Genomic DNA, 54175 nt, shown 5'->3' with positions numbered 1-54175 from the left:
AAGCAACTTACAGTATGCAAGTTGTGATTGATGTAGATTTCTTGCTACAACCATATGAGATGCTGAGATATGATGTTAACTCATTCTCTCTCTCTCTCTCCCCCCCTCGTCCGGTGTCGTCATCCTTTATTGACACTAGCCTTTTGGGAAGCTTGTCATGTGTTCTGAGTCTTGCGAGAGCTTGCATATATGGCAAAATCATTGTTTTTTATTTCGACTACAAGATGATATTATTGACAACTATTGACATGTGTGTCATAACAACCAAATCCTACCTTGTTTGTTTCTCTCGAAATCAAGGTTATCAATTTTGTTCTGTTCCGTTTGGAATGGCCAAAACATTCCATACCAATTCAAAAAACAGAACAAAATGGAACAAATTTCATCTCATTTTAAATCTCGGTCCGTTCTGGATTTTTCGGCTAAATTCCGCCCGGAACGTTCCGGTTCCATTCCACATGTTCCATTCCGCTCTTGAAAAGCCTTTGAATCAAATTGAACCTTATTTAATTTAATTAATTAAACCACCCAATTATAAAAAGTTCTTTTTTATTACTATTTTCTATAACAATGATATTAATAATAACATTGAAAATTATTATTACTATTTTCATTAACAATGATATTAATTTTTTAAAATTAGATTTATCACTAATATATATGGTTTATATTCATGTTGTTTTTTCATGTTTATACTTTGTAGGAATTTGAGCAAAACAAGGGATGCTTTAGATTCCATTAGCCTTAATAACATTGACCTAACTTTATATTTAAAATATTTGTGTTAAAACATTTTACTTTCATAATATTTTGATATTTTGTTTAAGTTGAATTACTTTAAGTTAAAGATCTATTTAATCTTAACTATTTAGAAATATTTTAAATTTTAAAATTATATTTGTTTGGCATTGTGTTTGTATTGCATAATTTATAATTAATTTATCTTGAATTTGAATTATGTTTGTTGAATTTATATATATATATATATATATATATATATAAACAGTACAACCGCGAAACGGCACGCTGAAACACTCTGAAACTGAAACATTCCGTTTCAATTGAAAAAACAAAACACCTACCGAAACGGAATTGAAAACCTTGCTCGAAATCATTGGTCCCAACCACACAATTATCATCTCATTATGGCCAAAATAATTGTTTATGAGTTCGGCTAACAAGTTGCATAATAGGAAGGCTGAGACATCAACTTATCGAGAACCTTAACAACCAAATCCCTTTGATTTTTTTTGTTCTCCAGCATTATTGGGGTTCCCAACCGTACCATGTTTATTATTGCTAGTACATTGTATAGAGGGATGGAGGGCACAAATTGAAACGAAAGGAGGAGCCTAGGAGAGGGAGGAGAAAAGAACCAAATAGAATTAGTTAGGTGAGCTTTCTACATCGAACATTTATTTCTCTTTCGTCTGTCCCAATTGATTCAATGTTAGGCCATTCAAACTTGGTAGCTCAGTTCAGTTCTATCTCTCTCTTTTAAACTTTCATTTAAAGTGTTCAATAAAATACACCTTATCCTCTGGTTGCTTTCATGACCAGAAAAAATTAAGTTAAAAATGCATTATTGCTCCCGCTTAAATAAATAAATAAATAATGTGCTTCAGTGGATGGCCAGGCACCTCAGTCCTCAGCAAATGGCTTCTATGTTGACAGGTTAATTTGCAGGCTTGTCTAAATGATAAAGTGACCAGACCGGGGTCTGCCCGATGCATAACGATTAAGAGCGGCATAAATTCTTGAGGGGCCAGATCCCCATGACGAGAAGCCCAGCACAATCAAGGCAATTAACTTGAAAGGGGGTTTGATTGGAAAAAAGGCTCGGTGCAATCAAGGCCGCCGTAGCTAAGAATGAACAGCAGTGCCAAGCGCCGACTTTTGGACCGCTGTGCTAAATATTTGTAATTTTTTACACTCAGTTTAACGCGGGTGTTCGGGCTAATTTGCGTGTATCTTGATTAATTTCACGGGCATTGAAGTTAACAACCATGTAAGCCTCTAATAGCCATCATATGAGTAACCACATGACTCGAACCTTAGACCATAGAGAGAACAAACCTTTTAGTTCCAAACTCTTACCACTGAACCACCACTTAGATGATTAAGATTGCATTTGAAATGATCGTTCGAGTCACAACTAATTATCTGACAGAGTAATGGTAGAGCTGTACACGACAATTGCAAAATATCTTGAGAAAAATATATTTTTACTAGCATGTAGTGCTTAGCTTAATTGTTCAAAAAAAAAAACTTAAAATAGATTTTGTTTGGAATTTTTTTCATACAGATAAATAATATTGCAAGAAGTGCTAAATAGATGATAAAGAGTACCCAAAAAAAAATACCTTTTAATGTGCTTATTGTAACGCTTCATTAGTCCACCTATAAAATCAGTAAATGTTTATCATCTTCATCCTTGGGAGTGGGATCATAGCCACCCGAGCAAGCTCGACAATTTGATTAGGTATGTTTTATAGTTTATAGTTTTGTGGCTCCAGCACAACCACCAAAAGAAAAAACAAATCCCAAGAAATTTAGTGGTTTGAAGCTCGGAGCAATTGAACATAACATAAACCTCCAAGACGCCCGGGTCCACCTTCCTTTCCGAGGATTAAAAAAATGAAATCAGATTGCCAAGCTCTAGGTTTTGTTCAGTTGCTCGCATGGCTGCTGTGACCTAGGGTTGCACAAAGCATGGCAAAAATGCCACTCAATTGCGTGATATTCTTTCTGTGCGCAGATGCATCGGTTGCATGTCTAAGCAGAAAAGGAAACCAAAAGATTCACGCCCATACCACAAGCCTCACTCATTTCTATATAAAAAAACCACCAGTCCTCCAATTCTGGAGTGAGCTAACATACACAATTCCTTCAACTGACTTTTAATGGAATCTTAGCCAAAGGAAATTAGATAAATGAATCTTTCAACAAAAAGATCAATAGTAGCACACAAATCATCCTCATAATACAGGATAATAATTCAGACCCTAAGCAGTTCAAGGAATTATATCCCAGTAAAACTGTCCGTAACAGGTTTTGTTCCTTTTTGTCCTCTTCGAACTGCACCCCCGAGCACCACAGCCGACTTACACCATGTAAACAAAAACCTACCTGAAAACTTTGACAATACCCAGACTGCAAAATCACAACCGATCCAAAGCTTGACCAAATGCTAACAGACTCATACCACATAATGCAGAGACCCCAAACCATACTTTGCCCAAGTCCAACAAATTTCTAGAGCATGAGAAAACCACAAAATGGACAAGAAATATGGTTGACAACTGAACTCATCATACTGCCAAGGGAATGGCAAAACAAACAAATCAACCCTCAAGTTGAGGGAGCAGGCTTCTCCCCTTTCTTATCTGTATCAGTCTTAGTTTCCTCATTCTTGGTTGCAGCAGGTGCCTCTTCGCCAGCATTCTCCTCAGTTTTCTTCCCTTCAACACTCAACTTCTCCAATGCATCAGCAGCAACAGTTGCATCCTCATTTTCCTCTTTGCTCTCTTGGGATTCAGCAACTTCTTGAAACATTTCCATAAAGGTTTTGCAATCTGAGGAAAATCCAAATATCAGTAATCAATGAGGAAGAAGATAAGTATAATGCATGTGTTTCAGTCACATGTAAAGAATAAAGAGACAGCAAGACATATTATGTCTACCCAAAAAATACACACATCCATCATGCTTATGTAAAATTTAACACAATCCGATGGAGACCCGCCATTACGTGAACTACGGGTCCTTACAATTTGAATACACACAAGCCCTCTTCCCACCCACACTTGCTTCTGGAAATAAGAGTTAAATTTTCCTAGCTCTTGGCATTAACGTCTTGACTCAAACTCAAGTTCCACTGAGTGATACGGACACTTCCGTAGCAACATTACCAAAAATTCTATTTTGGGTTCTCACAACTTGCATGTGGTTTTTCTAAAAGTACAGGATGATTTTTGTGGGAAAAAACAGTTTAAGAAAATCAAGGTTAATCGACAAAGTTGCAATTGAAGTTGAGATTCTTATTCCCCCGTCTCACTTAACCAGCAAATGAATTTTTTGCTAATAGAGTAGAGACAACTCATTCCATCATAAGATATTGAAACTAATATAGAACAGCATATTTCATAGTGAATGAAATAAGACATGTGTTCATGTGTTCTGACTGTACAAATTCCACACCTCACTCGTTTATTTAGAGCTAGTTGATATAGACAGCAACCATCTCCAATATTTCTCTTACTTCACCGGATTACAGCATTTAACAACATACTCAAAACATAGTCATAGACTCTTTTACATCGTAACCATCTTAGGCATTATGTGTTAGTACACACAAAACTTTGCCTAAGTTGAAAGCAAGCAAAAAGCATACACTCAAAACCAAGTTACATAAGAAACATGTCAAGTCCTAACCATCTCTAGCAGCAGTGCAGCGTGCATGAATACACATAGAACCTACCCTAACTAGAAACCAAAAAAGTAAAGCATAAAATTAATACCAGGTTATGTTCAGAGGAGAGTTGCACATCTCTAGCAGCAGTGCAGCATGCATGAGCACACAGAACCTACCCCAACTAGAAACCAAAAAAAGCAAAAGCATAGAATTAATACCAGGTTTTGTTTAGAGCAGAGTTGCACGATGATGCAACGCAATTATATGACCCCAAAGCCTTCAGTTTATATCAACCAACTACAAGGATAGTTGTTACTACTACTACTCAATTACACCTATAATGAATATACTGAAAACCAAATACGATATAACAAACAAAAGAGCACACCTGCTCACTAAGAAAATCAAAATTCCTCTAGTGCATTCACAGTTTCAAGACCCCGCTGCAATCAATACTTGCAAGCCTCACCTCCAAAAAAAACATTTCAAAGACAACTACATAGCAACACCGAAATATCATGCTAGCAGGCCTGAATTGCAACAGATGCAATCAACCATGCAACATTTGCAACGCAGAATCAATTCAAACAGAACCACGATCCAAGACCAGTAAAAATGAAATAAAAGCACTTCCAATCAGAAAAATTGCTAGCTAAGAAGTTCTCAACATATACTCATAATAGCTCACTTTCAACAGATGCGAAACGAATGCAGAACAACTCATCCTTCAATTCACCATCAGCGAAATCTGTAGCGTGCCACACACACGACTTATCATTCCCTGCGTGCTCCTGCACGGACATAGTCGGCAGCACTACAAAAACAAACACACAACATGTTTAAAACCCTAGCAAAATCACAACAAAAAAAAAACAAAGAGTAAGAAAAAGAACGAGAACAAACCGAGATGATTAGCGCAGATCTTGAGAGTCTTAGATTGTCTCATAACAAGACGAACTTTTCCAGACTCTTTATGCTTCAATAACTTGACAGTGCCAGCACCTCTCTCTTTCCACTGATTCCCGTCCTTATCAAATCTATAAAGCTTCGATTTCCTTGAAGTTTTTTTAAAAACAAAAAAAAAATCGCATTTAATCACAAAAAAAAACTAACTAAACACTTAAAAGGTGAAAGTGATAAATTTATTTTCTTACAGATCGAGGATCGCATCTTCATCTTCTTCACCGGTAGAGACAGCAACTTCTTCGAGCTTGACGATCGGAGCAACCTGAGCACCGGTGTCTTCGTCTTCGCCAGCCGGAGCTTCCTCATCTTCTCTGTGCTCGTGTTCGGGTTCTGTGCTTGCCATTAGATTTGATGTTCTTGCTTGGAGAGGAGAAAAGTAGGGGTCTGGTGTTTTAGTTCAGTGTTGGAGGGATTGGGGGTTTGGGGGCTATACTAGTTAAGTGAAGGAAGTTTATATAGTGGGGGATGCTGAATTATAATAGATTTTGAATGAAAAGAGGCGTGAGCTTTACGCACGATACAATAGTTACAGACAATTGATTAATTAATTTATTTTTTTCCTTCAGGGTTAAAAATTTGAGGATGGATTTTTTATCAAATCAAGAGTCGAGGACTCTTTCTATTCTCTGGGGTTGTTAAAATTTACCTGATCTGTCTTGTCATAGTATTCTGACTTAGAGGTATTTGTAAGTGTGTTACAGTTTTTTTTATTATGTTTTTTATTTATAAATATATTAAAATAATATTTTTATTTTTTAAAACATTAAAATAATTAAAAAATATTTAAAAATTAAATTTTGACAGAACAAATCAAACGGGTCACAATATTAATGATATGTGACCCACGCCTCGCTGAGGTCAAATAATCAATATTTTTAAAAAAACTCCTAAAGAAAATCAAAACAATGAGGTTTTATCTATTTTTTTAGTTTTTGGTTTTCTAACCTGTTAGAATAGAAGAAAAAACATATTTGAAAAAAAAATATTCATTTTGGATTTTTGCCGGATCATCCAAGTTATGGGTTGACCCGGCGAGTCTACTAGTTTACTCCGGGTCAATTGCAAGGTTAGATTTTGAATATAACAAACTCACCCAACGCTACTGGATCTGACCTCCTAACAAGACACAAAACGTTGGGTTCTGGTTGAAAAGGGCCCAAAGATATTGGGTCCTAGTGGATGTAGGGCCCTATTGGATGTTGGGTCCTAGTGGTAGGTAAGGCTTAAAGATGTAGGGTCCTGGTGGGCGTTGGGTCTTGGTGAAGGCAGAGCCCAAAACTGTTGGGTTCTAGTTATAAGATCCAATGTTGTTGGGTCCTGTTGTGGTGAAAGGTTGGGCCTGCTATGAGCACGGCCCAACGTTGTTGGGTCTAGCTAAAGCAATCGTGGTTGACTTAAATTATTAATTTTTTAATCTATATTTTTTATATAATTTTATTATTTAATATTTAATTTATTAGAGATTAAGTTTCAATTTGTTTTCTATATAATTATTTCAATCTCATAACATATGCCATATATTTGATAGGTTAATCTGGTTGATTTAAAAAAAAAAATTTATCTGGTATTTTTTATTTTATCATTTAATATTTGATTGATTAGGAATTAGGCTTTATGTTTTGTCTCGGTTTAATTTCTATAAGGTTATCTTAGTCTCATAACTCGGGTCATGAATTTTACTTGTTAACTTGGATCGACCTAGGTTGTTTTGTTTTGTCATTTTTATAAATTAAATTTTTTTATTTTTATCACTCAACAATGGATTTATTGAGAATTAAACTTCATCGTTTGTTTTGATTTATTTTCTATAGTGTTATCCCAATCTAATGACCCAAATCGCAGGTTTGATATGTTAACCCGAGTTGACTCGAGTAATTTTTTCAGTTTACTTTTTATAAGGTTATCTCAAACTCATAACTCAAGTAATGGGTTTAGTGGGTTAATTCATATTGTCTTGGGTTTTTTTTAATTGATTTTTTTTTTTAATTTCATCCTTCAACAATGAGTTTATTAAGAATTATGTTTCTTAATTTATTTTGATTTACTTTCTACGGGGTTATCTGGTCTCATGACTCCAGTCATAGATTTGACAAGTTAACTCGAGTTTTTTTTCATTATTGATTTTTTTCAACTTTATCCTTCGATATTAGATTGATGATTAAAAATCGAACTTCATAATTTGTTTTGATTTACTTTATATAGAGTTATTATAATTTCATAACTCAAATCGTGGATTTAATAGGTTAACACGATTCAATCAAATATATTATCGTCTTAATTTTTTTTTATTCAAACTATATTTTTACTGGTTATCTAAATTATTTTTAAACTTATCAAATTAACAAGATTATACCGATCAAATATGTTTTTTAATTGAAAAGACATTAACACCTTTATATATCTTTTCGTACAACACCATCAAATAACACCATCAAATAATCTAGCAACACCCTGAAAACCAACCAACTGGTGGTTTGATGACACTACTGGATCCGAATTTGAAACCTCATTGAGGGTAATAAAAGTTAATATTTTAAAATATTTTTTATTTAAAAATACATTAAATTAATATTTTTTTATTTTTAAAAATTTATTTTATATCAAAACAATCTAAAAAAATAAAAAATAATTAATTTAAAACTAAAAAAATTAAATATTTTTAAAATACAGTTGTAATGCCAAATAAATCCTTCATACAATAGGCTAAAGTTACGACCTGGAGTGGCAGCCATTTCCAAGAATTTGAAACCACTAATTCAAGAAAATTACCCAGCAGTACTGCCACATAGCAAGAGTATAAAAATTACTTTGCAAGAAAGATACAAGTCCAGCAGCAATGGAAAACATCATTTTTCAAGTATAAACTTAACTGTTGTACATGGAAGAAACATGGTGATTACAAAATTTCAAATCACTGACGTGAATCCAATTACCGTGCCTTTGACAATTAGCAAAAACAAAATGTTATTACAGCTATAAAACTAAAGCACCTATTCAAGTGCCACAATCACAACAAATTTCATAACCCGATCTGTCGAAAACATATTATTCACTTGGCTCAGCCTTCACTTGAGAAAAAACTTGCTCTGCTATTAACGACAGAATTCTGAGAGAAATAAACATTACAGCAAATGCAATGGCGGGGTACCAGTTCAGAGTATCAGTCAATTTCCTCCCGGAAGCAAAGGACTGAATTCACCTTCAGTAGCAGACAATGAATTCTGGAGAATATAATTTCAGAGGTTGGCGTCCCGATTAGTAGGGGCCCATGGGTGGCATGCCATAAGGTGGCATTCCCATTCCACCCATTGGAGGTGGTGCAAAACCTCCACTCATCCCTGGACCACCCATTCCAGGCATTGGTGGTGCAGGCAAAGCAAGGGGCAGCAACTGTGCATACATATTCTGAACAAAAAAGAGCGGGAAAAAGTGGAATGAGTTTAACCTGAATACCAATAACACTGCAACTATTTTTACATACTAGTGTGGACTTCACTATAAAAGCACATTGTCAATTGCATTTCTTCTAAAAGAGCAGTTAAACGTGATAATTTGGAGAAAACATTAACAAGGTCTTTTCATTTATTTACCTTAAAAAAACCGTGTACTATTTATTATACCTTTATTGATCAACTTCTTCATATTTAACAATCTGCATATAATTAGCTCAGTGGAAGAACAAAGCTTTTAAGGCACTTTATTTTCATTACATATTATTCATTGAAAGCTTGGGAACAAGTTCATCAAAGTTTGGTGAGAAAGACAACAAAAATATAAAGGAAAGGAATTTTTATACTGATGCATTAAGGGCTAATGTTAAAAGCATTAAGTTGCCCTTACCTGCTGAGCAACCATGTCCTTCTCCTCGTTCTCTTTAGCCTTCGCCTCATTAAGAGCCTCAAGTTTGCTCTTGATGAGCTCATCTACTTTGCTTGTGTACTCACGGATAAACTTAAAAACAGAAAAGAAAAACAAAATCAGAGGTTGAAGAAAATATTAAGTGTCAACAATTAAGAATGAGGGGGGGCGCATAAAGACTACCTGCAAGAGATATGGGAAAGCAAAATCAATCATATTGTTCATCCATGCCAGCTCCATAGCAACATCTGGTCGGATCAAATCATAACAAACAAAGAGGGCAGCTGCAAAGCACTCTTTCTTTCCCTGCTCCAGCATTAAACAAGATCGTCAATGCAGATCTCCCAATTTGACCAAACAATCCAGCAAAACAAAATTCTCACGTGTGTTTCAGGGGTTTCTTTTTTCTTTTTCAAAAGAGGACTGCATGATAGAATCTTAAAAAATACTGCAGTCTGAAATTTATATCATCCAACGGCTTAATACTTGAAAAGACATTAGAAGAAAGACTAAAAGCAATCTTGTTTTAACAGACATCAGAATCGAATTAGACAAAAATAAGAAAAAATCCAGTGGAAAATAAGAGAGATTGTGAGGAGCAAGGGGATAGTTGATAGTGCACAGGGACTTCAAGATAGAAAGCTTTTGCAAGGCACTAAGATGCAAAGTGTGGGGAATTGCTATACGAACACAAACAGAGAGAGATGGGGAGAGAGAAGAGATAGGGAGAGAAGAACTAGAGAAAACAAACCTGCTCGATGAAATAGACAAGCAACTCCTCTGAAAGTTCACGATCACCAGACTGTGAACAAGTTTCCATACAATCTTTGTAAAGATTGTCTTTCTTCGACAAAGCAATTGACTGCTTCCACCTTCCTGCTTTCTTGTATATATGAGAAGCAACACGTCTCATCTCAAGAAGCTCATGTTTCTCAATCTGCTCAAACACATTATTAACACTTGTAAATAAAAAATCAACCTTTAGGACTTACAGTCATTCTTTGAAATTTAAACTAACCTTCTGTGCAAGGCCTATCTGGTCAAAGTTATCATGCAACTCAATAGATTCATGAAGTCTGTCATAGTCCTCCTCCTCAATATAAATTTCATTCAATGCTTCATTCACAGCAGAGACATTGTTGCTCTGAACAGCAACCATGTATGGCTTAATGAGACGGAGTTGACCAGCCTGAAACTCATACAATTGCAGATGTGAATACGATATTACAGACAAAACTCTCCCTAGCCACTAACTCTCCAAGAAAAGTGGAAGCAACAGAAACATAACACGATAAATGACAAAGTGTACCTTTCGCATTATGTCCACTACTCGAGTATGGTCAACACGAAGTGCAATCACATTAAGAAGATCATTGATTAGGTCTGGATGCTCTTGCAAATAAAAGTGCACAGCCTTGTAGTAGAGCTCAACATTTGCAACTTTCACTACAACATCTTTAAATTGCATGTGGTCCCATGCTTCTGGAGAGTGGTTCATTATAGTGGTTGCAGCATTGTCAAATTCATCATATTGGATGTATAAATATGTCAGTTCCTTCCAATGCTGTTGTTCATCACAAGCACGTATTAGCTTGGGGATGTTGAGACGAGTTGAGAACAACTTGATGTGCTCCATAAGCTTCTCAGGGCGGTATCTCGCATATAAAACTCCCAACTCAGTGAAGATGCCCATATGTGCACGCTCCAAACCAAGCCCACTTTCCATTAAAGAGATGAGCTCGCTAAAGCATCCCCTGTTCTGGTAATACTCACTGACCTCTTCCAAATCATCAACCTTTAATGACAGAAAAAACAGGAATCAGAATTTATGAGCACTAGAATACTTACATCTAAGAACAGAAATTCATTGTCTACCTTTGTCACTCTCATTAACAGCAAAAGATGAAGATTTAAGGAAAAAATAATCAGGAGCCAAAAAGTTCAAGGTCCGTATAAGGAACCATCATCATAACAAATTACGCTCAAGACATTGATATCAGACAGAATGAAACTGGAGAAAGGATTAAAAAATAACCACCTGTATGATAATGTTGAGACCGCATATCTGAGCCAAGCGGAATTCCTCAGAATCAACACAAGCAAAGCAGACTTCTTTCCATGTTTTCGAGCTGTTTGCTTTTCGAGCTGCGTCAACAGCACTTTGAAACTCTTTTAGCTTAACATGTGTGACAGCTAGCTTAGCCCAGTTACTAATAAATCTAAATATAATCTTTGCTGCCTCATACAGGGCTTCGTCATATAAACGATCTCCAACATTTTGGAGATTAGCAACATTAGGCATGAGAATAAATTCTTCAATTTCACCCAGTTGATCAATTTTACCATATGCATATATGAGCTCACTGTCAACCTTGGGCTCCTTTGACTTTTGCCTCACCATTAGAAGGTACTTCACCAAGTCATGATATACATTTGCATCCTCAGCTGCCTTTATGACTTCCAAGAATTGAGTAGCATCATCTGCACGGATAAAGGACTCAATTGCTTCACTTACTAGCCCCTCTCGCAGTTGGGCCTTGGCCACTTGGCTCCAGACAGCTTCTTCTTCCACCCGGAATGCAAACTCCACAGCTCGATCAATGCTATGAATATTATCCAGCAGGACATTGACGGCCTGAACATTAAGATTGAACTTCTTGAAAATGGCAAATGCTTCTTCATACAACTGAGCTTCCACAGCCACCTCCCCAATTGCAGGTCCATCAAAGTTGTCTAGCCTATTAACGTAATCCATAACTCTTGATGGATCAGCCTTGATGGCAGTCAAGATGAGCAGGTTTTGCAGATTGAAATTCCCACTGAAAGCAGAATTTTGAAGAACTATCTTTTCAAGAAGTTCGATCAGTTCATGTGGAAGATCGGCTGTCATGAAAGCTTTAACAGCTGCTGAAACTTGATCAGGACTCTTGCTTTCAGGCAAAGCAGTCGATACAACCTGATCAATCAACTGCCTTCTATACTCATTATCAGGACTAAGGGCTTTATCCCAGAGATCACCATCCATCCGTTCTACAACATATCTGAATGAAACCATTGGGCAATCAGCAGAAGGAAACAAATCTATGCACATAATGAGCCATGACCACTTACTGATGAACAATATGCATACCTGGCCTGCAGTTTGAACAATGAATTCTTGTTTGTGACATTGATTAATTCATCATCACACTGTCCTCTTCGGTAGGCAACAACAGCAAGGGTGGGATCGCGCTTCTCACAATATTTACCAACAACACGTGAATCGTAATATGGGTTGGTAGTAAGAAAATGCTCTGGATTGTCACCACTTTCAATAATGATTTTACCAAGAGCATTGTGAACATGCACATCTTGGCTTCCCTCACTGACTAGATGCTCCAAGAACTGAGTGAGCAAGCGGAGACGATTCCTGCGAAGAAAATACTAAGTGAAGTGGCAATAACAATGGATGATTTAACATCACATTCTAAAAAAACAACAAACCTCTTCTCACACTCCTCCACCAAGGGCTCAACTGGCAGAAGAGAACGAACAGACAGAATAAGGCCTTTAATGAAATCTTCAGCACATTCATCATCAAGCAGTTGTCCTACAACTAAAGGAGCATTTCCTGGATTGACCTATTAAACAAAAGAACCAGGGGAAAATGTAAACTGGGACTGTATTACCACTTAAGAATGATTTTGGCAATACAAAGACACGAAACATTAAAATAAAACTAAGAAAAAAATTACCTTTTGAACATAACCCTCAATATAGCGAAGCATATTGTTGACAAACAGATAGTGGGTAAGGTCTGGGACAAAACCAAAACGATCACAGACATTGATCAGTGGACGTGCATCAGGAAGCTTGGCTTCCATTAAAAAGTTCTTCGTCTTTTCAGCATCATAGAAGTTCGATTCACGTGTCACACGTTCTACCTCCTTAATCTGCCCAGTTTTAGCAGCTGCTTCAATGTACTTGAAGTGGATTTCAGGATCCTCACTACGCAGAAAGCAAAGAAGTAAAAATAAGAAGTTGCAGCATATAATTTAACAACCAAAATCATTCTCTTTTGGATAAGAGAATCCAAGTTATCAAAAAAGGTGTACCTAGAGCTCAAATATGAACCCAAAAAGAAATACAGTCCTTCATATGACTTAAACTGCTCAAAGAGCTTTATGCATGCATCCACACCCAATTGCTCACAGTATTCTTTGGCAGTCTGCATAGAGAGATGCCTATTAGCCCCAAAAGAAAATGTAGTATTAGTGATTGCTTCTAAACGGTACTCTACCTGCACAATAATCTGAAGGTTGCCCCTCAGGTTGACAAGAAGTAGATCTTTCATACAGTCAAGAGCCCATTCTCGAGAAAGAGTACCAAAGAACTCGACAAGAGCCTGAAAAGAAGCAACATTAACATTTAGGAATAATGTTACATTCACTTGGGACAAACTTGTTTATGCATCATGCACAAACCTGAGGCTCAATGGCATGTGTGTTCACAATAACACGTTTAATATCAGGCAACTCAGTATAGTGCTGCATTATATGAAAAATATTGTTAGCACAGGAAATAGTGAAATTCTTAAGCTAAGAGGTTTTACTTAAGAATTGAGAAGGCATTTTACCTGAAGTGCTCGAATATACAACCCAGCTTTTTCACAGAGTTGGCCAATACGTGGGCGATCATAGTGACTAAACATACCATTAGCTAATATAGCATCTGCAACATTTGGAAATGTCACAAGATTGATCTCCAAAACCTGAGTAGATATGAACATGCAAACTGTTAAGCCATCAATAGTTATTTCAAGTATACAAAATAATTTAAGGGAGCAAAAAAGGGGTGTTGACCTTAGTTTGAAGGTATCCATGCTCAGGCAAATTTGGCTTCAGAACATCCAACAAAAAAGCTGTTGCCTCGCGGATCAAATTCCTCTGAAAAACAACAATAATAATATTAGGAAAAATAAAATGGCCAGTAGGTATAAAGGAACTTTTTTGCACATATTTGAATTATTTTGCGCTTAAAAATAATAAAACAGTAAAACCTGAAGGAATAGATCAGTTATTGTGTTGTAATCAACTGGGCAACCTCCCTCCATTTGAGACATCATTAGAGCAAAATTAACAGCAGCCTGCAATCCAGAAAGTTGAAATGAAGGTGAATGCTAACAAAACTTAAACAAAATAAGAGAACCATCAGCCATTGCATTCTTGGTTGAAACATGTGTATACGAACACCTGATTGTGTGTGTGAGTGCAACTAAAAATAATGAACTGACAGTTTACGAACCTGAGGGTCTGTCCGCAATATTGTTTGGAGGAGGAACAAATAATCAGGGTTGTAGCCAACCTATACCAGTGAAATAAAAATATAAATCATCAGCACCCAAAAAATAACTAGTAGCTAACTCAAAATATTGAATTCTCAACATTACTTAATTTGGAACTTGGCATCATATGAACAACAGAATTTAATGAACGAGCATGTGAGTGCTTTACCTGCTTTGAGTATATAAGAATCTTGTCAAACTCCCTCCTCTCAGCAAATGCTGCAACAACTTTTGGAGTTGCCCTGGCTTTGATATATATCTTCAATGCAAGGTCATTATCAACGGTCTGCAATGAAAATGTTTATGATATCAGAAAGATGAAAAATAATATGCATTAACAACATAGACAAAATAGAAAATTATATCCATGTCAAGTGTTAAACATATCCAAGTTGTTTACATCAAGTAAATCCTACCCCAACAGCGACCCAGATGGCCCTACAAGGTTTGCATGCCCAGCCTAAATACCATATTTACCAGTATTGATATCAGGAAGAATTGTTGGACCCGGGGGAGGTCTCTCAATGCCATCTCAGTTTTATCAAGTCATTTAGTAGCATGTTGGACAAATATTAGATAAAAGTTGAAAGAATAAATGAATAAATAGTCCATTTTTTTGCTATTAAAAGAAGAAACTGATCATCACCAGCAATGATAAGTATAACTGACCTTCACAAGATCTCCAAGCTCTTCAGTGCATTCAAGCTTGTCCTCAGCCAACCAGTTCTCCAGAAGATTTTTCTTATTCTGATTTACAACAAGACGTGATAATTCCAATGATTCAAAAGCATTAAGCTTTCCTCTAGTCAACAGAGTTCCAAAGTACTGCAACAATGGTGGTGTTTGCCCAGCTTGAACTGGAACGCTCTGTAGCACATGAAAAAAACTAGAAATTCAGGACCTTGAAATCACTGTATCTTCATAGATAAAGAAACAAAGAAAGAAAAAAAAGTTAAAACAACGAAAACTTTGCACTAAAAAAACCTGGAATTTAGCAACAGTATCAGGAGTTCGGAGGATTCCTTGTGGAGATTCTGCGGCAAGTTCTGCGGCCTCCTTATACTTTGATTGAGAAAATAATTCTTGAAACCGCTGGACAACCTGAAAGAGACACCAATGATGTTTCATGGAAGAAACTGGACACACACCATACCATGTGCACAGGCATACACCAATTAAAGCATGCATGGTAAATTTTCAAGTCAGCCCATGGTATTTTTCAAGGTAAACTGAAATAAAATAAAATAATGTCAACTTTAAGAAACCATCATAAATTACCTTCCATGGAAATTTCAAAATAGAAGTGGGATGCTTTTCTACCATATTCAAGTTTAAAATGTTCTGTTGTTAGACCCAACAATCCATAGGATAGAATCTAATGTTGCACAGAGTTTTATTTCTTGAAGGTAGAATAATGTTTTTTAACTCTTAAATAGAATACACCATGTTTCTTGTGATTTATATTAGGAAATGTTTCAGTCTTTAGTTTTTCTCCAGTGCAGGGAGAACTTTCAACCTGTGCTGAGTTAGAAATAATTATCTATTCAATGTTAAGCAAAAAATGATGAATAGACGTTATATCAAATGATCACAAGAACATAAAAACAAAGGCAAGGGTAGGATTGACTTCAAAGATCAGCAGAGTTAACAAATGAACACACACACACACACACACACGTGTGTGTCTGCACTCTTACCAGATTCTCAGCTCCAGGAAGATTTCCTCTTTTGGCAAGATTAACAGCAAGTTCAAGATTGTTTAACTGCCAAACCACCAAACAATGATTTAAGATACTTGGTCCTCTTCGCTATAATAGCAAAACATAACAGAAATGGTAAAAATCCAGGAAGCAAACCTGGCCACTAACAAAAGGCACAATAGTTGCTTCATTTACAGTGGCAAGCAAAACCTGTCCTCTCCTATTGACAGCATAGAAGCCACCTACTGAAGAAGCATCAGTAGTCAAAAATATAGGATCTGGACTGATTCGATTTCTATAAATTGCGCTGGCAGTCTCTAAGTCATAAACAAATAGAAGTCCTTGCTTTGTGATCGCATATATTAAGCCATACTTTTGGGATATCTGTCACAAAATAAAAATGAAAATAAACAAATTTTAGCTTTCGGTGAACCTATCAGGAGCACTACTAATCCTGATAAAAAAAAAAGAAATGCTTTACCTGCATTGACACAGGAAAATCATCAGCAAAGTCTGGTGGAAAGAACAGGTCTGCTTGCTTCTTGGTAAATGAAGGTTTGCCTGATAGACAATAGCACAATCAGTATCCAACAGATTTCACCGAAAGCCAGTATGAAAAGTCATAGCAACATGCTTCTAGTATCACCAAGCACAAAAACTTCCTTAGAGACAGCATAAAAGCAAACAAATGAAACCAAGACACAATTACACTGCATTTGATGTGCATATGGCTAGAGAAGCCAAAGAAAAGTAAATGACCTGGCACAGCACCAAGTTCAATAACATGCAACTTTGATGTTAGTTGTCCAGCATTAAACGACCTTGATGCAAAAGAGATAAGGGTTGAAGGGCTTTCATTTCCTGCAACCTGGAAAAGAAGCAAACAAGTATAATTAAATAACAATACTAGGAGCAACTAGATTAGAAAATTACTATTTAAAAAATAGAATCCACAAAATGAAACAAAATTCAGGATTAACATCACACTTTAAATGTGGCAAATGACGCAGCATGTGCTTCAAGAGCCTGACTACGCTGCTGATCCACAGAGAAAAGCTGCATATTCCCTTTGACTAATTGTGGCCTCTGCAACAAATATTAGATATTATTAACGCTGTTGAAATCTCTGGAAGAATTTTAAAACTCTGCAATCATCAAGGTAGGTGCAATATCGATCATAAAGGAACGTTTCACAATCTAAAAAATAAATATGTAAGCTTTAAAACAAAGGAGAAGACAAAATATGCCATCTTACATGGTAATTGCCATACCTAATACACCAAAAAATACTGGGAAAAGAACAAGCAAAACACAAATGGTTACTGTAAATTAACAGATTAAAGACTGGGCAATCATACTTTTAATAACATTCTTGCCTGTCTACAGTAAGAGAAAGAAGAAGGAGAAGCGCTATAAATAACCACAATGTCTTGACACTATAGGAGCAACTTAAAGTTAAAAGCAGGGCCAACAAATTTAGTACTAATAAAAACCATGGTCCAAATGAGTTTCTACCTATTATGGACAACATTCAAACACAACAAACTGTTGTCTGATGGGAAACATGCAAGCTCTCATGTCATACACTAGAGGAAAACTGTGTTCAAGTCATAAACGAGGAAACATTTAACCAAGGCAGTTCTCATAAGCAAGATAAGTTAGGCATAAAACAGTGCATTATTCTGGGAAGTATCAAATTATCAAAAAGTGAAGCTTCTAGCCACTTCAGTCTAAGGAAATGTGCAAGCAACCAAATCTTTTACACGTAGAAACGTTTTAACAACAAACATAGTATATCATCGCTAAATAGTTCCCAATGCAATGAGATAATGCCAAGTTTTCCATACAATTTATAAGAAGTGAGCAGGGCAAACAACAAAAAAGGAGACAAATAAGTTGAGAGCCCAAAATATTATTTGCCCAAGTCCAAGAAAAAATTTTGCATGAGAAGCATCCAATTTTAGCATTAAAAAAGGGCACGAGTGCAGTAAGTGCAGTAAGTTTGCAAATCAAAATTTACCAAGAAAGCATGTGAAGCACCTAACAGCCATTTTGCTAACTAAAATCCAACTTATAAATTCTTATAACATGGCAAAACTCAATGGAGCCACTAACATGAATGATGCTATCATGAATACATTAATTAATAAATTACTAAATGCAAATAGGAGAAGCCTGCACGACATACCTCTGGTGGACCTTGAGCAATTCCAATGAGGACCAGCCACTTTTCTGAAGGATCACATCGATAGTTGATTATCTGATTACCTTGTAGATTAGCTGTTCTATCAAACATCTTCACAGGCTCCGAATCACCTGCAAGTATGATAAAATCATAAACAAGAGGAATAAAAACAAGAAAGTCGCAAAATCTTGAGAACATGAAAGATACAAAATGCTTGCCTTCAATTGACCAATGATAAACTGAAGTCTGAGTTACCAGGGCCAGCATCTTAGGGCTAATCCACTTCCAAAACACAACCTATAGCGCATACACACCATGAATACCACAATTTAGACTGGCATTCTAAAAGTTAAGTAGGAAATCAAATCAATATTTCAAACATAGATACCTGCTCAGGCATTTGATGAGATTTCACTTTCGCTTTCAGTTCTATATTAAATATCTGCAAATGATCCTGAGTAGTTCCCGGCAGTTGGGCTTCGAATCAAAACACCGAGATTCATTAACCATTAGATAAGGATTAAGGCCACAATTATTTCTATTATTGCAATTATTAACAAATAACAAATACAGTTCTCTTTTATTCACTGGAAAATAAGCAGATCAATTTAGATAGGAAAAAATGATTGCATTATGTGTTATAAAAATACCTTTGAGAGCGAGAATTCGAGAATTAGGATTCATCAAGGCGGAATCGGCAGTGATAGGCCTTCTTAGAGGCTGCATAGGCATGTTCATGTCGACAATAACCACGCTGTTCTGTGGCGACGTTTCTCTGATGCATATGTACTTCTCTGATTCCATAGTCACATGCGTGAAGTTTATGAACTGTGGGTTGATACCGAGGCTCGGCAACTAACAATTCAACAACAAATCAAACAAAATAAAAATCAGCACGAAGACTTGTATTTCAAAAAAACATGTAGTGGAATCACGAGATCTAGAGAGAGAATGTTGAGGATATTACCGTTAGAGCCTCTTTCATGGTGATTGGGGCATTGGCAGCAGCCATGGTGCCCTAGATCGGAGGTTTCAAGATCAGAAACCAGAGAGAGAGGGGGAGAGAGAGAGAGTGTTCTTTTGTGGATCGGTGAAAAACGGGTCTGTGTTTCTTCCTCCTTGATTCGACGAGCTAAAATGCGATTCAGTTGGGTTGTACGTTGACGTAGATCTCCATTGTACCAAATAGATATTGGTCTTGGGCTTTTAAAGCCTTGGGCCGTATTTAGTTCCGAAAACTAGGTCTGTTCACGGGAAGTTGATGGCCCGGTGGGTCTAGGTTAGACTTTAGAGGGGGGGTTGACTTTAAACGGAGCAATAACGATGATTCAAAGGCGAGGTTTCTCTCTCACTGTCTTGCTTCTCTTGAATCAACGACCAATCACTGTTTTGCTTCGGTACATAAATCAAAGCAAGTCTCCCTCTTATGCAAGTGAATAAGTGCTGTACCAAAGCTTAATAGTAAACGAAGAAGAGATCAGTAGTGTATAGATGAAGAGGAGGAGGTAATTGGATTGTTTAGATTCTGAAACAAGGTCGTGTAAAATGAGGGTGAATTGACTTAGATAGTAGTTGACTTTAAAAAAAAATAATAAAACAGAAACAATTAGGATAAAAACACGTTTGTTTATGAAAATGGAGACAAAAAATAGTTTAAATGTATTTTCTATCCATGAGAAACAGAGAAGACAAAGACATAAATAGGATAAAGTTAAGTTTTTTCTTAAATATTTCGTAATTTCAAGTTTTTTCTTAAATATTTCGTAATTTCATCCTTCATTTTTACATTTAGATCTAAACTGTTAATTTGAACTAACTTCATTTTCATCATCAAATCTAAACTGTTAATTATTTATATTATTATAAAATATATTTAAGAAATAATTTAGCTACCGGGTGAATTATAATTTAATTATATTATTTTCTCAACAATGAATTATCTTTTTTTATGATGATTGTAATTTTTTCTTAAAAATAATTTTAATGAGTGGAGAAATTATTATTTTAAGTTAATTAAAAACATTAATATTCATTAATTAATGTAGAGATAATAATTTATATTTATTATTTTAGACATCGCAAGTTAATTTGATAGTATTCTTAATATACTTTAAACAGTTAGATTTATAAGTACAATAAATTGATATTCTTTTTCACGGATTAATTGTTTCGGTTTTATTTCCAAATTGTAAAATGTACGTATTTAACGAATATATATATTCACTGAAACAATAGATTATATTTCAATTCTTGAAAGCTTTTTGGTCTGCTGGCACGTATACTGCCACTCACTTCTGCAGCTGTTCGCGTCGCGTACCTAAATTTTGATAGCTACACCACTAACTTCCATACTGTTCTCCTCGAGAGGCACAACACAACCTCTCTCTCCATTCTGCTCGAGGACTTTCTAGGAAAGTACCCATCTCTGTTCGTGGCATCAATGCGAGACAACACTGAAAACAAAAGGTTGAATTTTGTGATGATATGTTTGGACTTTGGAGAAGTCTGATAAAAGGTAATGCGCATTTATTTCTAGTAACTGGACGCATGTCTATATTTCCTGATAGAGAGCGGATTCGCACATCAACTATCTCTGTATCGGGTGCTGTTTGCTTGGCCAAGAATCTCTCACCTGAAAATGCTGGTCGATGTGATGATCTTACCCTCAAACGGTGCTTCTTTCTTACTCAAGGTGGAAATGATTGTATCCTTAAAAAAGAATGCATTGTTAAATATCTTCGTATCCACACACAATTGATATTGATCATAAAATCTTTTACATTTCCGAGGGATCTATAAAACTACTTGATCATCTAAGCCATTGCTTTACTACTCTCGGGGAGAATCGGTAAAGAATAATATAAATTATATTTTTAAATTTTATTTAATAACTTAAAATTTTGAATAAAATAGATAGTTTTAATTATCAAGCGGTCACGAGTTCGAATCTCATTATTTCTATTTATTTGATTAAAATTAAATATAAGATAGTATTAGTCTGTGCAAGTTTTAAGATCAAAGGACTTTCACCTGATAAAATATGTTAAAGAATAATATAAATAAAATATTATAATTTAAAATTTTTGCTATAGTTTTTTGACATTACCGCCAGCATCTATGCAAAACAATACATCATATAGTTGTCGTAACATTATCAGTTTACTATCTTAGAGTCTATATATATATATATATATATATATATATATATATATATTCAGTTATTATTTTGAAAAAAAAACGTTTTTAAGAGGTAATTATGAAGGCTAATTTCTTTTAATAAAGAAAATTTCATAAATATTTAAGAGATTAAAAACATATTTTTTAAATGCTCAGAAATGTTTTTGAAAATATTTATCCATTAAAATCTGTGAAAATATTCCAAAACTAAAACGTTAAGATTTTCAAAGATTGAGAAATGAAGAATTAGAATTCCAACAATTTGTTTTTCAAAATCTTAAGAATAAATTTTATTTCATATTGGAAAAATTCAAATAACAAAAAATAAAATAGCGAAGATTCTTATACATTGCTATTTTTGAAAAATAATAAATATAAAATAATTTCTTAAGCATTTTGGAAATTTTTTATTTCTTGACTGACTTTGGGTTTAAGAAATCTTAATCTTATCTTAATATCTAATCAAAATAGTTAATTTTTCTTACGAGCAAACGTAAAAACGAAAGGAAAGAGAAAATTTAAAATTTAATTCAGTCATTATCTTAAAAAATCATTACGTAGAGAGGTTAATTTATTTTAGAAAAACAAAATCTCTGAAATGCTTAAGAGATAAAAATAAATTTTGGAAATTCTTAGAAACATATTTCTAAAATAATTATCCATTAAGATTTGTGAAAATATTTTCAAAAGAAAAAAAGATTTTCAAAATTTAAGGAATAAAAAGTTTGAATTGTTCAATAATAAACTTTAAAAAATGTTCAAGAAAACAATATTTCATATTGAAAAATGTAAATATTAATAAAAAATAAAAATTTCTCATCATTTGGTTTATGTTTTTTAAGAGTGGAATTTTTTTATTTCTTGAAAATTTTCAAAAATTCAATGGTGAGAAATAATTCTGGAATTTTTTATTGGAAAAAATTAGATTTTTTTTATTCATTGAACATTTTAAACAGTTTAAGCCTTTTTCAAAAATAATTAATTTTTAAATTTCTTGAGAGCTATTGAAAATATTGAATTTTTCCGATTTTATTCATAATTATTAAGATTTCACACTTTAAGAAAAAATAATTTTTAGATTTTAAAGTCTAGATTTAATATGTTTACAAAATTTCTACTTTGTTAAGATATTTTGTCCCTGGGATAAGGCTCTGATGTCTCTACATGGCAGGTTGTGGCGGGTGTTTTTTACTGGTTGAAAGAGATCAGCTTTTTGACAATTTTAAATAATTGATATTTTTCATAAATTTGACGGTGTGACACTGTGACTCGTTTCCTGTTAGTTTATAGAATAATGGTGTTGAGCTCAATTGTGTGCGTGATGTGTAGAAAAACTTTCAGTGAGCTTTTGATAATATTCATAAAGATATTATTTGTTATCAGAAATATCATTATTCATTATTATTATTATTATAAAAAGGTTTAGCTTGATTTTTTCAGTATAACGAGTTGCACTTTTCTTTCTAATTTTTGGTATTTTTTTCTCAAAGAAATCTATATATTGAAGGGGGCTAACTAGAAAATAACCAAAAACAATATATAAAAAAAACAGAGAAGAAAACAGAAAATTACAAAAATTAAAAACAAATAATAAAAAATTAAAAACTAACAAATACAAAAAAAAAAAAAAGAGCATCATAAGGAGATTTTAATAAATAATGCGTTAGAGGCGATTTTTTTTGTATCATTGTATCATAAAGATATATAATAATGCATTTGTTTGATTTATACCATTAAAAAACAATGCGGGAGAGGCGATATTTATAGGCATTTCATTATAATTTGTTTGCAAGCATGGCATTTTCCTCCTCGTTACAGATTTTTAGCTTCTTTTTATACACGAGTGACTGTAAATATTTCTTGATGCATTAATCACTAGTTTGAGTAGTAATATATCAAAGAATCATTTTAATTCAAAAACTTAAATTATTAGGTGAAGTTTCAAGAAATAATTTATATTATTCTTTAACACATCCCTTCAAGTGAAAACCTTTTAGACTTGAAACTTGTATGGGTCCACATTATTTTGTGCTTAATTTTTATCAAATAAATCGAGACGGTGAGATTCGAACTCGTGACCGCTTAGTCATCAAAACTCTGATACCATATTAAAGAACCATCTCAACCCAAAAAACTAAGTTATTAGATGAGGTCACAGGAAATGATTTATATTATTCTCTAACATAATAAATATATAAAATGAGTTGATTGGATTTTATATGCATATACATGGCATTCACATATATCAAATTGAATAAGTAAAAAAAAAATTAAAACATTGTAAATAAGGTATTTACTTGCAGAATTTTGGATAAAAATAAGAAATTAAGAATGCTATTGTAAAGGATCAAACCATTTGTTTTGGTGTAAACGGTCTCAGCTTCAAATAATATGAACGAAAAAGGAGTTCCGAGAAAGGCAGAATGGAGTGGAAGACTTGCTTAGCTTGTTGTGTCTTTAACTAATCCCCCCGTCCTTTCACAAAATTCAGGTCTCGCTTTTCCAAAAGCTTTATGCTCTCCGAATCTAATTTTTCAATAAGAAATTAAAGTTCTCTCTGGATTTTTACTTTTCATGGCATCATTATATAAACTATGTAAAAAACTTGTTATTTTCCGATAAGAGATTAAAGTTCTATGGATTAGAAGTTTTTGTTAATCAAATATTATTTGAAGTAAATTTCTCATTTATTATAAATAATCTTAGAGATATTAATGTTTTGCTATGCAGTGTTTAAGCTAAAAAAAAATACGATTGAACTTCGATTTTTTATATTAAATATATACATTAACCAATTAAAAACCAGTTTTGAAACCAAGTACACCAATGACAATAAAAACAGTATTCGGGAGTGTAATTACGGTTGTTTTTTAAATTGTTTCTTATTCCAAAATATATATTAAAATAAATTATTTTTTTTAAAAAAATTATTTTTAACATCAGCGCATCAAAATGATCTGAAAATATAAAAAATATTAATTAAAATTAAAAATATTAAAAATATTTAACTTTTTTTAAAAAATATTTTTAAAATATAAAAATAACAGGGCAAGTCGGTGGCTGATATTTTGTGCTATTGCCTATCAAAATCACTGGCCAACAGTGGATGATTTTTCATTTGTTTTACCCCCTTCTCAAATATAACATCACTGTCTCCTTTCCGCAACTTTTTCCTTCTGACGTGGGAGCATGTTGTCATTCCATGGGATCTCTGGCCCGGAGTGCGAGACAAACCAGGTTCATGGATTAATCAAGATCAGGCCTTTGGGGTACGAAAAAGATCGGCCTTGAACACAGTTCCCTGGGATGGGAACAGACAAAAGGAAGAGAAATAACAATAGATATGTAATGAAATTTCCTGGCAACATAGTTCGGATTAGATTTCTTTATGAACAATTGGAATCTTGGCAATATTATAATGCGTGCATAGTGTATGAAAGGAGGAGCACTAGGGAGAAGCTTCATCATGTACGCCAAAACTTAACAATCAATAGAATCTCAAGTCATGGGAGATCATCAAGAAGAAAATTGCTGGCAAACATGATAAAAATCTTAATGTCGTTTGTTAACAGAGCACGCTGCAGAACGGATCTTATGTCCATGAAAATGTTGGGAGCACGCAGGAGGCATAGATGACAGGGATACCACTGAAGTCGTTTGGATATCCAATCTTTTGTACGAGTTACAAGTGCTTGACAAATAACAGGTGCCAAACACAAAAGTTTCACAAGTAATTTTTTTTTTTTAGTTTAATGTGGGTGTTCGGGCCAGCTTGCGTGCACCTCGACTAATTCCACGGGCCCTGAAGTTAACGACCATGTAAACCTCCAGTGACCATCATATGAGCAACCACAGGGTTCGAACCTGAATTTTGATCAAGCTTTTGCTATGTTCATGACTAGAACGGGTTGGGTTCCTTTACAACGCTATAGCATCACGGAATGTGACTATTTCACCACTAGACTAACTGGGCTCGGATCCTTTGATTTTATTTTTTATCACTTGTATCTCGAAAATCGAATTTAAGAACTGGATAACTCCGACATCAAGTTGCTCTCAGGACTCATCTTAATTTATGCCATGCCGCCAAAGAGACGTCAAAGAGACACTGGTCATGTGGCATGCCAAAATAAAAGACAGGCAAGAAGGAGCTAATTTAGGTATCATTGATCCCACATCATCCTCAACGTCATTATATTTTATCGCTTTAGAAATATCACATTGATAATGATAGAGGCCATCCTGCTTCATTGGACTATAATAGCTCGAGTGCCTGCTATGTCTTGAATTTTACTCGGCATCCTATAATTCGTCAAAGTCCAGTCACATATTTTTATTGTTTATACATTCAATTCGCGTATCAAATTCATAGAATGTGATTGAAACGCCGTGTAGGAAATGTGGGAATCAAATAGGATGTCATGTCACCGATTAATTGGAAAGTGTACACTAATTAATTGATTCGTCCAAGTGAAGCTCCCTTTTGCGATGTTTGTAGATTCAGAATTGAGAAATGTTACGCAATCAACCCCCTTGAAACCACATGATTTAAGAAAAAATAGCTATTAACAATCTGTGCTCGATCAGAAAGGGAAAAAGTATGATCCGGTTGGATAACTTCGATTAGATTTGAATCTTCTCTTTGATAGCTGGTAAAGACACTCGTGTCTCTTCGAAATTGAATGGTTTCTTGTTGTGGACACAATCACCGACATGCACATGATAATGAGAGACCATTCCTCCAGCAAGTTGCATGTTGATCCGCATGCCTTGTTTGCCAAAATAGTCTCCATGGCAAACTTATGGTCACTTGCCTTCAGGAAACAAAATCAAGCAAAACTACAAACCGGCGGCAATCTGGCGCCGTATCTTCAATCTTGAATTGATCAATCACTCTTTCCAATTCTTCTCCTTATTGTCACCACAGTGTCCCTGTGACTAATTGCCATGTTCACAAGTTGTTAGTTATCTATGCTCTAGACTTTGACTGATCCTCTGTTTTAATTCGTAGGGGAATCAGAAGATTCATGCTGTTGTGTTACTATATGTCAGAATAGTAGTTCTACACCCTGTAAAGAGCAGAACAACTCCATAACTGGACTGAAAACACAGCTGGATATACACACATTCACATGCATGAACTAAACCCAGTAATAAAAGTTTAGAATAAAGGATAAAATTATGTCTTATTGTTCTCATAAATTGCAGTAAATACAATAACAAATTACACAACAATATGTGGTAAATCCCTACCAACACCAGCAACTCACACCCCTCCACCGATAGCTCCACCTTTTGTGACCCATAATGACAACTCAAACCACCACCCCCTTTCCTGCCTGAGCACACCGCACCACACCAGCAAATTCCACAAGAGATCGACCTGTTAGACCCGTCAACGTGTAATTCACCGCCAATGGAATTACAAACTTCCCATTTTATACACCCTTCCTCACTTATCCACGCCGAATCAGAAGAATATACCGAACTTGTCCCCAATTCTTCCTCCTCTCCTCTTCCACGATGCCCGCAACAGCTCCTCACCTCCACCCAGCCATCTTTTGTTTCCCAATTTACCCCCCCACTTGCCACCAATTTACCAATCCTATTTCTAGCCGCAACCTCAATATTCTCAAAACTCGAACTCATCCCACGTTCCATTACGTCAATATCTTCCTCGAAATCTGAATTAAACCAATCAAGTACGCAACGTGGAGACAATTCGTTGCCCAACAAATTAGGACTCACGGAAGCTAAGAATGGATGCTCCAGTAGCTGATCACAGCTCCACCGCTTACTTGGTTCCCTCTCCAAACACTTCTTCAAAAAATCCCGACCGAGTACAGACAGCTGACCCGGCAACTCGGGCAACTCGTTTGAAAACCCGATTCGACTTAGTGAGTCAACCCCGTGATCCTCCCAGGCCGGTTTTCCAGTGACCATCTCGATAATTGTGCAGCCCAAAGACCAAACGTCACTTTCCGGTCCCTGGTATTCTCGTTTAATCACCTCCGGAGCCATCCACAACGGACTTCCACGGGGCAAGAGAGGCTCGCCGCTTGTGGCGTCAATCGCGGACCCGAAATCTGCTAGTTTAACGGAATCGAAACTGTGACCCAATAGAATATTCCGTCCTTTAACATCACAGTGAACAATACCTCTTGAGTGTATGTACTTCAAAGCAGAGACTATACAGTAAGTAAATGACCGAACAGTCTCCTCGTTCACATCAGCGAAACGTTGAGTTGATGAAGCCAGGTCAGCAACGGTGCCGCCGGGCAAGTACTCCATGTGAAGATTCCGACAAGCTCTCGAGTTCTCAAACGAGACGTCGTCGCCGAGGAATTTAACTATAAAAGGAGAAGATAGCGAGCTTAGAATCTTGATTTCGTTGTCTAACGCCTGAACTTGATTTGCTTCACTGGCAGTCTTCACGGCGAAAACGGCACCAGTTTGTTTGTTGAAAGCCAAGTTGACGGAGCCAAACGAGCCTTTGCCTACGCACTTTCCTCTAACCCAAGAAACCATGTTGTGTGTTTTTCAGAGAGAACTCTAAAAAAAATTATGTGGAGTTTGCTTGAGAATTCTGAGGGCCCAAGAGTGTTTATATATGCGAGAGAGTACGTAGCTGGTGTTGGGAAATATGGACCCTTTAGTTATTTTATTTTTTTGAATATATATATATATATATATATATATATATATATATATATATATATATATATATTTTGGGTTGGGGGGGGGGGGGGGGGGCGTGGAAATTACAACTTGTAATTTACAAGTGGATAATTTGGAAACGGTTTGCTGACACAATAAGGGGGGAGTTTTGGCCTTTTGGGGTGCTGAATTGAGTAGACGCAAAAGGGGAAGAGGATTGGGGTGATGATGCTGAGTTTTATCCTTATCCATGATAAAGTGTTGGATTTAATCTGGGCCTTTGAAATTTAGTTAGATCTCGAGTGTTTTTAACTTGTGAGGTTTGTCTTTGTCAAAGGATTGGTTGATTGGTAGAATAATTAACATGTGGTTGGCATGGTAATATAAGATTGGGGTTCGTGGAAGGCAATTTTTGCGGGAGTGTGGCTTTAGTGGTTGTGGACGAGGAATATTCTATACGAGGGTCCATGGAATGGAAGGATTCTTGTGAACTGCGACTTAAAAATTCATATCCCGATGTAATTTTTTTTATAATTATATTTAAAAAAATATTAAATTGATATTTTTTAGTATTTTTTATAATTTTAATATGTTAAGATTAAAAATAAAAATATATTTAATATATTTTCAAATAAAAAATACTTTTAAAAAATATATTACATGATAATCATTTAATTTATACCCATGAATTCTATAATTAAGCATTAATTAGCTGTTATTAGTGGGATGTACAACCTGATTTAATCTTGGATATTTTGTCAGGACATGCCTATTAAGTTTGATTATTAAAAGACCGCGAAGGGACAAGGTTCATTAATTAACAGTTAGAGTTTAAAGGTCTACCCTTTTCTAAAAAAAAAAACCATCTAAGTTTTGCCGGTGGGACATTCAAATTTTGAGAGAGTCTATAATTAGGATCCTTTTAGGACGGTAAGAGTGGCAGTAATTTAAAATATATTTTATTTAGTAATGTATTAAAATAATTTTTTTTATTTTTTAAAAATTATTTTTGATATCAACCCATCAAAACGATATAAAAACATAATTCTTTTTATTTTAAACAAAAAAATCAAAAATTTTAGAAATACGGTTTACACGCAATTCCCAAACACACCCTAAAAGATATTTAGAATAGCGTTTTAATTTGAGGTTTAAAACAATTTAAATATATTTTTATTTTAAATTAATTTATTTTAATATTTTTTATTTTTTTAATGTATTGATTATAAAAATAAATTTTAAAACATAAAAAAATATTATTATTTTAATATATTTTCAAACAAAATATATTTCAATAAAAATCACAGTCACGATTTTCAACACCCCAAGTAACCATCAACACACCCAAATAAAGTAGCACAATCACATCCGTGTAAAATGCACTGATGAGTTAGGGAGCTTTCTTTTAAACTGTGTAGTTAGTTGTTAGAATTTTGAAAGTAATATTTAGATGCAGATTTTTTTAAAACCTTTTTAATATTATCTTAGAGAATTAGATCATTGTTAAAACCATTTAATATCACCTTAAAAATACTATATATTGTTTTATCTGAGCAACTCAGTTACTGGTCAAACAAAAGATCAAAACAAGTAATTAATAAATTATGGGTTGAATTCATGGGATGCCCGTTTGAGGAACTCAGTTACCAGGACAACATGAGATGAAAACAAGTAATAAATTAATTATGGGTTAAACACATGGTCATGCGTGATTAATATAGTATTTTTTTTACTTTTTATTTTAAAAGGCGTCCCACCCGATCACAGGAAGAAAAGAATAAAAAAGAGAGGAGGAGGAGGTCAATTTGCCAGATAAGTGGCCAAAAGGCAGCAACATAAATTGAAGCCCCACCAGTTCGAGGGGGCAGGGACAGGCAAAGTTCGGTTGAAAGTGATGTCCACAACTATAACTTCTTGTGCTTACATGGCAATAAACGGCAGGTCCACGTCTCACAATACTGAACTTGAGGCTGGCGGTGGAGAGAGAAAGATGCCTAAATGTCTGGATATCTCGCGATTCTTGTGCCTGGCATTTGCAGTGAAGAGTTTCGAGTAGAAGTCTGTTGACGTGCACCACCAGCCTCCATTGCTTATTAAATTCTTACTTGTAAGATTATCTACACGATAATATTATAGAATATAAACGAGGGTCCATTTTTTTTATTTTTAATTGAAATGAAATCTGGTTGCATGAGAATTACAGGTCCACAGCAACACCAGTGCGTATCTTTTAAAGGATCACGATTCAGAAGGGCACCTTTACATGAACTTATAGGTACCAATTGGACAGTTCATATTTCCTAACTTTTTTTTTTTTTCATATTTCCTGACTTTCTATTACCGGATTGGTTCGGTGTAAAAAAAGCCACAATTAGATAGAAGTTTGGAGCAAGGATCATGCACCTGTTTCGTACGTATTTACCTCTGGATGTTCATTGCCAAATTATTGGGGAATAAGGAGAGAATTCCACGGGTCTACCCGGGATATGATAAGATTTTGTGCAATTGCATTTTTCCCCGATCAACGCCTTTCCTTTAATTTCCTCCTGATGACTTTTCCATCTATTCTCGGATGAATTCTAAAGTAATTTCATTCTTGCCATATATAAATTTGAAATAATCACAATTTAAAAAACAGTTTCTAAGAGAAGAAGAATTACATGTAATATAGAAAAGCAAACTCATTTGTTTTTTTAATTAACACTTCAAAATCCCATCAAAATGACACTCGCAAAATAAAAAAATAAAAAAAGAAAAGAAATATGAAAAAAATCATGATCATGTATACATTAATGCAAGTCATGATAAGTATCTAATATATAAAGGCATGAAGGTAAATCTCAAGATAAGCTTTCAGAAGTTGTGACAGCTAGGAAATAAAGCTTGCCCCAAGATAAAAGCCAAAATATCAGTGGTATATTCCTGCTTATGTGATTATGTGATGTAAAATATTTTTTTATTGAAAAATATATTAAAAAAAAATTTAATTTTTTTTAATATCAAAACATCAAAATCATTAAAAAAAAACATTAAAAAAATAATTTAATATTTTTATATTAAATACAATTTGAAAATACATCTACAAACAAAGTTACCCCATTCAGAAACACAACACAAGTATCTGAACTGTTAAATTAATAGTTGAACCTATCTTCTAATTTCTCAATACGGAGTACTCTGTTTGCTGAGGATAGAAAGCCCTTATATTTCCATCGCTTCTGACAATATGACAAACATGTGCCACGCGTCAAGTGAACAAGCGACCCACGTTGCAATTGTTTTGCAAGATCTATGAACACCCAGACAGTCATCAGGTAGTGTTTTCATGATCTTTCCCATGATCTGTCATAGTCAGTCGGTATAACGTACTAAAAAACTGCCATGTGTCTATGTTCTTAGGCTTAATTAATTGATTAAGAAGCAATTGTCTCTCCCTAATCATGCCCGGTATGGTATACATTACATTGTAAGTTGGCAACAGAGCGCTTCAATAATTGGTCCCCTGAGGGAACGATCCAGAGACATACTTAATTGTTTTTTTACGAATAAAAGAAGTCGTTTTGGTTTTTGATGAGATGGAAGTATAGATTCCAAATTAATGCTTATACATCTTAATTTAATTTCTCTCGAAGGCAAAACTATATATTTAATTTCGCTTCTCTTTTCCCATGGACATATAATTCGCCATCATTTTCTTCATAGTAATGCATATATCCAATTAATCTTCATTACCCAATTAATTAGCTTCCCTTTTCTCAGTCGCTTTTTACAACATGCAACAGCCAGGCAATCCTGAATTGAAAGTCAATGAGACAAGCTAAGATAAACAAATTTCTCACCCAAACAATTAGGGGTGTTATTTAAGTACCTGTAGTGAAAAAAAATTGTAATTTCAAGTAATTATCCCTTATTTGATATGGGTTTATTTTTCTTACGTCAAATTTGCTCTATACCCGATCAACCAGTTTGGACAGCTCAAATTAATCGGAGTTTTTTGCTCCATTAATTTTTGTTTAATTAAAATACTAAAGAATTACAATTAACTAGATAAAGTTAATTCCAGTGAAAGTTTTAATTAGCCAAAATCTGATTAAAAAAAATTATAACCCTATTAGTTTTTTTTAAAAAAAATCATATAAAAAATATAATTTAGATAAATGGGATTCTCCAATTTTTTTAAAAAAATATAGTGCTTGGAATGATTTGGATAATTCAAATACTTAATTTTTAAAATATAGTGTTTGGTGTTGTAGAAATAGTTTTTTGACTTATAAATATATTAAAATAATATTTTTTATTTTTTTAATTTATTTTTAAAACCAGTATTACAAAACAATTTAAAAAATAATTAATAAAAAAACATCTCAAATTTTAACAAAAACACGGCAAAGCCACTAGCTAAGAAAACCGATGCTTCCAAACCACTCTTCTGGAGTGGTGGGCAATCTTCATCTCTCGGGTCAATTTAATGGTTGATCATATATTTTATAAAGAAAAATCAACCTATCGCAAAGGGACAAAAGTTTGAGGGATCCCTCATGTAAAAACAGGATTTTGTATCTCACACGAATACAACACCATAGGTTTTCCTAGTTTTAGGGATTGGATCGCAAACACGGTTCGTTTCGGAAGGAAAGCAGGAATTTAGGCCAGGCTCTGGTGGTGCGGACAATTGTCGTGGGAGAGCAAGACAAAATAATGGCAGCACCGATTAAAGGGCCGACAATCCAACGTGCAAGAAAAACAACGTTCCATTTTTCGGGGACTGACATGCAAACATCACACTCTGTTACACTGCTCTTTTGATCTTAAAGATAATGAACAAACAAGACAGCCAGTTGTTAAGAATCAATGCATTCACAATTGTGATGATCATTGATTCGTAACCACCTCCAGCCCATTCTTAATTTGAAAAAATCTCTGAAAAATCGAAGTCATTGGTCAAAAAGATTAAAGAATTTGTAATTGGATCATATATCGCAACTTGCTCCTTTCAAATTGATAATACAAAGTTTGCAATAAATGCTAATGTAACTACACATACATTGAATAAATTAGGAAATAAAACTACATATGTATGTAGGCAATAAGGAATGTTGATTAAAAATTTAAAGAGGTAGGAACATGGCTAGGTAAAGAGTATTATAGCTTGTCTACCACTCATTTTGTCCATTTTAGATTGTCAAAAAAATTATTTGATTTCGTCAAAATTCAAAAAAACAAAAAGCAAGTCAAACTTCAGTTTTATATATATATATATATATAAAATTTCGATGGCCTAATATAGTGATTGTAGAAATTTAACTTTTAAATTTTATGCATGAAAAAAGGAACACTTTTTTCGGTAACTCTCTTTTTAAGAATTTGTATTTTATCTCTTCAAAAGAATGAGTATTTTATTGCTTAAAACTAATAATTATATTATACACACACAAGAGGAATTTTAGCTTTGAAAAAGAGGATAAGTTGATCTGATTGCAAATAATTCTTGAGATGTAGTAGCATGATTGAATACTTTAGAAATTCTAAGGACTAAAATATTTATACTATTAAAATAAAAGAAAAATCACAGACGAAGGTGCTAGATTGGTGGCTCGCGTTACACTCCGGGCTAAATATTAAAAAAAAACATATGTCAAGGTGTTGCTAACATGTTTTTAAAAATCTGGAAAAAAATTGTTGCTGAAGACATAGAACTGATTAAATTTAATAAGCAAATTTTATTTAATTATATGATTAAAAAAAAATGCAACCATGGTAAATCAAATGAATTAAAAATAAAAATATCAATAACATGCTTGAAAAGAATGCTTGGCAATATTTTAAAAAGATTCCTTGTCAATATTCTCAAAAACATTCTACAGTCTTATTTGTTAAAACAATGCAACTGTATTCCTGGATTTTTCTCGAACAAAACATCAACCGACGTTTAAGTTCGGATTGAAATTTTGATTAAAAGAAGTTAATGAAATAATATCTAAAATATATATTTTCAATTCATATATAAATAAAAATAAAATATGTCAACCAACAAAATGTTGAACAGGACTAAAGAAAATATTCAATTTTAAAAAGGATCCATAAAAAAATTCGAGTAAACTCAAGTTAATATGTCAAATTTACAACACATATTACGGGAACAAGATAACTTCATATAAAAAAAAACTAAAGAAAATATTCAATTTTAAAAATGGATCTATAAAAAATTCGAGTAAACTCGGGTTGATATGTCAAACCCACAATACATATTATGAAAACAAAATAACTTCAAATAAAGCAAACATAAAACAAAAAACTTTGAAGCCCAATTCCAAACCAAACCAATGGTAGATGATGAAAAGGAAAAAGAAAAATTAATAAAGGATAAGAAAAGGGCCCGAGTCAACCGACCTAACCTGGCAAACATAAGTTTTAGGTCGTGGGGCCAATATAACCTCATAGAAAAAAATAAAAAAAAATAACAAAACTCATTTCTTAAACAACTCCAATGTATGGGGGTGATAACATAAAAAAATAGTTAACAAGAAGGGACAACAAAGAAAAACATTCTAGATTGTGTTTCCATATTGTCAAAAAAGGTGCACATCGAACAAGAATTTATTGGATATCCAATTGGGGTCAAGTTTGTTAGCGACATGTAGGATTCCAACTTGTTTATGAGGTTTTTGGTTTGATTTGGATTTTGCATGGTTTGGTTTCACTTAGACTTGTGTGTCACTGTTTGTCCAAGTTGTTTAAATCAGTTCAGAGCCGGTTTGGACCATACCATATTTGGATTGGATAGTAGCAGTTTGGGTAGTTTGATGCAGGCTAGTTTTGGGTTGATTTGGGCTATTAAATGTAAATGGTGGTTCTAGTAACAACTTTGAGTTCAAGATGGGTTTCCTTTCGTATTTATGGGTTTAAATCCTTATTTTACAAGGATCAAGAAGTACAAATATCTAAAGAATTCAAATTTGGTTATTCATGGTTTAAATTGTTTCAAGACAAAACATGGACTTGTATTTATTTTTCAGCAACTAATTAATTGATTTGGGTTTTATTCGGGCTTTTAGCTTACAACCCAAATGGTCCATTATAGTTACTTTGTGGGACTATTTAAGTTAAAGTTGAGCTCAAAATTTTGGCAACCAAGTGATCAATAAATCATTGTATTTTTGTGAACAAAACTCTTGATTTTGGTTCTTCAATTTACTTTATTGAACTTATCAAAGAATTTTGACTTTATGAAGCTCTTCCTATACTTTTAGTTCTTGATTCTTATAATCAAAAAGTCAAAGTTTCATCAAATATTTTTTGTTCTCTAATTCAGGTAATATATTGATCAAAGTTATTATAAGCAACATGATTTTAGTTTTTTAGGATTTGTTGTTAATTTCATTGTGCGTTAAAAGGTTCTTATCCTTTGGGTTCACATTAATAACCTCGTAAAAAATAAATAAGAAAATATTATAAGGCTTAATTCTCAATCAATCATAATATAGGAGGATGATGCAGATAAAGAGATTAATTAACAAAAAAAGACAAAAGAAAAATAACCACAGTAAAACCAGGCAAGCCAACTAAATCCCACGACTCAGGTCTTGGGAATAGATGGCAAACTGGAAAAAATCATAAAGCAAATTTCTCATACCAACCAAATATTGAAGGGTAAAACTAAAGAAGAAATCAAATTAAAAAATATATATTTAAGATAACCCGGGTCGATCTATTAACCCCACGACTCAAGTCATAAGACTAGGTTATATGATAACTCCATAACAAGGAAAATCCAATTCTCAACCAACACCTACTTGAAGGATGAAATAAAAAAAATTAGTTTAAAAAAGAAAAAAAAAACTCAATGTTAATCTAGGTTAACCTTCCTACCCTGTGACCTATATCACGAGATCAAGTTTACCTCGTAAAAGGCAAGCTGAAAAAAACCTACAAAGCTCAATTCTTAACCAACCAAATGTTGAAAGATAAAATTTTAAAAACAAATTAATTGAAAAAATGACCCAGAACATAACCTTGCTATTTTGACATAAAAACAAAGAAGTGATGATCAAATTTGACAAAAAAACAAAATATCTGGCCACCTTGCTATTTTGGACGATTCGGTGTAAGAATTAATAAGAAGAAAAAGAAAAGAAAGAAAAAGAAAAAAAAGAAGGAAACATAGGTCAACTTGTCGATCAAACACAACTATTCACCACTCCACATGGAAGATCTTGTCGAGGTGCTTTCAATGCCATCGCCGAAGATTGGATTCGGTGGAGGTGTAAAGTCACACACATCACCCCAGCACAATGACTTTACTCACACGTGTGTTGCACCCGCCAACGAAGTCCTACATGTTTGCTCACTTCAACCCCTCACATTTATTTTAGATGTCATTTTGATCTCTTAAATCTTAATTGTTTTAGATCAACAAAATTTCAGTTTATTTTATCAAACCGAGAATTAAATAATGGATGTCAAAATGTTTCCTCGGTAATATGATACCATTATACCCAAGCAACCAAAATAAATCATTAAGTTCAATCTTAAATAAAAGCCAATGCTAAAGAATCAAATTAAACAAAAAAAAAAGTTAAGTGACCCGAAAAAAACAAGTGTGAGTATTCTTTGGCCGTGCAAATTAGTGCATGGTGGTAGAAAAACATAAGAGGTTGAATACTTCTTAAATATTCAAATTTGGTCCCTAAATCTCAAATTGTCTTAAATCAATGAAATTATGTTTTATCTTGTCAGATAGAGTATTTACCGAGTGATGAAATCGACATCACAAAATCTTCCCATGCACACATAGAAAAAAATAAACATTATAGATTATTGTTGCAGATAATTGATTATTGTTGTAATCTACTATGATTACTAAGAAGAGTTATAATAATTTCAGAGGTAATTTTAATTTTGTATTTATTTTAATATATTTATTGCGTTTCCAGTAATAAACATTAATTTCTCTTTTTATTTTAATAGCCATTCCCTGTAAATTTCTTCTAGAGACAAATCAATTAACATCTAGACTAAAAGTTTCAAAGATAATAACATTGATATGATGAGTCCTAGGATGATAAAAAAAAAAAAAAGAGTGCTCAATTATGACATTCATTAAGCAACTAATTGCATCCTTCATGATCAGTTAATTACGTGCCTGTAAATTTGATAATTAAGTGTGCTTAGTGTGGTAATGGATTATGCTTTTTAAAAGTGAAAATACATTAAAGTATTAATTTTTTTATATTAATATATCAAAACCATTTAAAAATATCTAGAAAAACATTAAGACCCGCTAGTGGATCTTCACAAAATATCTTGATGCCCAGCTAAAACATGACGACAGCTTAAGGACCCAGAAGGTTCCTTGGAGCCCAGGCCATGTTTAGATAGTTACTTCAGACTTGAGTACTTAGTAATCTTAAAAGGTAATTACACAAGGAGTGCATGCATGTGTGCATCTTGCAAGTATAGTTGCGGTCATTTTATGTTCGGCTCGGGGTCCATATAATTGGAACCACCAAAACAAGTAACATGAGCCCACTCCGAGAAGCCTAGAACCCAACTTGCCCCTAGGATGAAAGGCCATGGCCTTATCAGGAACATGTGGTGTGGAGAGACCCTGGTGCACTTTCTTGGGTCGTTGTTCTGAACAATTCCCTAGAGACAACGAACCATGCTATTCATATTTTTGTCGTTGTTTTGAATTCAAGAGATGAAGATAAATATTAGATGTTAGTGGGTCGCCAGTAGTCGGCAGGAATGGAGGAATATTTCCTTGGAATAGGATCTTATTGGTCCCTCAAAGAAAGATTTGGTCAGTGGGTAGAGGTTCTTTTCTTCCACATTTTTTCTGCCTTCACACGATGGTATTAATTTAATATAGGTTGATAAAAGTAAAATTAAATTAAGGCTAATTATTTCTTGAATGGGTTTAGTAAATTAATTTAAGTTGTTTTACTTTTTATTAAAAAAATTATAAGCATGTTTCATCAGAAATAACTCTTGACTTTAAATCAAAAGTTTGATAAAAAAAATTAAGTCAAATTTAGTATAAGTCGCAATTCATAAGTCAAAAGTTCAAAATTATTTCAATTTTATAACAAACTTTTGATTTAAGTAAAAAACTTATTTCTATCTAGACATACTTATAATTTTTCTTTGAAGTAAAAGTAAAAAAAAAAAAAACTTAAATCAATCTATAAAAATCATATCAAACGTTACCTTAATCGTATCAATTCTTAATTTATTATTGCTTAAAAAATAAAAATAATGTAATTTAGTCAGGATAATTATTAATTAAGTTCGCTATTTCGGTGCATTTGTAATGCTAATAGAAAATATAATAACAAAAAAATAAAATAAAATTGGCTTTAAAAGGTTTTCACTACTCTATTGTGTCTCCTCAGGTTACGCACGCGACCAGTGGCGTGACCGTATCCCGTATCATAGATACGGTCCACTCCTCTATGTACCTTTTAGTTAGGTACTGCCCCAAGATAGAAAGTATGCCTCTGTGTCAAGGCGCTACTTTCTGTCCGAGCTGGTAAGCTATGCCTTCTCGTTCAAAAGACAAGAAGGGTGGCATCTTTACTAAGCTTAGAGATGAGATGCAGTATTGCCTAACGATCGCCCACAGTGTTCCGAAAACACTGGCTGGGATTACTCTTCGTTCAGTAAGTTTTGTAACCCTAGAGACTACGAGTTGAGTTGTGGTTCTCCAGGTCGCCTAGCTTATCCCACGGATGCGGGGGCTGGGAAGAGGAGGTCCCATGGGCAATTATCCAAGTCAGCGCCTTCTTAAGCCTCTTCATAACTTCCATAACTTTGGCTCAAGTCCTATAACGAGGGTTTCGCTCGTTAAGGGCCGGGTTTCTATTCAATCTAAGAGTCAATTATCACGATGCTCTACCGCTTATAATACCGAAACGAACTTAGTTTCTCTAATTCCAACCGGAGCGATATTGTTGGGAACTTACACTCCTGGTGACAGAAGCTGGATTCTATCTCTTCCTTCTGTGAAGCGTATCTATTTGTTGGTTGGCTGGCTTGTGGTGCTGCGCTAACCACGCTAGCTGCGGAGTTGAACCACAGTTCTTCCTTACCTTTCGCGGTGAAATTCCACTTCCCTTTGTTCTTTCTACTACTACTGTAAACAAGCCCTTTGTTTAGTACACAGTGATGTATCATGTATGGGCGCCTATTTCACCCTCCATTGATGGATAGGCTTGCCACTTTGTCTTCGGATAACTGCCAAAGACAAAAAGACAAATCCGGAGACTCGAAAGGAAACCATGTCTTCTCCTTAGGAAGAGAGCTTCCTAGCCTATCAAGGAAACGCCACCTTTCATTAGGGAAATATTTCTCAGGTCCCAGGGCGAGTCACAACGCGGACTGCATGGTATCTATATTCAGCCGTATCTATCTCCAGCTCTTTCTATAGCTGGTAGGTTCTTTCGCAAGTTCTCTAATCTCTTATAATAAAAGGAAGCTGTTCAACTTGTCTCAATGGAGAGAATAGATGGAATAGTATGTGGGGCTTATACGTGGTATGCATTGCTGAGAACTACTAGCCTTGTAAGACTGGCAAGGTTATACCAGAATATGTTTAAAATGGATTGACTGTTATCCCTATGGGAATGACTAGTCTTGCTTGCTGGTCCTGCTTAGTGGGAAAAAGGTTTAAAACTCGCTACTCTATTGACTGAGTCACATCTTTGATTACGATTAAAAGGAACAATCTCAAATACACCAAGATCTAATTTCGGGTCATTTCTTGGTGAACATAATCTGCCATAATCTCTTCGATCCAATCATTTATATGCCAGAATAAAGAGGGATTGGGTAGGAAAGTGGAGGAGACTTTTTTGCATATGATAATCAAAGGGAGCAGCAACGCTGCAGCAATTCTTTGGAAAAGCCCGATTCTTTTTTTGTCTTCGAGCTTTCATAAGAAAAAAAAAATATAAAAACCGATAACTAATGGTCCAATATTTCTAAAGCCCAGCAAATTGGTTTTCAAAAAAATTGTAACAGCTGCTGTTGACTTTGATTTTTTTGAAATAATTAAAAAAATCCAAAACAAACAAATTCTCTGTTTAAAAATAACAGAAACTAAAAACGAAAACGAAGGCCAAGACTGGAAACGATACTAAACAAATCCTAAATTTCTATGCTTAAGAATAACCAGCCAGGGGTATGAAATATCAGCAAATATGATCAACGAACCATGGAGAGGGCAAGGAGAAGGAGGCGGTCTACTAATAACTAGTTCAATTTATAACGAATATGGCAGCCACTTGAACCGGAGCTAGCAAGTAATTTGATCCAACACAGGGGCAACAAGGCACCGAGAAATGACGGCCCGGATCAGAAGAAGCTAATAGCGCGCGCATGTGTGTGATTATACCTTCTTAAGAGCACTTGGAAGTTGAAGTAGATTCCAGATTCTGATGCGTTACAATGCTTTCGATTTACCATATGCATCAAAATCAATCATCATTCATTTGATGCTCCCATTGAAGTAGAAAATCCCCATCCCAAAAGTTATATGCCAAGCCACAAAGTAAATCAGGATGCCAGTTGCAAGTGTATTGCCATAACTTTATTGCGAAGCCTAAAATACAAATCAAGGTCTCTGGATACCGAGTAATGAATTTCTACTAAAGAATACCTATAAGTGAATGAATGAATGAATGAATCATTCAAAAGAATATCAGCAGAAGAATCCTACTATGTCCAGTCTTCAGCCATGGGTGAAATGATCCCCAGGATTGTAAAAAACTATTTTTAGATCAGGCTCCTCTAGAATTTAAATATCGCTCCTACCATATTTATTGCTAGCCTTCAGCTTCCCGATTACAAGGTTCTTTCAGAAAATAAATATCTATCAGCGTATGTGTCAGCTAAGTTCCCGTCTTTAAACTAAGAATGCTTTAATCATACATAGCGTCCCAATTGGATCAGCATCACACTAATATCATCACAAGAGCCTCGCAAAACAGAGAGATCAGCAAGCTTTTTACAGGCAGATAATGGTTCTGCCTTTTCAACCCCTAAGCACAATCGGCGAGCAATATCAACAGCTTCTTGATTACCAACCTGAAACCATGTAAAGGACTTCATTTAGATTATTTGAGCTAGTGAAATTCCTTTAGAGGGAAAAGATTGCTAGCGAGAACATACCTTATCCCATAAGCCATCAGAAGCTAAGATTAAGAACTCATGATCTGGCTTAATTCTAACAACGTTTGTGTCAGGCTCAGCTATTACCCACTGTTTAAGATGATTATCTCCAATTCCCCTGGACACAGCCAAGGATCCCTGAATTCTCCAAGTTCCATGGATTAAATCAACATAGCCACCCTGCAAAACAAATTCCATAAAATTCATTAGTTCCCATTCAAACAAAGTTTTTCTCAGACCCTGTATTTCTATGCAAGAGCGTGCATAATATGGTGACAAACTGCTTACCATGGACTCAATCCTGTCCTTCTCGTCTTCCCTGGAAGGCCGGTGATCGGCTGTGAGGGCCTCAGCAACACCTCCTCTACTCATAACAGCACGACAATCACCGGCATTAGATACAACAAGGTTCCCCTTCCTAATTAAAGCTGTCACGCAGCAGGAGCCACCTCTAATATCTTCTTTTAAAAACTGAGCATCGGTATTCAAATAACCATACTTAACCGCATCCTTAATGTCTTCTTCGTCCCTCCTAGCAACTTCATCTAAAATATTCTTATCTAAATTCCCTGCTGCAAATTCAGCAGCTTTAGCACCCCCATGTCCATCAAAAATAGCAAAGAAAGCCTGCAAACACAATGCATATATAGATTATAAGACACAAATTTTAAATCAAACAAAGAGCCTCAATATTAATCAACACAACATATAACAAATTTCCATATCGGGTTCCATATTTAGTTTAGCCTTGAAAATTACCATAACCAAAAACATGTGTCTAGATGATCAAAAGACTTCATTTACAGCAATTATTTTCATATTCTTTGATATTTTCCAGAATTCCTTAAACTGAAGCTCGTTATTATCTAATTCCATGTTTAATCTTTGATATAATCCAGAATTCCACAATTTTATTTCACATACCAATCCAATGAATAGCCATACCTAGACAGAGGAAGAAAACGAAAACAGAAAAAAATTCACACAGCAGAAAACCATGAAATTACCTGCTTGGCATCTCCTTCAAGGTCAACGACGGCAGAAAAGCGATCCTCCATAGCCTCTCTCCTTCCTCTCTTACAATAAACAGAATAGCCATACCCTTCTCTCTCCAGTTCCGCTCCCTCCACCTCCCTGGGCGTCGCCAGCCCTCCTCCAAACCCCATAACAACCGGTATATCCAGCCTCGTCGGCCTCTTCCTCTTCAAGAGCGTCGCGGCCGCCCCCGAACCCGAAGCCAGAGAAGAAGAAGAATTGAACCCAGTTAATGGTTTTTGAAGGCGATATCGAAACGGAGAGGGAGAAGAACAAGAAGTAGTTGAAGAAGATGGAGATTGTGTTGTTGGTTTTGAATGGGTTAGTGTTAGTGCTATGGTTTCTGCTGGTGGTGAAGGGATTGATACCACTGTTTTGCTGCGGAAGAGAGTTGTTGATGGAGAGAATACAGGAGAATTCGACACGGCAACAGAGCACGACATTTTTTTTCTTCTCGTGTGATGTTTGTTTTGAGTTTTACTACGTTCGCTTTTTGTGACTCCTTTTGTTCTCTGGTTTGTTTGTCTCTGAATCTGTTGCATGAAAGAAGAGGATTGCTATTGTGGAAATGTTAGGAGGTTATTTGTAGTGGTTTTCTTCCTAGTGATCTGTGGCCAATGCTCTGTTCCATAATGTCGATGTTGCCCTTGGATTATTTTTTTTTGTTTTAGCTTCCTGGGAAAGGGTCAGAAGATTTTCATGGTCAACGGATTTTCCTAGTAAGGTGGCCTGAATTGAATCTTTGATGCGTGTTTTTACTTGTATTTCTTACCATTTCCTAGTAGTGTCCACGTAAATAGTAGGGCTCCTAGTTTTTTCGTTTTTTCTAGGACAATGCCGTGGGATAGTTTTTAAAATGAATTTTGTTTTATTGTAAAGATTATATAAAAATATATTTTTTATTTCATGAATTTTTATTTTTTTATTAATGTTTTTCACAAGCATATAACTTTTTTATAATCAACTTGTCTTTTGAACAAAAAAATAAAGATTATTAAGAAAACTTAATCATTTGAATAAAGATGGAAAAATATATTATTTTAATCAAAACTTGCTTTTCTTATTTATTTATTTCTTTTTTGTTTTGATGTTTTTCTTTTTATGAGAATCATTGTTTTTAAACTAAAAACTTATCATGAAAAGTAAGGTTAAATAAAAATATATATATAAAAATCCCGACTCCATGGTGTGTACATGTTAATAATAATATTGTAAAGAAATTGCAGTAAAAATAACAAGATAATTGTTTTATTATCTATTAATATTTATGAGCATCTTCTTTATATTTAAATATTGCATATTAGATTTGCATATAACAATTCACGAGCTCAAAGGTTAACTGAAGAAAACAAAATGTCGAGAAGGATGCTACAGGCAAAACAAGGCATGCATTTTTGTTTGTTTCGTTTTTACAAACATATAAGCACTTTGATAAATTCAAGACAGCAACCAGCAAGTTTATTTAAACAAAAACGTTCTTTTTCTTATTAAATCTATATATATAAAACGAATTCATCACAATCTCCATGAAATTTATAATCAATATACAGAACAATGAAAAATTCTATGGTCAAGCTCAAATAAAAATTTGTTTTAAAAAATATTTCTTTCGAAGCAAGAGATATTTTTTTATAAGAGTGTTTGAGAGTGTGTTAATTATTATTTTTTAATTTTTTATTTGAAAATATATCAAAATAATTTGTTTTTATTTTAAAAAAATTATCCTTGATACCAACATATTAAAATGATCTGAAAACATTAAAAAATATTAATTTAAAGTATAAAAATATAAAAAAAATCAATTTTTATAAAAAACACTTTTGAAACGCAAAAACAAATGGGTTTTAGAGAGTGTTTGGGAGTGTGATAGCGGTTACTTTTTAAAGTGTTTTCGCTCAGAAATATATCAAAATAAAAAAAAATTATTTTTTTACATAGTACATTAAAATAATTTAAAAAGCAATAAAAAATATTAATTTAAAATAAAAAAATTAAATTATTTTTAAAATAAAAAACAAACCACTTCTAATATAAACACTCCAACATAGGAGACCACAACTAATCACCTCGGAGTTTTCGTGACCATCCAGCTATTTTCAAGCCAATTTTGTGTGTGTTTTCCAACACGGTGCAAGGTAGTTCCCGAAAATGCTTTTCTAGTTTGGTTTGGCTGAGTGAATCCGCGGATTCCATTTCAATACCATCATAAGTTTTCAACTAGGTACGAAGGTGGGTCAATATGTGATTCTAAGTTGTTTTTTTAAATAATATTTTAATATAAATATATGAAAATAATATATTTATTTTTAATATAACATCAAAATAATCTATGCTCGTAAATAAATTAATTTAAAAAATAAAATAAAAAAATAATATTTGAACACAAAAATAAATACCTTCAAGATAGAATTACGAAGTTTTTTTTTTCTTCTACATTCATGAGTGGGAGCGCCTTTCCAGGCAACGTCAAGGGCGCCTTTCTTGGGAAATAATAGTAGCAAGAGGGAGGGAGGGAGTGTTTGTGTGAAACCATGATTTTTTTTTTTCACGATATTCTAGTCAAACACGTTAAGGATGTGATTGAGAATGCGGGAGTGGCAGTGTGAATGAGTGGCAGTGTGAATGAGTGTTCTTGACTCTCGCTGTTATTTTATTATTATTATTATTATTATTATTATTATTATTATATTATTATTCTAGCCTGGAAGATGTCGCTGTGAGCAGAACCGTGGGTCCCATCCTGACCTGCTCGAGCGCAACTTCTCTGAAGTAACCGTTGTCGACAGCGTGGTTCTGTTTGGTTACCGTTATCGCCGTCTGTTAAATATCAATGTCACCAGCGCTCTGTAACCAAATTAAAACGGTAAGCTTCATTTTCATTTTTAGGGACTATTTACAAGTTTTTTTTTAATTTAAAAATATATTTAAATAATATTTTTATTTTTTATTTTTTATATTTAATATTAGTATGTCAAAATAATTTAAAAATATAAAAAATAATTAATTTTAAACAAAAAATACTTAAATTCTAGACAAACAACATTTTGGTAGCACTGCCACTAATAAATTTAATAATTTTCCATCTCTGCCATGTGCATCAAAACTTGCCAATATTATTCCATTATTTTTATTTCTACAAGACACAGTATTAATTAGGCTCTATTTGTTTTCTGAAAACTAGGGTTTTTTTAAAAAATGAATTTCGAGAAAGTGAATTATTTTTCAATGTTTGGTAGTATAATGGAAAATAAATTGGAAAACACTTTCCAGTTTTTGGTTATGTCATGAAAAATAAACTGGAAAATAACTTATTAATGTTTTATTTTTTTTCAAGTTTATTAAAATAATAAGAAACAAATCTTACAAATTAAAAAGTTGAATGAGAGTGAAATTGAAAAAAAATATAATTTTATAAATTATCTCAAATAAAATAAATAATAATCAAAATAATAGAGATCGAATTTAAAAAATAAAAAAAATGAAAGATGAATAAATTAAAATAATAATAATTAACATTTCATAAATTATTTCAAATAAAATAAGTAACAATCAAAAGAATGAGTACTAAATTTGATAGATAAAAAATTTTAATTAAAAAATAATAAGGGAAAATCAAATAAAAATTATAAAAATGAGGACCAAAATTAATATAAAAATTAAATTCTAAGGGTTGAAATTAAAAAAAATATTAAAAACAAAATATATATAGCAATCAAAAGTTTGAGGACTAAGTTTGATATAATCAGCAAATAATATGACATTTCTAAATTTTTCACAACTTCCGGAAAAGTGTTTTCCGCCCAAAATAAAAGGAAAACACTTCCCTGGAAACCAAACTAAATTTTTCTTTGATCGGAAAGTGTTTTTCATTGACCAACTTTTCTAATAGCAAACAAACATATAAAAGTTTGGAAAGTGATTTTCCGGAAATCATTTTTCGAAAAACACAGTCTTAATAATAAAATTCACATGAAATGGAGATTCTAAACAATTATATAGTCAACCTTGAAAACCAGATAACTTGAGCATCATTTTAATTTATAGAACTAAATAAAAAAAAACTCACGAATAAAATATTAGGTGTTTGTTTCATAATACACTATGTAGATTTGTGCATAAACATGTTTTCAAATGGTTTTTGATATTTTTAATATTCACGTATCAAAATTATCTAATAAATCTTTAAAAAAATTATTAAATTAAGTTGATATTATTTTATTTAAATATATTTTAAAATGAAGTTTCAAACACAATACAGAACCATTACCATTACCAGATATGAGTTAAGTTTATCACGGGACCAATCGATCAAGTCAACACAAGTATACTAAACTGTAAATCTTAGATAACATAACCTGGTCGGAAAAGTTGTTGCCAATCAATTTCCGTTGGTGGAAAATGTTTTCTCTTTCTTCTTCTTTTTATGATGGATATTCTTCATCGTTGACTTTTAGATGTGAAAGATCTTGTTTTTATCAAACAATCACTCTGCTAATCTAAATCGCCAATCCCAATTTTTCTTCGACATAACTTGCTGTCTCATCCACAACAAGCTTAAATCCCTAGTTGTGCATGATATTTTTACCTTGTTTTTTTTATTTTTGAAAACAAATTTTGAAAAAAATTATTTTTTTATTTTAAACTAATTATTTTTTAGTATTTTTAAATATTTTGATACGCTAATATCAAAAATAATTTTTAAAAAATAAAAAAATATATTATTTTAATGCATTTCCGAGTAAAAAACACTTTAAAAAATAAAAACAACCATAATTTTCAAAGACGCTATTAAAACCTAACAAGAACTTTCGATGGCCAACCACATGCCACTCTAATAAATAAATAAAAAATAGATACACAATCTAGATCTAAATGCAGCCTTTTTAGTTCTATCATCAAAATTATTTATGAAGGATATATTATATTTAAACAAACTATATAAAATCCCCAGCGACATCCTTTAAGAGTGTTTAAGAAGAGGAAGGGGAGGTGACCTTCAAGAGAAAAGTTCGTCTCTATGAAAGCTAACATGACCGGTGCAACAAGACAAATATTACCTCTCCAGGTATGTGAGATTTTAAATATTCGGAAAACACAATTTTTGTGTATTATTATCTTAAATTCCCGTATGTGAATATTATCTTGTTTTTAATATTTGATTAGCTACTCCATGATCAACAGTAAAATTTATTTATTTTGAAAATTTTCAAACCACAGGCACACAATAGATCATTAATGACGAGAGTATTTACACAAATAAAATTATCATATATTAGAGCACTAGTATTTTCCGTTTTCTTTTATGACTGGAGTTCGAACACCTTTTTTTAGTGTCTTGACCTTTCTTGACGGACAATGTTGTTTGTCGTTGGCAGGCCGTCCATGGGAGTGCTTGCGTGGACTTTTAATGGACCGTTGATGTCAAATTCAGGCTCTATCTGAACTCAGAAGCAATGGGCCTACCGTAACTAGCAACTGCAACCTCAAATATCGAACATGTCCTATTTTCGTCCACCAAATAAATGACGCCAGAAGCTCCACTCAACCACTGATTGGGTGCTGGGTCGAACATGTCCTATTTTTTAATTTCTTACATCAATAGTTATTAAACCTTCGTCAAGGAGCTGGGTCGAAAGTTGACTTGGTCTAGTGTCATAACTCATAATAGTTGATGTGGATGGAATTTAAAAAAATTAAAAAATATATTTAAAGTTTTGATATTTTACATTCAAAAAATCAAGAAACAATTTATATATGTTACAAATAATAAAGTTTAAAAAATTATTTCAAAATATTTTTTATCTCACATTATAAATATATTATCTTTTTATTTTAAGTCAAAGTATTTAAATCAATAAAATTTTTTATCCATACATTTAAAAAACAAAAAAAAAGTCATATGAACATAAAATATATATATTAATAGGTTTTCAATTCAACAATAAAAAAATAATTAATTTTTTATTATTTATATAATGAACTTTGATAAAGCTAGCAATCAATAAAAAAATGATCTCAACACACCTTTGAAGGTAAAGCTAGGCCGAGTAAGGGAAAATACTTTAATTTAATTTTTTTATATAGAGGCAACACCTATATTTTCTGTATTTTTTTGTATAATTTGTTTATCCATCAAACTGAAACTACTATTTTAACACTTTTACACTCCTTGTTTTTTAAGAAGACACAACCCATTAATATTTGTTCCATACATAAAAATTTCATTGGGCTAATTACAAGTCTAAATTTTGCCTACTCCTAACCGGGCCTTCTCAGGTTCCAAATCAATTCTACAGGCCGTGTCAAGATTGAAAACTATATAGTACATAATGGTCTCAACTTTAGCAGTGTTTATTTATAGTTTTTTACATGCTTCCAATTTTTTAAAAATTCTAGTCGTCATTTTATTACTGAATCACAACCTCCGGAGAATCACAGCTTAAGAAAGTTCTAGTTGTCATTTTATTACTGAATTTACGGCAGCATTTTTAATTTCTTACATCAACTGATACCCCAGATTTATATCCTCTGCAAGCCTTCAATTGCAGCAACTCCTGAAGTAACAGTTTCATTCTGCATGCGTGCTGGTTGATGAGCCATAAGGTAGCAAATCAGCTTCAAATGAAATTTGCAATCAGCTTCCAAGCAAAAGATTAATCATAGAAAACACTACAAGATTGATTCTATTCCACAGGAAGCTGGCTGAAAAACACTGGCGTGGCAGGAAGATTTATTGTCGAATTCCGATATGGAGATTCTGAACTTCGCAAAAAAAATTCAAGCTGCAAAATTATATCACATCAACTGATTTACGTTCAGTTTCAATCCAACTTTTCGAATATCCGATCTTCATATTTATTTTTAAAATTGAACGAACAATTCACGGCCAAAGTTCTCGCATATCTATAACGATTAAAAATCGTTGCATCGATCTTAAAATTTCTTCACCGCGTCATTTTTCAACGGAAAATAGTGCTATCAACTGACTGCAAATAAGCTAACAAGGAAAAAAATTTACATTCAATATTGCAAAAATCACAATGTAGTTCCCCGACGTCCAAATGCAAAACAAAAGGAAGCTCTGGATAGCGAGGGGGACAAACTTTTTTAGGCTTCACTGATACAAGCATAAAATTATCAAATCTTAGTTTTAGCTTTTTATAAAACAAAGATATGAAGCCTCAGAAATAAGATAATACCAAAATTAATATCAGAGGAAATTATTTTAATCTGTAAGACATCAGCAATAAAGAAAATGAAAAAAGAGAAGTATTAAAAAGAACTCAGTCCCTTAGATGTTCATAAAGTGTTGCGATCATTACCGCAAGTCATTACAGGTCTGTATTGACTCATCACTGTTCTTTTAATACTAAAACTCCTAATTTTCTTTAAAAAAACATTGAAAATTCAAATGGGTAAATGATGAAATTCGAATGTAGGTGCCCAAATGGACTCCCAAAGCAACCAAAAGTAAAAGGGCTGAGGGAGAGATGTTAAAAGAGCAACACAACCACTTTCGCTTCTAGGGAACGAGTCATATGGGAATTAAAAATCCACACTGACCAGATAAAGAAGCCTTCTCTTTGTGGAAAAGCAAAGGAAAAAAACCCAAATTTGGTGTTCGGAATTTTAATTAGATTTCCTTTAAAATACTTTACCTCGGCAGTACAGAAAGAGGGAGAAGAGCACGAACACTAATGAGATGTCGCTGAAGAGATGCTTTGAAGAGAGACTGGTAGAGGAGCGACCTTCTTTTATAGAGAGAGACGGGGAAACGAGACGGCGGATATGCGGGTTCTTTAAAGAAGCGGGTCGTGTGTTTACCCTAATATTTAACATGCAAATACTTATTTGTCCTCCATAAATGGACTTTTAAGATGCTTATTTGTATTCAACAAATGGGCTTTTTTTAATAACCCCCAGGAACATGTGGGCTTTTTCAATTTCAGCCTTGAACGATGTGTACACTGTGGGTTTTGTTCCTCGTTCGCTTTGCAGTTTGGGCCAGGTTTTAGATGAGACTTTTTTATTATTCTAATCTCATTTGTTGCATTTTTGTGGATCTTCGAGAGCGGCCCGTATTTCAAGAGATTGGTTTCGGAGAAATTAATAGATATTTCTAGAATAATATTTTTTATTCTTTTCTTGTATACAAGTGGAATGGTATCGTTCTGAACCTCTAAGGTAACTAGTAATCCTAATGGATTTTATGTAATTTTAATAAATTAATAGATATTTAACCCGTGTTTTACCATAAATTAGATATTTGTTTTCAAAAAATAATTATATATATATATATATATATATATATATATATATATATTTTCAACATGTTTTTATATTTAAAAAACTTTTAAGTGAAAATAAAAAAACTTTATACGTACATACAATTAAATAAATTGAGAACTATGCGTGTTGATAAGTAGAAAAAAAATCATAAACGATAACTAAAAATAAAAATTGAAAAAATCAAAAGAAAAGTGTAGATGAAGATATTTAATTTCGCAATATGTGATATTTATACAGTTCTGTTTGCTAAATTTGTTAATTAAAATAATTTTTTTATTCAATCAAATGATAATAAAAATAGATACACACATTAAATTGCTTGAATAAAATAAAAGAAAAAAAATAATATACAAGACTGCACATGTTAGAAATATTATTTGAAAATAAATCTCTTTTTATTTTAAAAAATAAAGTTTATCTATACAAAAAATTAATATATATATATATATATATCAAAAAAACCTCCTCAAAGATTAAATACATAATTACAAAATAATTATTATTTTAAATAGGCTTTATAAATAACATAAAAGAGAGAAGATAAACAATGCAATTACACAATGTTCACCTTACATATTTTCTCTTTAAATTTATAGCAAAATCTTTTTTAAAAAAAAGACTATTGTCTTTCATAGTAAAACATGAGGGGGTAAGCAGTGTATTTGCACAGTGTTCATCTCATACGTTTTATTTTATTTAGGATGAACTTGAACCATGAACTCAACCAGGTTTAATATTGTTTTTCTCCATAAATTTATAGTAAACCTAAAAAAAATAAACAATGTCGTCTAAGGTAAAATATAAGAGGATGAACAGTGTAGCTGCACAATTTTCACCTCACGTATTTTTCACTTAAATTTATAGGAAAAAAAAAAGTGATAAATATGTCCATAGTAAAATGTAAGCAGATAAATAATACAGTTGCATAACAATCACCCCACTCTAGATAATAATAATAATAATAATAATAATAATAATATAAGGATAAATCAGGAAAAACACTGGATTTACAGAGTGTTTTTTCCACACAGTTTAAATTATAAATAATTATTGTTATGGAAAATATTGAAATGACATGTTCTAGATTTACTTGGTTAAATAATAAAGACATTTGAGGGGGCAACCAATAGACCAAAGAGATGAGCCCCGGGCGTCAAGCTTAGCAGAAAGAAGGCATAACACACAAGGGCTTCTGAGGCTATGGTCGTTTTACTTTTTGTCATGTTTTTTGTCTTTTTATTTAAAAAATAATAAATAAAAACAATGTGTCACTTTCTAGATAATAAAACAAATGACGTGTCACTTTCTTGTCTGGATTTTGACAATGGAAGAGATGGCTGAAAAATCAAGCCAAGGTCTTTTGAAAAAAAAAAAAAAACCAATTTTTAACCTTTATTTACTTGAAAACACATGATGCTTTCAATTATAATTTCAATAATTTATCAACTCAATACACCTTTATATCAATTAAAAATATAAAATTAAACATAAAAAGAAATTTCTATCGGTCCCGATAAACTCTTTCTGAGCTAAACATGTTGATATCAAATTGAATTGTTTTTATTCATGGAATCTCTCCAGCGGCTCATTTTCCATCTCTTCCACCTCTTTACAGCAATTGTAACTCTCATCTTTAAAAATTATAGGATTCATGAACAAAATAAAATTTTTATCTAGAATATAAAAGTTTTAAATTAAATAGATTAAAAAGGAAAATAAAAAAAATATAGAAAACAAGTTATCTGAAAGGGCTCCCGATGAACACTTTAAAAAAACTTGTATATTTTTTTTGCTTCCAATTTGAATCCTTGTATTTTCAATTTTTTTAAGCAATGAAATTATGTTTATTTTTATTTGCAAAATCAAGTATTAACCTAATGTCAACATATTTTGTTACATTATTTTAATTATATAAAAAAATTAATATAAATTATTAAACTAATTTACCTGCCAACGAAACGTGGAAGGGAGATTTTTTATTTTTAAAAAAGAGCTAGGTGGCTTGAGTAGAAAAAACTTAAAAAATAAAAAATAAAAAACACTATTTAATCGACAACGTTTCTTCTCAATATAATTCTACAATAAGACAATTATATTCTTCAATATACTAGAATCTTGAGGCCAAGTGCCCCCGTCAAGCCCTTTACAGAAAAAAAACGAGTGGCTTTTTGCCTGGTGGCCCTGGTCTAATCTACAGTGTCCTTTACTGGTTGTCATACACGCAACCTCTTCGAGTCGCCGCACGACAAAGCCGGGACCACCATGTACTGGAGCTAGCCTACCAAACAGGACTTCATCAAAACTTGTAACTAATCAATCTTTGTAGTGTCATTTTCATTATTTTTCCCATATAGTAGCAGTACATCTATTTTTTTTAATTAGCACATTAATCTAAAAAAATTGACAAAATAATATTATTTGAAAAAGATTACCGTATTTGAAAAACACAACATTTACTAAATCAAAAGCTATTCTCGACAAGTTAGTTGTCGTGATTACTTAAAAAAAACAATTAAACATTTTGAAAATGAGAATCTCTCTGCTGGCCAACAGCCGCGCAGGCCGCAGAGTAGGGCTCAATCCCAAGCTTGCTTCCATCAAACAGTCTCCACAGTATACCCACTCTCGAAATTTCATAAGCCCAGAACCGCAAACAAACAGGACAGAACAAAAGGAGCGAAGGTGGCAGTGGCTTTCAGATACCACAGCCACTTCATGAGAGCAGAAATGACATTTGAGAAAAAACCACCAACAATCTCTGCAAAAATAAAGAAATCTAGCTGGAATTCTCGAGACAACAAGCGAAAAACAGATGAAACAAAAGCAGCTCACTCACCTGCTGGTGAAGTAGCAGTAGTAACTGAAGTGACACCTCCTAAAAACAAGAGCATAATAAAACACAACACCAGCACATTCTTCCCCGTTTCACTCGTTACTTGAAAATTCTAAAACAAAGATGATTATTAATCATTTTCCTCAGCAACAAGTGCACTTCCATCGTGGATTATTGCTCATTTTCCTCAATAACTCAGTTTCCCTTCATAACTCGCATCATTTTCCTCAATAACTCAGTTTCCCTTCATAACTTGCACTGGAATATAATTAACATCACAATTCAGAAAAAAATAAAATAAATTACATGTCGTTTTTTTCAACCATGATAATAAAAACTATCATTTCATCAAGACTTTTTTTATTGATGTGTTAGTTCCTCATTTCCTTTTACTTTCTGTTCTAATTTTCTAATTGCTCAATTTGCGTATAGATTGGTCAATTTCAATAACGGGGTCCTTGCACCGCACTCTTCTTCCCTAAGGGAGCGTTTGGCTCTGCTGTTCAACCTGCTTTTCGGCGAATTTCAATTTTTTTTTTTTTGCTAAAATTGAGTGCGGTTTGTACTT

The 54175-nt window shown here is 33.4% G+C and overlaps 4 protein-coding genes, 1 long non-coding RNA gene and 2 other non-coding genes across 7 annotated transcripts; all 7 read right to left on the bottom strand.

Moving 5' to 3' along the window:
- Positions 1–2911: 2911 nt before the first annotated feature.
- LOC7454853 (ran-binding protein 1 homolog a) lies at positions 2912–5828 on the bottom strand. The gene is made up of 4 exons (XM_002313948.4): positions 5569–5828; positions 5318–5469; positions 5103–5228; positions 2912–3575 (listed from the first exon to the last, which is right to left on the bottom strand). The coding sequence occupies exons 1-4, from the start codon at positions 5721–5723 to the stop codon at positions 3352–3354; spliced, it is 657 nt and encodes a 218-aa protein (XP_002313984.1). The 5' UTR covers positions 5724–5828; the 3' UTR covers positions 2912–3351.
- Positions 5829–8215: 2387 nt separating this feature from the next.
- LOC7454854 (clathrin heavy chain 1) lies at positions 8216–19590 on the bottom strand. The gene is made up of 30 exons (XM_024609009.2): positions 19414–19590; positions 19097–19301; positions 18835–18923; positions 18665–18743; positions 18450–18577; positions 17249–17347; positions 17021–17129; positions 16743–16822; positions 16418–16645; positions 16259–16324; positions 15546–15662; positions 15231–15428; positions 14731–14847; positions 14522–14581; positions 14277–14363; positions 14080–14163; positions 13854–13988; positions 13702–13764; positions 13518–13622; positions 13333–13445; positions 12973–13225; positions 12722–12858; positions 12369–12647; positions 11277–12279; positions 10548–11033; positions 10257–10427; positions 9990–10175; positions 9422–9544; positions 9221–9331; positions 8216–8785 (listed from the first exon to the last, which is right to left on the bottom strand). The coding sequence occupies exons 1-30, from the start codon at positions 19456–19458 to the stop codon at positions 8636–8638; spliced, it is 5106 nt and encodes a 1701-aa protein (XP_024464777.1). The 5' UTR covers positions 19459–19590; the 3' UTR covers positions 8216–8635.
- Positions 19591–26084: 6494 nt separating this feature from the next.
- LOC7454855 (mitogen-activated protein kinase kinase kinase 18) lies at positions 26085–28258 on the bottom strand. Its single transcript, XM_002313950.4, has one exon. The coding sequence runs from the start codon at positions 28149–28151 to the stop codon at positions 26649–26651; it is 1503 nt and encodes a 500-aa protein (XP_002313986.3). The 5' UTR covers positions 28152–28258; the 3' UTR covers positions 26085–26648.
- A 12585-nt stretch (positions 28259–40843) lies between these two features.
- LOC7454857 (probable protein phosphatase 2C 25) lies at positions 40844–43050 on the bottom strand. The gene is made up of 4 exons (XM_002313951.4): positions 42458–43050; positions 41739–42077; positions 41451–41630; positions 40844–41366 (listed from the first exon to the last, which is right to left on the bottom strand). Exons 1-4 carry the CDS (start codon positions 43025–43027, stop codon positions 41205–41207), a joined length of 1251 nt encoding a protein of 416 aa, XP_002313987.4. The 5' UTR covers positions 43028–43050; the 3' UTR covers positions 40844–41204.
- Positions 43051–48685: 5635 nt separating this feature from the next.
- Positions 48686–50304, bottom strand: LOC112328647 (uncharacterized). Its single transcript, XR_002983724.2, has 2 exons — positions 50144–50304; positions 48686–49482 (listed from the first exon to the last, which is right to left on the bottom strand). It is a non-coding gene; the product is annotated as an uncharacterized LOC112328647 (long non-coding RNA).
- On the bottom strand, positions 49524–49668 carry LOC112328711 (small nucleolar RNA snoR136). Its single transcript, XR_002983900.2, has one exon. It is a non-coding gene; the product is annotated as a small nucleolar RNA snoR136 (small nucleolar RNA).
- Positions 49763–49848, bottom strand: LOC112328706 (small nucleolar RNA SNORD25). Its single transcript, XR_002983895.1, has one exon. It is a non-coding gene; the product is annotated as a small nucleolar RNA SNORD25 (small nucleolar RNA).
- Positions 50305–54175: the final 3871 nt, after the last annotated feature.

Source organism: Populus trichocarpa, chromosome 9 (assembly GCF_000002775.5).
Source record: "Populus trichocarpa isolate Nisqually-1 chromosome 9, P.trichocarpa_v4.1, whole genome shotgun sequence".
In the NCBI taxonomy this organism is placed as follows: Eukaryota; Viridiplantae; Streptophyta; class Magnoliopsida; order Malpighiales; family Salicaceae; genus Populus; species Populus trichocarpa.
The sequence above is the reverse complement of the archived record's forward strand: the minus strand, read 5'-3'. Positions and strand labels throughout refer to the sequence as shown.

Coding starts and splice junctions, on each gene's coding strand:
- LOC7454857 (XM_002313951.4), bottom strand. CDS start 43,027: ATGCAACAGATTCAGAGACAAACAAACCAGAGAACAAAAGGAGTCACA. Junction 42,078..42,457: donor TTGAAGGAGATGCCAAGCAG/GTAATTTCATGG, acceptor TTGTGTTTGCAG/GCTTTCTTTGCTATTTTTGA. Junction 41,631..41,738: donor AGGACAGGATTGAGTCCATG/GTAAGCAGTTTG, acceptor TTTGTTTTGCAG/GGTGGCTATGTTGATTTAAT.
- LOC7454853 (XM_002313948.4), bottom strand. CDS start 5,723: ATGGCAAGCACAGAACCCGAACACGAGCACAGAGAAGATGAGGAAGCT. Junction 5,229..5,317: donor GATCTGCGCTAATCATCTCG/GTTTGTTCTCGT, acceptor TTGTTTTTGTAG/TGCTGCCGACTATGTCCGTG. Junction 3,576..5,102: donor TCGTTTCGCATCTGTTGAAA/GTGAGCTATTAT, acceptor GATTTTCCTCAG/ATTGCAAAACCTTTATGGAA.
- LOC7454854 (XM_024609009.2), bottom strand. CDS start 19,458: ATGGCTGCTGCCAATGCCCCAATCACCATGAAAGAGGCTCTAACG. Junction 18,924..19,096: donor TCGAATTCTCGCTCTCAAAG/GTATTTTTATAA, acceptor TTTGATTCGAAG/CCCAACTGCCGGGAACTACT. Junction 8,786..9,220: donor AGGACATGGTTGCTCAGCAG/GTAAGGGCAACT, acceptor TTTTTTGTTCAG/AATATGTATGCACAGTTGCT.
- LOC7454855 (XM_002313950.4), bottom strand. CDS start 28,151: ATGGTTTCTTGGGTTAGAGGAAAGTGCGTAGGCAAAGGCTCGTTTGGC.